Source organism: Spermophilus citellus (assembly GCF_964194105.1).
Source record: "Spermophilus citellus genome assembly, chromosome: 2".
Lineage (NCBI taxonomy): Eukaryota > Metazoa > Chordata > Mammalia > Rodentia > Sciuridae > Spermophilus > Spermophilus citellus.
Genome location: NC_138183.1, coordinates 167,131,845 through 167,203,933, shown reverse-complemented (window position 1 = coordinate 167,203,933; position 72,089 = coordinate 167,131,845). Strand labels below are relative to the sequence as shown.

Genomic DNA, 72,089 nt, shown 5'->3' with positions numbered 1-72,089 from the left:
CTCTTTGCCTCATTACATTTTCATGTAACGTAAATGACTCCAATCCTCCTTCTTTCACCATAGTGCTTACTTCCCAAAAATATACTATAAACTTTGTTTTCTCTCTTTTTAGTCCTCTGGTCAGGTCAACACCTATCATCGAGGCTTAGAGCAGAGATGATTACAGGGTTCTAAAAAAGGTCAGACCACTCCAGATTGCAGCATTCATGGTTGTTGGGAGCACAGGTGACTCAGTTCCTGGAGTTTGCTCAACACCACCATTTGCAATGCAAGCTATGTTTTGTCGTTGTTATTATAATTATCACTATTGTTATTTTTAAATCTTCATTTTCCTTCAATCGGATTTCTAGGTTTTCAGTCTAACTTATTCTGTTCTGCTTGTAGCTATCCTCCCCCGCAACCCCATAACGATAACAGATTCTACTGGTTAAAATAGTGTATATGGTGGTTGCATCACTGATTCTTTTTGGTTAATTCAAGGAATAGCAATTTTGCCAGTCTGATCATTTAGTGTGGACTTCCTGGCCTGATGTTTTGAGTAAGAGTTTTGATAACTGTGATGATAGACGAACCATGCACGATGCTGCGGTAACAACATGGGAGGAAAACTTAAGATGACAGAGACAAGGAAGCTTTTCCAGGGGAGGGGAATTGTGGTGTCCTAAAGCCAGAGTAGGAGGCAGCCAGGTGAGAAGACCAGGATGGTCGAAGAAGAAGGTTCCTGGAGGATAGAAGAGCATGCATAAAGACCTGAAGGTAGAGAAGACCATGGTCATGTTCAGGCAACCATGAAAGTCTGTCATGACTTAAGCATAGAAAGCTGGGTGAGTAAAAGAGAAAGAGGAAGCAGGTATTCATTTTCATCATGTTGAGCCTTGTAAGTCATATTAAGAAAGCTAATAATGATGGAGACCTACTCAAAGGTTTTATAAAAGGGAAATGCATTATTATTGATATTTTAGGAGACTTACCCTGTCTAGCTTGGTGTGAAAAACTAGCGGCAGTGGGATTCCAATAGCTGGATATAAAATAATCCAAGAGACATGATGGTGTCCTAAATAAGGAGAAATGGGTGAATTTGAATATTATTAACAAGGCAAAATGGGCAAACAAGAGGAACACTCTGTTGCTCCCATCATATTTACAATTAAAATTATGCAACAAGCCTTTATACCAACACTGGAACTAGGGTGGATCAATCTCCCGGGGGAACACATCAAAGAGGGGGAGTTCCTTGTTTGTTTGTTTTTTCCCTGATTGACAGTTTGCTTGAATAAACACTGTTCAGAAGTGGAAAGACTGGACTTAGAGTCCTACTTTGCGTGTATTCTGGGACTGGAGAAACTTCCTGCAGATGATGAGATGCTGGTCCAAGTGGCTTCCCAATTCCAGCACTGGCCAGTTTTATTATTAGAAGTGCCTTCCTTTTCCAATCACTCTATTCAAATCTCTTAATTTCCCCTTGTCTTCTTTTCAAAGAAGGCTAAGAAATAAAGCAAGTAGGGTCAAAATATCTTCCTTGTTAAGTGGATATTGGGCAATCTGGCTTATATCTGCTAGCTTCCTTATACTCCACACAAGGATTTAGGTAGTTTGCCCAACCAACAGGGCCTTCAGCAGAGGAAGAAGGGAAATATGTGTTTCCAGAAGGGAGATGGCTCCAAAGAGAAAAGGAGGAGCACAGGGAACTGTTACTGTAGCTACTTCTCCTTCCAACTCCTGTCAGGGGAGTAGGTGAGCAGATAGCCACTGCATATGGCTGTGAATCTTTTGTCTTATGAAGGAAGCATTCATTCATTCCCCACTAACAGTCCTGGGCTTGGTGAGTCAACCTAAAATATCAAGCCTGGGGTGAACCAATGCTGGGATCTCTCCCAAATGGGAGGAACTCAGCACTCATTCACAAATTTCTACCTCAGTAACCACCTCTAGTCTTCTGGTTTGATCCTGGGACTGTTGAGAAGCATGTGGAACAATTTTGTCTCTAAAAGGTTCTGAAATAAACTAGAAATGTATCGTATTAAGTACCATCTGCATCCAAAGCTTAAAAAATCCATTTCTATTTTATTTCCCATCACCAATTATCCAGCCATATTCCAAACTGTGGCTTATCAGAAAAATGGTTTCCAAGAGGAAAAACCCTTCGGTAGATGGTCCATCCTTGGTTCAGGCAATGCCTGATTTCTTATCACCATGCACCGATATTTCTAAACAATGACAATAAGTTAAAACACTCTTCCCCATGGGAGGTCAGCTCTTCTACTAATTAGTGACTATTATTAGAAGTTCTACACTGAAATCAACTAATATCATAAAATGCTCTAAAATGAAGGCATAAAGATCCTGCAATAATAAAATGCCTGTGACAAAGAGATGCCCCATATTTGAATAAACTTCCTCCTATCATCAAATGACCAGAGAGAAATTAAAGCCCAAAGATTTAATGCCCTCACAAGTTAAAGCAAAAGACATTAAAATCCTAGGGAATTGAATCCTCCCAGTAATTTAAATTTTCTATTTCTGTGAGTTAAAAGTCTCAATTTCTTTTTCTGCTTAGTCTTAGCAAGAAGGTAGGGTTGGTTTCTTTGGCAGCTGCAGTCTGGGCTCCTCTCACTGGTTAGAGTGTGGGTCCCCCAGGGATCAGCCGCTTTGGTGCTACGTCTTAATATACTGCACACATTTATCAGAGTGACCACAACCTCCAAATTAAAAAAAAAATTCATTTCCAAGGCCCTTGAGCAGTCATTAAAGGGACTGCTATTTCCTTAAAACACCATATTTTATATTGCCAAAGACTCCAAGAGAAATCCATTTATGTTTTAGTTTCTCTAAGACACCAGAGGTCAATGTCTGAACCTCCAGAATTCTCTTAACAAGGCATGCTGTGAGCCAAAGTGGGGCAGGGAGAGACTTGTTGGTTAAAACAACTGCAAGTTTTTCTCTCACAGTTTTGGAAGTCAGAAGTCTGCCATCAGCTTTACTGCATCAAAATTAAAGTGTCGGCAGGACTGCATGCCCTCCAGAAGCTCTAGCAAGGAATCCACTCCTTGCCTCTTCCAACTACCTCTGGCTTGGTGTTTCTTGCCTTGTGGACACACTATCTTGATCTCTGCCTCTGTGGGCATATTTTCTTTCCTTCTAGTCTGTGTCAAATATTTCCCTACCTCTTTCCAACAGGGACACTTAGAATTGGGTTTAGTGCTCACATGAACAATCCAGAAATATTTCTTCATCTCCAGATCCTTAATTTAATTGCATCTTCAAAGACTCTTTTTTTTTAAATAAGATAACATAGCATAGGTTCCAGGGATTAGGATATAAATATGTTTTTTTTTAAATTATTTTATTGTTGGTTGTTCAAAACATTACATAGTTCTTAATATACCATATTTCACAGATTGATTCAAGTGGGTTATGAACTCCCATTTTTACCCCGTATACAGATTGCTGTGTCACATCAGTTACATTTCCATTGATTTACAAATTGCCTTTCTAGTGACTGATGTATTCTGCTGTCTATCCCATTCTCCACTGTCCCCCCTCCCCTCCCCTCCCCTCCCCTTCTCTCTCTCCATCCCCTCTACTATAAATCGTTTCTTCCACTTATATAATTTTTCTCCTACTCCTCCTTTCCTCTTGAATGTAATTGTGTATAACCCTGAGGCTCACCTTCCAATTCCATGCAATTTCCCTTAACTCTCCCTTTCCCTCCCGCCTATCATCCCTGTTTAATGTTAATCTTCTTCTCCAGCTCTTCATCTCTACCCTGTCCTTGGTTACTCCCCTTATATCAAAGAAGACATTTGGCATTTGTTTTTTAAGGATTGGCTAGCTTCACTTAGCATAATCTGCTCTAATGCCATCCATTTCCCTCCAAATTCTATGATTTTGTCATTTCTTAATGCAGAGTAATACTCCATTGTGTATAAATGCCACATTTTTTAATCCATTCATCTATTGAAGGGCTTCTAGGTTGGTTCCACAATCTTGCTATCGTGAATTGTGCTGCTATGAACATCGATGTAGCAGTGTCCCTGTAGCATGCTCTTGTTAGGTCTTTAGGGAATAGACCGAGAAGGGGAATAGCTGGGTCAAATGGTGGTTCCATTCCCAGCTTTCCAAGAAATCTCCATACTGCTTTCCAAATTGGCTGCACCATTTTGCAGTCCCACCAACAATGAACAAGTGTACCCATTTCCCCACATCCACGCCAGCACTTGTTGTTGTTGGACTTCTTAATGGCTGCCAATCTAACTGGAGTGAGATTGTATCTTAGGGTGGTTTTGATTTGCATTTCTCTGACTGCTAGCGATGTTGAGCATTTTTTCATGTACTTGTTGATTGATTGTATGTCCTCCTCTGAGAAGTGTCTGTTCAGGTCCTTGGCCCATTTGTTGATTGGGTTATTTGTTATCTTATTATCTAATTTTTTGAGTTCTTTGTGTACTCTGGATATTAGGGCTCTATCTGAAGTGTGTGGGGTAAAGATCTGTTCCCAGGATGTAGGCTCCCTGTTTATCTCTCTTATTGTTTCTTTTGTTGAGAGAAAACTTTTTAGTTTGAGTAAGTCCCATTTGTTGATTCTGGTTGTTAATTCTTGCGCTATGGGTGTCCTATTGAGGAATTTGGAGCCTGACCCCACAGTATGTAGATCATAGCCAACTTTTTCTTCTATCAGACGCCGTGTCTCTGATTTAATATCGAGCTCCTTGATCCATTTTGAGTTAACTTTTGTGCATGGCGAGAGAAAGGGATTCAGTTTCATTTTGTTGCATATGGATTTCCAGTTTTCCCAGCACCATTTGTTGAAGATGCTATCCTTCCTCCATTGCATGCTTTTAGCCCCTTTATTAAATATAATATAGTTGTAGTTTTGCGGATTGGTTACTGTGTCTTCTATTCTGTACCATTGGTCCTCTCGCCTGTTTTGGTACCAGTACCATGCTGTTTTTGTTACTATTGCTCTGTAGTATAGGTTGAAGTCTGGTATCGCTATACCGCCTGATTCACACTTCCTGCTTAGCATTGTTTTTGCTATTCTGGGTCTTTTTTTATTCCATATGAATTTCCTGATTGTTTTATCTATTTCTACAAGAAATGCTGTTGGGATTTTGATTGGGATAGCATTGAACTTATAGAGAACTTTTGGTAGTATCGCCATTTTGATGATGTTAGTTCTGCCTATCCATGAACAGGGTATATTTTTCCATCTTCTGAGGTCTTCTTCTATGTCTCTTTTTAGGGTTCTGTAGTTTTCATTGTATAGGTCTTTCACCTCTTTTGTTAGGTTGATTCCCAGGTATTTTATTTTTTGGGGGGATATTGTGAATGGAGTAGTTGTCCTCATTTCCGTTTCAGAGGATTTGTCGCTGATATACAGGAATGCATTTGATTTATGCGTGTTGATTTTATATCCCGCCACTTTGCTGAATTCATTTATTAACTCTAATAGTTTCTTTGTAGACCCTTTTGGGTCTGTTAGGTATAGAATCATATCGTCTGCAAATAGTGATAATTTAAGTTCTTCTTTTCCTATTTTTATGCCTTTAATTTCTTTCGTCTGTCTAATTGCTCTGGCCAGTGTTTTGAGGACTATGTTGAACAGAAGTGGTGAGAGAGGGCATCCCTGTCTTGTACCAGATCTTAGAGGGAATGCCTTCAATTTTTCTCCATTCAGAATGATGCTGGCCTGTGGCTTATCATAGATTGCTTTAACAATGTTGAGGTATGATCCTGTTATCCCTAATTTTTCTAGAGTTTTGAACATAAAGGGATGCTGTACTTTGTCGAATGCTTTTTCTGCATCTATCGAGATGATCATATGGTTCTTATTTTTAAGTCTATTGATGTGGTGAATAACATTTATTGATTTCCGTATATTGAACCAGCCTTGCATCCCAGGGATGAATCCTACTTGATCATGGTGTATAATTTTTTTGATACGATTTTGAATCCGATTCGCCAAGATTTTATTGAGGATTTTTGCATCTAGGTTCATTAGAGATATTGGTCTGTAGTTTTCTTTCTTTGAAGTGTCTCTGTCTGGTTTAGGTATCAGGGTGATGTTGGCCTCGTAGAATGTCTTTGGAAGTTCTCCCTCTTTTTCTATTTCCTGAAATAGCTTGAAAAGTATTGGTGTTAGTTCCTCTTTAAAGGTTTTGTAAAACTCTGCTGTATACCCATCCGGTCCTGGGCTTTTCTTAGTTGGTAGTCTTTTGATGGTTTCTTCTATTTCCTCTATTGTTATTGGTCTGTTTAGGCTGTCTATATCTTCCTGACTCAATCTGGGCAGATCATATGACTTAAGAAATTTATCAATGCCTTCACTATCTTCTATTTTATTGGAGTATAAGGATTCAAAGTAATTTCTGATTATCTTCTGTATTTCTGAAGTGTCTGTTGTGATATTGCCTTTTTCATCCCGTATGCTAGTAATTTGGGTTCTCTCTCTTCTTCTCTTCGTTAGCATGGCTAAGGGTCTGTCGATTTTATTTATTTTTTCAAAGAACCAACTTTTGGTTTTGTCAATTTTTTCAATTGTTTCTTTTGTTTCGATTTCATTAATTTCAGCTCTGATTTTAATTATTTCTTGCCTTCTACTTCTTTTGCTGTTATTTTGCTCTTCTTTTTCTAGGATTTTGAGATGATATATGAGATCGTTTATTTGTTGGTTTTTTCTTTTTTTAAGGAATGTGCTCCAAGCAATGAATTTTCCTCTTAAAACTGCTTTCAATGTGTCCCATAGATTCCGATATGTTGTGTCTGTGATTTCATTTAACTCTAAGAAGTTTTTAATTTCCTCCTTAATGTCTTCTATGACCCATTGATCATTCAGTAACCTATTGTTCATTCTCCAAGTGATGCATGATTTTTCCTTCCTTCTTTTATCGTTGATTTTCAGTTTCATTCCATTATGATCAGATAAGATGTACGGTATTATTTCTACTCCTTTATATTGTCTAAGAGTTGCCCTGTGACATAATATATGATCTATTTTTGTGAAGGATCCATGTGCTGCTGAGAAAAAAGTGTAACTACTTGATGTTGGGTGGTATATTCTATATATGTCAATTAAGTCTAGGTTGTTAATTGTGTTGTTGAGTTCTATAGTTTCCTTATTTAACTTTTGTTTGGAAGATCTGTCCAGTGGTGAGAGAGGTGTGTTGAAGTCTCCCATGATTATTGTATGGTGGTCTATTAGACTCTTGTACTTGAGAAGAGTTTGCTTGATGAACGTAGCTGCACCATTGTTTGGGGCATATATATTTATGATTGTTATGTCTTGTTGGTGTATGGTTCCCTTGAGCAGTATGCAGTGTCCCTCTTTATCCTTTTTGATTAACTTTGGCTTGAAATCTATTTTGTTTGATATGAGTATGGACACTCCTGCTTGTTTCCGCAGTCCATATGAGTGGAATGATTTTTCCCAGCCTTTCACCTTCAGTCTATGTATATCTTTTCCTATCAAATGCGTCTCCTGTAGGCAACATATTGTTGGATCTTGTTTTGTGATCCATTCGACTAGCCTGTGTCTCTTAATTGGTGAGTTTAAGCCATTAACATTTAGGGTTATTATTGAGATTTGGTTTGTTCCTCCAGTCATATTTGTTTATTTATGTTACTAAACCTGATTAGTTTTCCTCTTTGATTACTTTCCCCCCTTTACTGTCCTACCTCCCACTGATGGTTTTCAATGTTATTTTCAGTTTCCTCTTCCTGTAATGTTTTGCCAAGGATTTTTTGAAGAGATGGTTTTCTAGCTGCAAATTCTTTTAACTTTTGTTTATCGTGAAAGGTTTTAATTTCATCTTCCATCCTGAAGCTTAATTTCGCCGGATACACGATTCTTGGTTGGAGCCCATTTTCTTTCAGTGTTTGAAAAATGTTATTCCAGGATCTTCTAGCTTTCAGAGTCTGTGTTGAGAGATCAGCTGTTATCCTGATTGGTTTGCCCCTAAATGTAATCTGCTTTCTTTCTCTTATAGCTTTTAAAATTCTCTCCTTATTCTGTATGTTGGGCATCTTCATTATAATGTGTCTAGGTGTGGGTCTCTTATGATTTTGCACTTTTGGCATCCTGTAGGCTTCTAGGATATGGGATTCTGTTTCATTCTTCAAGTCTGGGAAGTTTTCTCGTATTATTTCATCGAATAGATTGTTCATTCCTCTGGTTTGGAGCTCTGTGCCCTCCTGTATCCCAATGACTCTTAAGTTTGGTCTTTTAATGTTATCCCATATTTCTTGAATGTTCTGCTCATGGTTTCTTAGCAGTCTTGCTGAACTGTCTATGTTCTTCTCAAGTTGAAATACTTTGTCTTCATTGTCTGATGTTCTATCTTCTAAGTGATCTATTCTGCTGGTAGTATTGTCAATTGAGGTTTTAAGTTGGTTTATTGCTTCCTGCATTTCTAGGATTTGTATTTGTTTGTTTTTTATTACTTCTAACTCCCTGTGAAATTGATCTTTTACTTCCTGGATTTGTTTCTGTAGTTCCTTGTCAATGTGATCTTTCATTGTCTGATTTTGCTGTCTCATGTCTTCCTTGAGAGTCCAGATCATCTGAAGCATGTATATCCTGAACTCTTTATCTGACATTCCATCTGTTGCAGCTATTACCTCTTCTAGAGTTGAGTTGACCTGCATTGCTTGTGGTCCTTTCTTTCCTTGTCTTTTCATGTTGCTTGCGTTTCTTTCTGCTTGGTGAAACTGTTGTGTTTTTGAAATTTTTCCCCCTGTTTATTTATGTTGCTCTTGTATAGTTGGGATATCTCTCTTGTAGGGCGGGTAGTGGCTGTGATCCTCCTCTAATCAGGGTGATCTATCCACTACACTGGTTGGTCGTAGGTCTGCCCGCCCTGCGGGCACGGGTGGCTGCTCTACTCTGCCCCCACTCCAATTGTGGTGACGTTCCTACCACGTCCTCGGATCGTTGGTCCTGATCCGGATGTGGGCAGCAGCTCTTCTCCACCCCTACTCCAATTGATGTGACGTGTCTACCACGCTGGTCGGCCTCCAAGCCTGTTCCGCCGGTGGGTCTCAGATCTGCCCACCCTGTGGGCCTGGGCGGCAGTTCTGCTCAACCCCCACTCCCAGTGGGGTTACCTAACTGCCTCTCCAATGGGTCTCTGGGCTCCTTCCGGATGCTGGCGGCGGCTCTGTTCAACCCCCACTCCAACCAGTGTGACGTGACTGCCTCGATGCTACTCGTCCACCACACTGGCAGGCTGCCGAGCCTGTCCTGCCAGTGGGACGCAGGACTGCCTACCTTGCAGGATCAGACGGCAGCTCTTCACGGGCTCCACTCCAAGTGGGTTGACTTGGCTACCCTGCCGTCGGGTCGCTGGTCCTGTTCCAGGCGTGGGCGGCTACTCTCCTCGGCCCCAGCTGCAGTTGGGGTGTCGCGATACCACACCGGCGGGACCCTTAGCCTGCTCTGGGCGCAGGAGGCAGCTCCACTCTGCCCCCCAGGCCCCTGCAGCACCCAGCAGGACCCGGACCAAGAAGCAGTCCCTGTAGGATCCCCAACCCTGTGCCAGAGCCGCTTCGGGAGCCAGGAGCCGGTCTCTCCTATCCCCGCCACGTTCTGCTAGGAGCAGGCTCCTCAGAGCAACCGCCGCGGGTTCCCCAATCCCAGGCCAAAGCAGCCCCGGGAGCCCAAGCCTGGCCGCACCAGACTCTCCCTGCTCGGTGCCCAAGCCTGGCCGCACCAGACTCTCCCTGCTCGGTGCACGCTCCGCTGGGAGCAGAGCCTAAGACGCACTTCCCGCGGGCTCCCCAGCTCCGGGCCAAAACTGTTCCAGGAGACAGAGTCCCGCTGCCCCTCGTCGCAAGTTTCACTTGTGGCTGGCCTCAGCTCGCGGTGCCCGCAGGCTCCGCGGCCCTGGGCTCAAGCAGCCATGAGAGCCAGAACCCAGCCTCTCCGATCCCTGCCACACTCTGCTAGGAGCAGGCTCCACAGAGGTACCCCAGCCTCAGGCCCAAGCAGCCCTGGGAGTCCGAGCCTGGCAGCTCCAACCTCTCCCAGCTCAGTGTACGCTCAGCCAGGGGCAGGGTCAAAGACGCAGTCGCCGCGGGTTCCCTAGTCCCGGGCCAAAACTGTTCCGGGAGTTAGAGCCACGCCGCCCCTCAGCGCACAATCCACTTGTAACTGGCCTCCGCCCGGAGTCCCCAAAGGATCTCCCACCCTGGGCCAAAGCAACCCGGGGAACTAGAATCTGGCCGCTCGAAGTCCAGCGCCCGCCTTGCCAGGGGTGAGGCCCGAAGAGTATTCTCCTCAGATTTTCCAGTCCCGAGCCTGAGCGATCTGTCTGCGCGACGCAGGCAAATACCAGCCTGGAATCACCTGTTCCGTAGTTGAATGAGCTGAGATCAGTAGAAAACAGGGATGATTGCATCAGCTCTCCATGATGGCGGCTGCTGTCCTCCTCCGTGTTCCGACCGGTGTCGGGAATCGAACTGGACCGGTTCTCTCCTCTGTCTCAAAGCTGGAACTCAGCACTCAGCGCGGCCAGTGCGCCACTGGCAGGAGCCTGCAGAATCCGCTTCGTTGTAATCCCGCTCTGGTACCTCGCGGCTAATTAACTCGGGCGCGTCCCAGACTCCATCCACGGGGCGGTCCGCCGACCAGGTACTGCTTCCCTCCGTGCGGAGAAATCGCCCGCGACCAAGCCCCTGCGGCCGAATCCCGCGTGCTGGAAATCTGTCCTCTAGATTCTGGAGCACCTCAATTTCACTGGGGATTCCCACCAAGGTAGCCTTCAGCCGTTTCACCTCGTGTTTCTCCCGCACAGTGGCGCAGCGCACTGGGGTGCTGCACTCCCTTCGCCGCCATCTTCCAGCACCTATAAATATGTTTTTGAAGAGCCATTTTTCAATCCACCATAAGCTTTATGGCCATTTGAAGGTATAGAGACAGTAGCATCTACTAACTTTTTCTTGTGTTATGTACCCTAGACAGTTGAACTAATTGTCTTCTTTCTTTTCTTTCTTTCCCAAATCCTGCTACTTTATGCTTATTTATTGTGGCTAAATTTAACAAATTAATCCATAGATTATATGATATCGAATTAAACATGGATTCAGGACATAACCAGAGGAAAATGGACATCACTCAGAGATCTTGGTCTTGGAATGGAAACAGCAAATAAGAATGAGACTTTTTTTTTTTTTTGTACTGGGGATTGAACTCAGGGGCACTTGACCACTGAACCACATCCCAGCCCTATTTTGTAATTTTATTTAGAGACAGGGTCTCACTGAATTCCTTAGCACCTCACCATTACTGAGGATGTCTTTGAACTGCAGTCCTCCTGTCTCAGCCTCCCAAGCCACTGGGATTACAGGTGTGCACCACCGTGCCCAGCGAGAATGAGACTATTTTTTAAAATATTAGGATAAATGATAAACATTTTCAGTTGTACAGGGGTTTTGCTTTGCTGGTTGCATTATGTTATGTGGGAACATTTTTTTTTTTTTTTGGAAGCATAAGTGTAGAAGAAAATTGGTGTAGGACACACCAAGAGATGGACTTCACTGAATGTTTTTATTCTTTGTGATTGCCCCATTCCTGAACCCTTGTCATTAGTTTAGGGAATTCCAATCCATATAAGGCAGAGCCAGCCTCAATATTAAAACTGAAAATACCAAGCATTTATTTACTTGCTACTGAGGCATGGTCAACCTCTTCATACTTTGCAGTAGCGACAGGAAGATGAGGTATCTCAGAGACCCGCTCCTGTGAGTCAGGAGGTGCAGTTGCAGTTGCCTGCGGCTTCCATTGGTAAATGGGTGGAAACTCTGGTGACAGCATAGAATACCCAGTGTGTTGGTGGCACTGTCAGGAAAAGTTGTACTGACTGTGCTCGGTGATGATGACAGTAGCATTTTAAAATCAAGTTTTGTCAAGTATTTAGGGTATTTTAGTTTCTTGTCTATGATAGTCTCCAAGTATGTTCTCTTGTCTCATGAACATCCTATAAGCTACCCCAATTGTTTTATATATTCTTCTTCTGCTTTTTAAGATGGAGCATCTCATATTGTAATTAAGTGTGCTAATGCAAATTGGCTAACTTTATTAAATATATACATAATAAAGTGAAGAATATTGCCTAGAAAACAGAATTAAAAGATGAAGATGTAACAAATTGGAGAAAAAAGATAAGAAAATTGGAAATCAGACCTTCCAACACAGGGTAGTTCCAGAAAGAAATAACCAAGAAAACAGGAAGAAATTACCAAAGAAGTAATATAAAATGATTTCCCTCCTTTGAAGGCTGAGGTTTCCAGACTCAGGGTCTATTAATTTTCCAGATCAACATATGGAAAAAAAAAGGCCAACATCAAATAATATTTCTTTGAAATTTCAGAAAAGCAGAGATGAAGAGAAAAATACAGGTCATAAAGAATGGAAACTCAAATGGCTAGAATAAAGGATACTAGAGGACAGTAGAGAAATACCTTGAAAACTCTAAGGCAAATGACTTAAACTTAGAAATGACTTTTAACTAGAAACTTTAACTTGGGTTTCGATCTCAATCAATCTATCAATTAAGATTCATGAGAAGTCTATGTATTCATTCTCAGGAAGTTACTACAGAATATGATTCAGCAAATTGATCAGGCAAAACAAAAAAAAAAGAGAGAGAGAGATAAATACATGGTACCCAAGAATCTGGGGTTTCAGTACAAGAAAGAAGTGAAGTTTCAGAATTAATAGTTAAGCACCAGGGCTTACTAGTTGTTACAGCTGCATCCAGTTCTGATTAGATTAGAGCTGGATGGACAGCTTCATCCTCAAAGAGAAAAAACAAAACAATTAAATGGCTCCCTAGCATTTGAATTGGATGATTATGGGCAGGCAAATCAGTTGAAGTGTTTGTAAAAACATAGTATTCTATGGCACATAGAAATCTAAGCAATGATAAATAAAGCAATCATGACCTTTAAGGATGACAACATTTTAGGAACCAGAAAGTCATAAGTGGAAATTTAAGCAGAGTAAGCTATTTGACTTAAAAAAATAAACAATGTTTACATAATTTAAAAGGTAAACATTGATTTAGTAAAAATAAAGTCGTGATATAAAGGGAAGTGCAGGAAGGAAAAGTTGTAGAAGATTGGGGGAGTAAAAGATCTAAATCTTATTTTAAAGGAAGTTACTAGATAATGTATAAAATAGATAAGTCAAGAAATAAATGCATGGAAATAAATAAATTTATAGAAATGAAGTTGAATTTCAGAAGACATTAAATAACATGTTGTAATAATTGCCTCTGAGTTGTCAGAGTAGGGCATAGCAGAAGACAGCTTTAAGTCTTAATTTTATTTGATTTACTGTCTATGGAAAATTGTAAAACATCTTGCATCACATTCACTAACTGAAATGAAACAATTGTGTATACTTGGCCAGAGAAAGATAAAAAACTGGTTTATCTGTCCCATTGTACAAGCCCACCCCAACTTTAGCTTCCTCCCACCTCTTTCCCGTTCCCTCAATCAAACAGGATTTTCCCTCACCCTCGGTAAAGGGCCGTCTCAGCTGAAAGAGATAACAGTTACTTTTTCTTTGCTTTGGTGCTTTTCAGTCTTTAGGTCTTGACTAGTTAAGTACTATTAAAAAATAATTTCAATTTAACTTGAGTATTGCATTACTCATTAATTTTATAATCTAAACCCAAACCATAAATTGTTGAAATACAAGATAACAAATATTCATCTTTATAATAAGAGTAAATGTTATTGAACTCTTGCTATATGCTAGTTCTGCTCTAGGAGTTTTGTGTATTTCATCTCATTTATTCCTCATAAAAACCTTATGAAGTAGGATGATAATCACTCTTATGTTTAGTGGAAATGGATGCCTATGTTTTCCTTGGATTGTGGGTGGCAAGATTCCATGTTCTTTTATTGTTCATACCCAGTAACTTGAGTGGGTAAGTTTTTGTGGGATTCCCAATCATTGTATGTACCTTACAAATCTGACGTTCCTGGTCACTGTTTTCTGTTCTTGAGACATTATTTGCAACAGTAAGAGGAGCAATGGCAGATTTGCGAGGTAGGAGGCCTTTCTAAAAAATGTGTGCTGGGCTCCAGCTTTAACATGGACTCATTTAGATTATGCTGCAGTCCTGGCATGAATGCTGCCATTCTTTTCCCTTTTGAAACCATGGAAGGCAGAACCGATTCTCACAATACTCAGTCTCTGAGTCTGGATGGAGCAACAGGACTTACTTACAATGCAGCACTCTAAACAGCCATTCCTCATCAAACAAAGTTGGCCCTCCATGTGATCTCTGTCGTCTTTCTTAGTCTATGAGGTCCTTTATTCAAGGCAATCTTCAGTTCTAAACATTAGCATTCCAGTGAGGTTTGACTTCTTCCCGCTGTTAGAAAACAGTATAGTTACAAAGTGCATTCACACATATTGTTTAATTAGCTATCATTTATTAAATATTTATTACATAGGAGACACTGTAAAATATACAAACTTTAACTTTCAAGGTGAGCATTGTTTTGCCCACTTTAGTGATAGGGAAATAAGCTCAGAGAAGTGAAATGACTTGCATGTGTCACTAGTTGGTAAATGGCAGAACTTGAACTAGAGTTTGGATTTCTTGTAGGTCAAGTTCTCAGTTTCTTTCAAACACTGTACCCCTGTTTTCAATCATTGGACTAAATTTCAGTCAGTTAGCCGAGTGCCTGCTGGAATGTTGTTGCTCAGTAGGAATTTCACCTCTTTCTATACTTGTAGCCCCTCCCGTGTGTGTGTGTGTGTGTGTGTGTGTGTGTGTGTGTGTGTGCGCGCGCGCGCACAATATCCACTTCTTTTAGGTTCTTGAAACCTGTCTAGTTCTCCTTTTTGACCAACCATAGAGTTTAATAGCTGTGAAACCATAATAATTTTTCATGTGTAACCCAGTTCTTTACCTCTTGGAAAGACTTGCATACACACCCCCTCCCCCACATATATGGAAAAATAAATTCCCAGTAATGATTTTGCTGACAGCTGCTAAGTATAACTAAAGGGTATATAGATGCCTAACCTTATATTAACAAAGAATCAAGTAAATAAACATGCCGACTGTCTTTCTTTAATTTTCCGGGCTGCATCTTTGCCATATTATATCTGAAACATTTGAATCTTTGCTTGAAAGGTATGTTTTAAAATGGAAACATGGTTATTACATCTAATTCTCTGTCTCTCTCACCTTTGGATCTTCTAGTCAAAGTAAGATTTCAGGTACTTACACCTATTGAAATTGTAATTCTCATTTTTTTCTTTCTGTACTATTTTTTTGCAATACATTTTAGTTGTTTTGTTTTTCTTTAAAATAAAAATGTCTTTCTAATGCAGGCACCTAAATATTAAAAGCGGTTATTGGAGGTGTGGGAATTAGGCATAACTATTATATTTTTCTTTGTGCTTTCCTATATTTTATTATTAGGAAGAAAGTTACAGGGCTGGGGATGTGGCTCATGCGGTAGCGCGCTCGCCTGGCATGCGTGCGGCCCGGGTTCGATCCTCAGCACCACATACAAACAAAGATGTTGTGACCGCCGATAACTAAAAAATAAATATTAAAATTCTCTCTCTCTCTCTCTCTCTCTCTCTCTCTCTTTAAAAAAAAAAAAAAAAAAAAAGGAAGAAAGTTACATAAAATGTATTATTTCAGTGATCTCCTCAAGACCTTCTATAATGAAGATGGATATCTCCACGGAAATGTTTATGTGCGGTTTATACGTGATTCCACATTTTTATATTAAGCAAACAGACATACAATGAAATGGAGAGCAAAAAATTCAGACGAATTTTTAAATTCAAGTAGGTATGTTTGGAGATTTGCAAATCTGATTTGAATTACAGCTGTAATTGTCAGTAAAAGTTATTTCCTTAGGGAAGTTTGGAAAATTTCAAGAAGCACGAGTGTAAGGGAAGTGCTCAAGTCATATCTTCTAGGAATGTTATAAAGAGGATCTCTGTACCAAGAGGAGAGGGAATGCTGATCTTTGTAAGTTTTCTAAAGGCCTTATGGCAGGTAGAGCCTTTAAGAAAAAGCAACAAGGAAAATTAGATCTCTAGTATTGGGTTGGTTGTACCCCAAGAAAGATCATTTATTTGTGTTCACTAGATCTATTTATACAGCAACTTTCTTTTCTTCCATACGTGATCAGCTCATAAACAAAGTGACACTCTTCAAGGGCAAAATACCCCTTGCAAGAAGTTCATTTTAGTTCCCCACGTGTCCAAGACATTCATCAGCTCTTCAGCCGATGACTATGGAGTTCATACTTTGTGTTTAAATTTATATTCTTATCCCAAAATGATTTTTGGTTTTCAGGCCATACCCCTTTCTTTTGTATATCCCTAGAGCACAGAAAAGCATGAGTACTTGTGTTGATGGATTCCCTACATCCACCTGAGCTCTGCAACCCTGGGGAAGACTCAGAACTCAGCTTATGGTCACATCCATAATATGATTTATTGCAGTGAAAGAAAACAGAGAAAAATTAGCAAAGATGCCTGAACCAAGTCCAGGGAAAATCAAGACACACATCTCCAGGAGTCCTTTTCTAGTGTAGTCACACAGAATGACTTTCAATCCTTAGTCCCATGTTGTGACAACACATGTAAACCATTGCCAGTCAGGAAGGCCCCCCAGAGACTCAATGCCTAGGTGTTTTTTTTTTTTATTTTTCATTTCATTTTATTTTATTTTACTGTAAGTGTAGGGTTCTGCCCCCCCCCCCCCTCGCCTGCTTGCCTCTGCCTGGCATGTACCCAAATCCCAGGCTCCCAGAAGAAAAGCAAATGTTCAGTATAAACCCTGTTGTTTGCACAAACTGTTTAGGCACAATGAGTCATTCTTATCAGTTGATGGTGGGAACCTTCCAAAGTCTGTTTCCAGATGTCAGTCTAAGGCCCGCATTGTAAGCAGGACTTTTTTAGGACAGCAGTTCAGTCCTGCTGTGTTAACTCTCCTCTGCCTTTTCAGCACATGGCACTTCACACATTTTCTTTTTATTTGAAAAAGGGATCTCGGGTTGCCAGCAGAGAAGGGGACTCCAACGTTTCTTTTATAGTTTTGGGGGAGATCCTCCCCATTGTACAAACTTCCCTTCCTTTCAACACCAGAAAAAAACAGGAAGAATTATAGGGGAAGAACCAGTAGGAGGATTTTTTTTTTTTAATCCTTCAAATAGAGTCAAATAAGTAGAGGCTTGTCCACCTGGGCATTAAACTTGGCCCAAGTAAATAGGCATAAAAGAGATTCCTCACCACAGCCCAACATCTGCCTTAAGTATGTGTTGGAGCAGGAAAATATACACGTGCAAGAGCCCCAGTAAGCACTTAGAGGCATCCTGCTGGCTAACCGACAGGAGCTAAATGCTGACTTCAGGTTTAATATACGGTCATCACATTAAACAGTGTTTACTTGCCAGCATCCTATTGTGTCTGACTGTTACAGCTCCCTGATGTTTTCCCCTCCTTAACTGAATGCCCTATCCAGCCATCATCTGTCAGCCCTTTCAGCTGCCTTCCAGATACAGAGGGTCCCTCTATCTCTGAAGCTGCCATCACTCTGGCATCAAGAGTGGACACAGTTTTCTCCCTCTATTGCTTACTGGTGTTCCTTGGTAAACGATGGCGTTACTGGTAATGCAGTAAAAGGACTAGTGGTGAGAGGAAGAAAATCTGATGGGGTGACACTTCTGAAGAAAGAATGGCAAGTAGGTGGCCAGTCCCCTCAGCATCCTGAGAAGCCCATAGAATTCCTTAAAGTTGGTATATAAGGGAGGGGTGGAGGGTATAGCTCTGTGGTAGAGCACTTGTCTAGCATGTGTGAGGTCTTGGGTTCAATTCCCAGAAACACCAGAGAAAACAAGCAAACAAACAAACATATAAATGGAAGCCTACTTGTTCCTGGAATAAATCTCCTTTAATGTCATTTTTATTTATAAAATAAATTAAGAAATTGCTTTCTCATAAAATTTGTCAGTAAAAGTGGACTAAAGTAGGATGGCTTGGTACTGTGTTTACCAAGCAATGTTGTGAAAGAGATGATATTTCAGGTGAAATGCGGGTTCACAAATTACTTTAAGAGTTACAATTTGTTTTAATGTGAATTAGGATAATTAGCAAGCACACGAAATCCACTTGTGAAAGTAAAATTATATTTATATTTGTGTTATATTTATTTAAAAGAAAAGGAAAAAAATTAAAGGATATTTAGTAAACAATAGTTCACATATGCACAAGTCACCTGTGTGGTACACAGTTTGCTGAGTTGGAAATTGTTGGCACAGTGGAGTGAGTCAGACAGCTCTGGCTCAAGACCTTGCTTGGGCGCTTCCTGACCATGTGAATTTGGGAAAGACACTCTCTATGGGTTTTTGCCCTCTTACAGGAGGACAAAAAAATATCTCCCACTTCCCATGTTGTTGTTGGGAGTAGAAGCAAAATATGTCAAGTTCCCAGCATTGTGGCTGACAGAGCAGACCCTTCGTAGTGAGAATCTGAGTGCTCCCTGTGTGTGAAGATTGTTCCAGGGCTTCACATGTATCCACTCAGTCCTCCACTCAGTCCTTCTGAGAGAGCTCCCGATAGCAGCTCCTTTCTGCCAGTGAAGAAAGTGAGACACACAGAGGCCAAGGTAAACCCCAGTCACACTGTCAATACCAGACGGATGGAAGTTTGAATCCAGGTGGTCTCACTCTGCAACTCTCAACTAACTAATATTCTAACATTTTAGGTACAATCTGCCATCATGTATGTAACTTCCCTCCTCAGGTGCTCTCTCTAGGGGCACCAAGGCAGACACCTGCTAAAGAGGAACCAGCAGGACTCAGCCTGGATGGGAGTGGATGGGACAGGGAGGGGAGGAAGGAGGGGCATCCCAGTGACTGTTAATGATGCGGAAAGAGGCTTGGGTTTTGTTTGATAGGCAATGGGGACCAATTATGCTCATCAATATGTTCAAATCTTCTTTTAGGTGATGGACATGGAAAAAAATGATGTGGCTCAATCCTCAATGAGCTTCTAGTCTACTGGGGAAACTGGTTAAGAATTCATTGAAAAAGAGAAATAACTGGTACGAGAGGAGTGCACATGAAGTGAAGTGGAGACAAGGGAGAGAGGGTCGGTTCCACTCAGGGAGGCAAGGGCAGAGAGGCTTCATAAAGCTGATATTTCCTGGATTCACAGGAGGCTTTCAGCAGACTGTCATGCATGGCCAGAGTTGTGCATTTCATCTAATTGTCCATTGCAACAGCCCAAGAAAATAAGGACCTGATCCTGAGTGGTGGCGGTGAAAATGGAACACAGGCATGCAGGAGGAGAAAACATCAGGAGGTGATGAGTACAGATCAGGGCTAGGGAGAACAACCACCTGAAGCTGCACACCTGGAGGCCACTGTCAGGGACAGTTGATGAAAGAAGAGAAGAAATTTTCTTGTTTGAAGTAACTCTGAGTCTTAGGGGTGCAGATAGGAGACTACAGGGAGGAGACATTAGATTTTAGGAGCAGATTTCTCTCTAGAAGGACTCTGTTAAAAGGTGTTTACTGATAAGGAAAGAAAGGGGCCATTTCTGACTTTGCTCCATTACCTCAGGTTAGTTTATTAGCCTTACATTTGTCACTGGATGCTCAAGGGATATCGATGAAGTGCGTTTTACAGAGTAGCATTAAGCCCTGGGCCGGCAGGACACAGTCTCTCTGGTTTGTTTGTCTCTTGATTTGCTTTCCTAAAAAGAGAAAATATGTTGTTCCAGATGTGAACAAGAAACTCAAGCTCAAATGTGCTGGGAGGCGATTGCCATCTAGTGGCAAGGTGAGAGAGTACATCCAGTAACTTGCAAAGGGAGAAATTACTTAAGGTAACTGAGCTCTCTGCTCCTTTCAATTCTTGCTATGAAATTTCTTCTCTGAAAAATTTGCCAACTTCATACTCTTGCAGAAATCTAAAAAAGTTGGAAAATTAGATCAAAACAACTTCTGTTTCAGTTTTTTTCCTGATAGAAGTCTCACATTTCCACATTTAATTTTCACAGAAACTGTAAGCTGGATATTTTAAAAAATTATCTTTAAGTGACACATAAAACATAAAATTGTACATATTAGTGGGGTACCATGTGATGTTTTGGTACATGTATACATTGTACACTGCTGAAAGCAGGTACATATTTATCTTCTCAAATATGTTTTAATTTATTTATGGTAAAAAAATTTCAAAATGCTTTCTTCTAGCTTTTTGAAATGTACAATACATATTGTCATCTGTAGTCACCCAATAGTGCAATAGCACACCAGAGCTTCTTGCCCTATCTAACTGTAACCTAAAGCCCATTGGTCAGCCTCCCTCACCCCTCCTTGCCACCCACTCTCCCCAGCCTCTGGTAACTACTATTGTACTCTCAACTTCTGTGAGATCAACTTTAAAAAGTTGACCTAAAAAGATTCCACATATGAGAGAGATCATGTGGTACTTGTCTTTCTGCTCTTGGCTTAAATCTCCTGCTGCTGCAAATGACAGGATTTCATTCCTTTTATGACTGAATAGTATTCCGTTGTGTATATATGCCACGTTTTCTTCACACATTCATCCGTGGATGGGTACTGTTTTAGTAGCTTTTTGCTGCTGTGACTAAGATACATGACAAGAATAAGTAGAAGAGGATACATTTATTCTGGGGTTCATGGTTTCATAGGTCTCAGTCCGTAGACGCCAACTCCATTATTTGGAATCTGAGATGAGGCAGAACGTCATGGAGGAAGAGAGGGGTAGAGGAGAGCATTTCAAGATGTGGCTACCAGGAAGGAAAGAGACTTCTCCTCTCACTAGAGACAAAAAAAATACCCCAAAGGCACACCCGAAGGAACCCTCCTCCTCCAGTGTGAGGATGGCTTTAGGCCTGAGCCCAAGCAACTCCATTTTAAAAACTCCAGTTTGAAACGTGCAGTCTCACCAGGCATGCCTAATGGAGCCCTCCAGTGTGGCCCTCAGACACAAACAAGTCACTTCCCCCCACCCTGAGAAACTCTGGGTGAAACCTCTGGCAGGCTGTCCTCACCCCATAAGGGGGAAAGGTGAAAAGATCAGGGTGGGGACCACCAGACCAGATGTTTTAATTCCAGTGTCAATGATGTCACTGAGAGATCTGGTGGAAGCCGATAGGGATTGAAAGGGGGGCGGTCAAAATCCCCAAAATTTAGCATAAATAATAGAACAAATAAACAGACATTCAGCCAGCTGATACTGATGCCCTCATGCTAAGAGCCTGATGAGGACCTGGACCTGGACTGACATCCCAACACTTTTCATCGTTTGCTGATCCTCTGCATCTTCCTCACTGCTCTCAAACTCTACAGCCACATCTTGACCCTGGTGAGAACCACAACTTCTCCCTAGGACCTCCTCCTCAGCCAGCAGTCGGCTCCACCCCAGGAGAAGCCTACCTTGGCTCCTGAACTAATCACCGAGGTCTGAGTGAGTGTGCATCTGCTGGATTTAAAGCCTAAGGCTTGAGACTTTTGATCTGACTTGAACTTAGCATGCAGAGGGAACGTCTGTCATTAGCCTGTCATGATTAAGTGTGTTTGCAATGCTTAGAATTAATTAATCTAGAATTGTTTGCTGTGAATTGATTATGTCTATTGCAGTGCCTAGCATTAAAGATTGTCGTTTTCTTGATTAAGAACCTATAGCGTGATCATGGTGTTTCCGCTGCCAGGTGGGCTGGGGATGTGGCTCAAGTGGTAGCGCGCTCGCCTGGCATGCGTGCAGCCCGGGTTCAATCCTCAGCACCACATACCAACAAAGATGTTGTGTCCGCCGAGAACTAAAAAAAAAATAAATAAATATTAAAAATTCTCAAAAAAAAAAAAAAGAACCTATAGCGTGGGGCTGGGGATGTGGCTCAAGCGGTAGCGCGCTCGCCTGGCATGCGTGTGGCCGGGGTTTGATTCTCAGCACCACATACAAACCTTTGTTGTGTCTGCCGGTAACTAAAAACTAAATATTAAAATTCTCTCTCTCTCTTTCTCTCTCTCCCTCTCTCACTCTCTCTTTAAAAAAAAAAGAACCTATAGCGTAAAATTGTACTAATTTGAGTGAATAAAGCATTGAAAATGGAAGAAGCGCACAGACATTCTTTATCTCTCTCCCTTGAGGCATAAGTCGCACCTTTATCCAAATTGCCACAGCCAGCCACACCCTACCTGCCTACAGTTACCCCATTTTATCCTTATCAGAGGATTAATGCACTGATTAGATTAAGGCTCTCATAATCTAATCATTTCACTTCTACATTTTCTTGCATTGACTCACATATGAGTTTTGGAGGACACCTTGTATCCAAACAGGCACTTAGGCTGTTTCCATTTCTTGGCTGTTGTAAGCAGTGCTGCATTGAACACGGGAGTGCAGTTGTGTCTTTGACATACTTTGTTTCCTTAGGATACATACCTATAAGGGGGATTGCTGAAACATAAAGGTAGTTTTTAATTTTGTGAGTTACCTCCATACTGTTTTCCATAATGGTTGTACTAATTTACATTCATACCAACAGGGTGCTGCTTGATGACTCCCCGCTACCGTGGTCCTGTCCCCTCCCCCTCCCCCTCCCCCATTTGGATGTGCTTTGTTTCTTTCTCTTGCCCAATTACTCTGGTTAGGAATTCTGGAACTATGTTGAATAAAATTAGTGAAAACTATGGGCATCCTCGTCTTGTTCCAGATCTTACAGAGAAAGCTTTCAGTATTTTCCCATTCAGTTGTTGATTTATTATAAATGGCCTTTGTTATGTTGAGGTACATCCTTCTATGCCTAATTCATCCAGTGTTTCTATCACAAATGGACGTTGAATTTCACTGCATCTATCGACATTATCATATGGTTTTTCTTCTTCATTCTGTTCTTGTGATGTGTCATGTTTATCAACTATATTTTGACTTATTCTTGCATCTCTGGGATGAATTCCACTTGATTCAAACAATCTTTTTAGTGTGTCATTGGATGTTGTTTGCTTATATTTTGTTAAGAATTTTTTGGGTCTGTGTTCATCAAGGATATTGGCCTGTTGTTTCCTTTTTGTTGTTGTTGTGTCCTTATCTAGTTCTAGTGTCAGGGTAATGCTGGCTTCATAGAATGTATTGGGAAGAATTTCTTTCTTGTTTATTTTTTGGCATAACGTAAGGAGAATTGGTATTCGTTCTTTAAATATTTGACAGAATTCAGCAGTAAAACCATTTGATCCTGGGCTTTCTGTGTTGGAAGGACTTTTGTTACTGATTCAATCTCATTACTTGTTTGTTCAAGTTTTCTACTCCTTCAGGATTCTGGATAAAGCACATGTGCTTAGAAATTTGTCTATGTCCTCTAGTTTATCAAATTTGCTGGCGTGTAATTGTTTATAACCCTAATGCTGTTTTCTAATTCCGTGGTGTCAGTAGTAATATCTCCTTTTCATCCCTGCCTTTGAGTCTTCTTTCTCTTTTTCTTGCAAGTTTTATCCCATTTTATCCTTTTTTTGCAGTGCTGGGGATAGAACCCAGGGCCTTGTGCTTGCTAAGTGAGCCACTGTGCTACACTGATAGCCCTTCCCTCTCTTTTTCTTAATTAGTCTAGCTAAGAGTTTGTCTATTGTCTTGATTTTTTCAAATGACTAGCTCTTTATTTCATTGATCTTTTGTATCAGCTTTTTGGTCTCTATTTCATTTATTTCTGCTCTGATCTTTATGATTTATTTCCTGGTACTAATTTTGGGTCTAGTTTATTCTGATTTTCCTATTTCCTTGAGATGCAGTGCTAGGTTTTTAATTTGAGATCTTTACACTTCTTTGATGTGGGCAATGATTACTCTAGACGTCCCTCTTAGCAATGAATTTGCTGTATCCCACAGGTTTGGGTATGTTGTGTCTCCATTTTCATTTGTTTCTAGAAACTTTGAAATTTACTCCTTGGTTTATTTCTGGATCCATTGATTGTTCAAAAATAAGTAGTTTGGTATTGATTTTCTATTTTATCACATTGCAGTCAGAAAAGATACTCTATATGAACTCAGTTTTTAAAAAATATTTTTTAGTTGTAGATGGACACAATACCTTTATTTACTTATCTTTATGTGGTGCTGAGGATCAAATCCAGGGCCTCATACATGCTAGGCAGCCATTCTACCACTGAGCCACAACTCAGCCCCTGAATTAACTTTTAAAAATTTTGTTGAAATGTGTTTTGTGGCCTATCATATGGTCCATCTTGGGGAATGTTCGCATGTTGATGATAAAATGTGTATTTGGCAGTTGTTGGGTGGAATGTTCTGTAGATGTTTTAGGTCCATTTGATCTAGTGTGCAATTTAACTCTGCTGTGTCTTTGTTGATTTTCCATCTTGACTATCTGCACCTTGCTGAAAGAGAGATATTATAGGTCCCTAAGTATCATTGTAATGGAATCTATCCCGTTAGATCTATTACTATTTGCTTTATATATTTGAGTGTTCCAATATTGGGGGGGCATGGATATTTAGAATTGCTATCTTCTCTTGCTGAAACGGCCCTTTTATCATTATATGTGAACTTCTTGTCTCTTTTTTCTACTTTTGACTTAAAGTCTATTTAATATGATATAAATACGGCTACTTCTGCTTTCTTTTGCACTCCATTTGCATGTAAGTTTATTCCACCCCTTCACTTTCAGTGTGTTGTGTCTTTAGAGGTGAAGAGTTTTTTATAAGTAATATATGCTTAGTACTTTTTTTTTTCAAACCACTTAGTCATTTTAAGTCTCTTAATTGGAAAACTTAATACATTTTCATACAAGGTAATTATTATTAAGTATGGGCTTACTATAGTCATTATGTAACTTGTTTTCTAGTTTTGGGTATTTCCTTTCTTTCTTCATCTTACAATTTTCCTTTGAGGCTAAGGGATTTACTCTAGTAGTATATTTGGATTTCTTGCTTATTATTTTTGATTTGTCTATTACAGATTTTTCTTTGCTATTATCATTTAGCTTACAAAAACATCTTTGATTATACCAAGCTATTTTGAAATGATAGCAACTTAAGAGTCATAAAGATAAGGACAGAAGCAAAGAAAATATACTAATATAAGTACTCGACACTGCAGTCTTTTTCCCACACTTTGAATTTTTGATAGCCCATTTTACACCTTTCTATGTTGTCTATCTATACATTCTTCTGTTTCTTTGATTTATCCTGGGATTGATGCTTTTTGTCATGGTTTTAATTTTATAAGTGCATTTTTCAGCTCAAGATTTTGTTTAATTTTTAAAAATTGCTTCCATATCTTTGTTAAATTTCTGTTAGAATATTGAAACATGTCTCTGTGTTTTCTTGAAGAGCTGTAGTGAATTTTCTGAGAGGTATTCAACACTGATGCTATTTGATCAGTGTCTGGCACTTTACTAGGTGAGATTGTGACTTTCTGGGAGTTCTTGATGCTTGTTGGTGTGTAATGTCATTTGGCATTGAGGGATTAGGTATTTATTCCAGTCTTCCTAATCTTATTTGGTTTGTGCCTATCTTTCCAGAAACTCTAAGTAGTCTGCTTTTTCCCTCTGAATCTGTAGTCACTTCACTATATCAGTGCTGTACAGCATCAAGGTCCAGATTTGCTGGGAGTTTGCTGTTTGGGTATCGTCAATGTTTCAGTAGTAGAGTGTAAACCAAGCCCAGGTTTGTCCCAAATACACTGTTGGTGTATTATTCCAAAAGAACCAGGAGAGTATCTAGAAAGAATAATCTGTCCCCCCAAGCCTCTCTCTGAGACCAGGGTAGGCCCAGTTGCCTGATCTACAATTACTGGCCTGTGGTCAGGCACATTGAGATTCACCTGGTCTTGGGTAGAGTCAGTATGATAGACCAGCCCTGGGCTCCTATGTCACATCTGTGGCCATCAGTGCCACCAAGCTATGTCATATTCTGAGCCCAGGGTCTGCTAAAACCGGCTAAATACTGAGGTAGAACCAAGGCCTATATGGCTATGGGCTGACAATTCCTGAGATGAACTCATGACCCAAGATTGTTGCAACCAGCCATTGGTGATGCTAGCTGGGCTAGAAGTCCAATAGACTGGGGACACACCTGGAGATGTTCCAGAGCATCGGTCAGCAGGCCAGCCTGGGGATGGAGGCTGTTAGAATTTTCTCAGTGATAAGTCTTATGCTTACTGCCTTGTCCTACCCCCTAGAAATAGAGCCTATACCACACGACTCTGCCTAGGCTGATGCTAAAAGCCAGATGGTGCCTGAATCTCACTATGGGGACCTGCTCAGTCTCAGTGGTGCACTGAAGCCCATGCTGCAGCTGGCAGTGAGGAAGCTCACAGTGCCTGTTCCATCGTGGTACAGTTTTCTGCCTGGTATAGGGGCAGTTCTTGGACCATGTCTGTGAGCACTGACCTGGCAGTAGCTGTGCTTACCAAGGTTGGTGAACAGGTGGTGGAGATAGTTCCTTGGCCACCAGAAATGCTAATCTGGGTTGCACACAAGTCTCATAGCTGCAGGGGCTTCGCAGTCTCAGGAGGAGTGTTGGTGCGCCCTAGGCCCACTCCAAGGTTGAAGATAATCCAGGATGAAACTTGTTTCTGTCCCAGTGGTGCACAGATCTATCTGCCTGAGGCCAGAGCAAGTCTAGAGGCTCCATCTCTGAGCTCTGGCCTGCATATGGGGCCTTTGGTTTCTACCAGTTTCTTCCTGGCAGTCCTGGAACTGGCTCTTAAAGCCCCATGTTAGTTTTTATGCCTTGCTCCCCAACAGGGGAGCCTAGCATTGGGGTTCACTATGGTAAACCTGGTACTGGGTTTCAGTTATTAGGACTAGACTTAAGTTTCTCTCCCTTCCCAAGCAGGAAGTGTCTCTTCACACTTGCTGCTTGGAGTTGGGGCAGGGGTAATGTGGGCAACTCATTCCTTTCTTCCTTCTTCAGTGCATCTTTTCATTTTGCTATTCCAAAAGCTGGCACTGTGGTCTCTCACCTGATTTCCTTAGCTCATGTGAAGGCAGTTTGGGTGTGAACACCTGTTCAACTTGGTGTGTCTATTGGGAGATGATCACTGAAGGACATTATTCAGCTACCTCTTGCTTGGTGAATCCTATGAAGATGTCTAAAGACTAATTTTTTCCAGTATCTTAGAGCTTTTAGATGATGAAGTTACAATGTAACCTTGGCTTTTTTGAGGACAAACAAGTTACATTGCCTACCTGGAAGTAACCTTGAGCATTTGCCAAAGAAACTAGCTTTTATTAGACACCAGTGAGTGTTCTCTGAAACCAAACTAAATCTTATTATGGAGGAAATGCTCAGATTCAGGATTTATGGGGGAGAAAGTACCAAAGGTAAATATCAGTTCAGCCAAAGAACTTCCTAGCAATTATGTCTGTCTGCAGTGGAACAGGATGCAATGAAAACACACAGGCATTGGTCATCACTATGGTCGGACAAAGATGTGTTTGGTCCAGGCCAAGTCTTATAATTTTTTTTTTGTCATTTTACTGCTTTGTCTGGGTGTTTTTTCTTTCCAGTTTACTGGTGTTTTTCCTCCCCTAGTTCGCCACCTTCCCCCTTTCCCCTGAATACTAAACCTGTCCCAATTCATATATTTATCTTGCCTGCCTGACTTGATAGGCATTTGGTTTGTTGACCCCTCAGTAATTTGCAGGTGTTTTAATGTCCTACTAAATTTGATGGGATATTAACATTTTAAAACTGTTGAATCAGTTTATTTTCAGTACAAAGGTTAATACAGAAATAGTTCATCATTACCATAAACTTTGTGTTCTCTTTTTTTTGCACAATTAGAATAAAAACCTAAGGAAGGAAAGGATAACAATAACTGGTATTTATTGAATTATGAATGTGAGTGAACATAAACTTTGATTTTCTCCAGTTTTGTGCCTGTTAATGCTTGTTGTCTCCACACAAGTATTAATAGAGACCTGTTTAATTTTTAAAAATGTCTTTTAGTCTAGGTTCACTCAGTCCATCCACCAGGGGCAGTCTTTGCTGCTTGTTTTCTGCTTATCACGTAAGAAACTTCTGAACATATGAAAGTACACATACTAGTAAAAATAGCCTTTCTAAAAAAAATAAATAAATAAGAGCACGTTATATACATATCTCTTGACTTAGCTTTTCTCATTTAATCTTACAATTTTTTTTTCAATACACAACCCAGTATTAAAAGTAATATGAATGTATGGCTGATTTAAAGAAAAAAACACTTTTATTTTAAAATGATTATAAATTCACATTTGCAAAAATAATGTAGAAAGGACCCAGTTTGCCACAATCACTCACCCTCCAATGGATACATTGTACATAATTACTATAAACATCAAAAGCAAGAAATTGTTATTAGTACAATGTGTGTATTTCCCTCATTGTTTCAACGTGTGGATTCTCATGATCACCAGTTCAATCAGGATATGAATTATTCCATCACCACATAGAGCTGCAACCCTTTGACAGTTACGTGTTCTCCCCTGTCTCTAAACCTTGGCAACCACTCTTCTGTCTTCCCTTCACAGTTTTGTCATTTTGAGATTATATAAATGAAACCATCTAACGTGACATTTTTGAGACTGGTGTTTTTTTCACCTAGCATAATATCCTTGAGGTCCATCCAAGTTGTTGCATATATTGGAAAGTTCACATTTTCTCTCCAAAGACTTCATATTAGAATCTGCTGAAACAATCTGGCAACGGATGAGTGGGAGGAAAGTCATAAGAAATTTATTTGATCATTGCTAGGAGCCACAAGCAGATAAATGATGCATGGCACCTTTGCTTGTAAAGTGACGCCAGCTAGCCACTGAGATGATATGATTATGTTAAGATTTACATTCATATGCAAATTGGGCTCCTGCTGTTCACCTTGGCCTGCTACCGGACTCAAGTTACCGGACTCCTGGAGAGTTCCCATTGGTTGGGGAAGGATAGTAGGAGGAAATTCCGGGGGAGGTCCGGGCCCCCGGTTGGGGGAACCGCGCGGTTCCGGCAGACGCCCGCGTGGGGAGGACCGGGTTTGGCTTGCCGGCGCCTACGGAGTATTGGCAGCTTTTTCAAAAATAAAGTTTTGTTCCTGCTTGAGTGGCTCGTGATTCTGTGCCCAGCCAAGACTGCGGCAGATCATAGTTTTATATGAAATGAGAGCCTTCAGATTGAAGACCCAAAGACCTAGGGTGAACTATCCATTTTTATACTTAGGTTGGATGAAGCATAGACAGCAGTTTAGAAATACGATTGGGCTAAAGGTTGTGACCTGCAGGTAACAGACTGCAGGAGAAAACCCAGCAAAGCCAGCCTGTTCATATTCTTGGCTTCTGTGCATCATTCCTTCTTCCTGGGAATCAGATCTTATGACTTATAACAAGGTGGGTCACAGAATTTCTTCATGATCAACTCTTAGAAAGATGGTAGAAAGTTGTAGTAACATTATTGGACTTTATAGCTGGCTTTGGTGAAAAGGAGTTCAGGTTTCTATGACCTGACTTGGGAAAGAGGAATTCCAAGTTCAGGTTTGCTTCAAGAGAGTGTGAGTGGTAAAAGATATGGATATGGGCAAGAGAGGTCAGAAAGAAACTGCTACTGAGGACTTCACTTTGGGGTATGGTTTTCTGGGCTTCAAAACTTTTATCCAACTTTGTCTCTTTTAAAAAGTTTTTAAATAGTGTTCCATAGGTTGGGTAGACCAGCGTTTGTCTAACAATTTACCTATTAAGAAGCATGTTGGTTGTTTCCAGGTTTGGGCTAATATAAAAACAACTTCTATGAAAAATTACTTACTGATTTTTTTTGGTGAATATACATTTTTTTAATTTTTTAGTATAAATAGGCAATTACTGGTATGTATGTTTAGTTTTTTTTTTCGTCTTCAAAATTGCCAAATTCTTTATCTAAGGGTACATTTCACATTCTCAAAGTATACTATTTTACATTCTCACTGGCAGTGTCTGAGACATTAGATTCCCCATATTCTCACCAGCATCTGATATTGGCATCATGTTTTATTTTAGCTATCCTGTTGGGTATTGTAGTGATGTCTCCCGGTGGTGTTAACTTGCATTTTCCTCTAGGCTATGTTGAATATCTTCTCCTGTGTTTATTTGCTATCCAGGTTCACTCCTTTGTGAAATATCTCTTCATGTCATTTACTCATTTTCCAATTGGATTTCTGAAATTGAATTTTTCAGTGTTTCTTACATTTCTTAGGTATGAAATCTTAGCCAGCTGTGTGGTTTGGAAATATTTTCTCCCAGTCTGTATATTCTCTTTTTATCCTCTTAACAAGCTCCTATCATTGTGCAAGTCTTTTAATTTTGATGAAGTTCTTTGAGATCTTTTCATATACAATTCAGAACTAGGTCACTCTTTTCAGTAGTTGCATTGTGTTCAGTTGTATGCATGTACAGTTAATCAGTTCCCAAAAGACTTATTTAGAGTACAATTAATGATTTCCAATGAAAAACCATGCTGCAATATCTATGTTATTCATCTTGTATATGTGTGCAAATAAATGCTTAGGATAAATTCTTGGAAGAGGTGTTGACTAGATTAGAAGGTATATTGTAATTGCCCATCAACTACAATGTAACAGTTTACAAGTACAAAACAGGATAGGGGAATTTCTATTATCTTTTTTTTTTTTTTGTTAATATTTATTTTTTAGTTCTCGGCGGACACAACATCTTTGTTGGTATGTGGTGCTGAGGATCGAACCCGGGCCGCACGCATGCCAGGCGAGCGCGCTACCGCTTGAGCCACATCCCCAGCCCAATTTCTATTATCTTGTATTCTCATCACCAATTAAAAAAAATCATAAGGGGCTAGGGGTGTAACTCAGTGACAAAGTGTGTGCTTAGCATGCAAGAGGGCCTGGGTTTAATTCTCAGCACCACTAAAAACACAAAACTGACATCTAAGCGGTTAAAAAAAACTCAATGCTTTTTATTGTGTTTCCTTAATTATGAGTGAGGTCAAGCATATTTTCCTATGTAAGCTCTCCTTACATTGGTCTTGGCGATCTAGGAACTGTTTGTTCCTATAATTGGGTCATTGATTTTTGTGACTTGGTGGTTATTTTCTTACTGATATTAAAAGAGCTTTTGACATTAAAGAAGGAAATGATCATTTTCCATAAGAAAACGTTTTTCCTGTTTTGTCTCGTGTGTGTGTGTGTGTGTGTGTGTGTGTGTGTGTGTGTGTGTGTTTCTTTAAAATTTTTTTTCCATGTAGAGAATTAAGTTTTATTTGGTCAAAATTTTCTGTTTTTCCATTGTGACTTTTGGGCTTATAACTTAGGTAAAAAGGAAAAATATATGTTAAAAATTTTCATTCCTAGGTTTTCTCTTGGCATTTTAACTAGTGTAATCTATAACAACAGTTCAAATGGAATAGAGGCTTTTTATTTAAAAAAAAAAATGTTTGGAGAACCTCAGCATGAGCAGCACCTGGGAGCTGGTCAGAAATGCAGAGTGTCAGACCCTACTCAAGGCCTTTTAGCAAAATCCTCAATGCATAAGAAAATTACAGGCACATAAAAATTATCTAGACACTGGAATAGACTGTTTTTCTGTGTTTTTCCATTAATGGAATGATGGGGGGATCCTGCTGGAGAGTCCCTTTTCAGTTCACCAAAGTTCCCACTAGGTGGCGCAAGGAAAAGTTTAAATAACGCTTAAGATTTGAAGATTTGAATTCAGAAAATTGTGAAAACAAGGCTTGACTTTCAGTTTCCACTGAGTCAAGGATCAATTTTATGAGAGGTTAATATAAAGCTACTCCAGGTCTGTGCTTAGGAGGAAGTGACCACAGATGTCCAGTTTGGTGACTTGTTTTTATTTCTCTGGTCATAGGTTTGAATGCTCTATTACTGGCTAAGTCTAATATTTTCTTCTAATAAATTCAAGGAGATTTGTGGAATATAGTTGCTATAAAGCCCTAGAAATGGGGGGTCTTGATCTTCTTGATAGAATTACCCTCTTTGGGAACTGCTCTCTTCAAGCTAAACCCAGCTGGCTCTGCCATTGGCTAGTTATACCTGCTGTCCTGGGCTTTCATAAGCACTGAGAAATTACTCTGTCCTCTCCTTGCTTCACTCAGAACCAAAGGGGCAAAAAAAAGAGAAAGTCATTAATGGCAGCCCTCCCTGGGCAAGAAGAATAAATCAGGAATTGTCTCACAAACAGGCACTTCCCATTCTCCTGACCATCTAGTCACATCAAGCATCATGACAGACAGAAAGATGCTGTCGGATCTCAGATTATTCTCATGAGCATATTCGCTTTTGAAGTAGTTTGTCAGTTGATTTAACGAGGGTCCATATGCTCCAGGCAGACTCCTGAGCCTTCAGAGTTCAGGTGGTGGTGCTCTTTTCTGGGAAAAATATTTCACAACTGGCTTTAATCAGTCATGCTAGAATTCCAAGTCCTCAGCACCAGCTAAGGGAGTTGCTTATTTTCTTAAAGATGGAGTGGCTGCTTATTAAGAAGCCCAAGTGAATGTGAGGCTGGCTTCTAGTTGATGAACGAGTGGCACAGATATTGGGACAGTTAGAGGAGACTGCACAGGTGGGAGCTAGCTGCCTTCATCTAAATCTGGAAGTTAAATTTACGGAATCAGACCCAAGAATGGTCATAGGACTAAGGTCTTCTCACCTATTTTCTTTGGTTTTCTGTCGGTGTTTCCAGATCTTCACTATTGTAGCCACAATAGAATGAGAAGGACAAAAATAAATGAGGGTGGGGCGGTACAAATTACAGTGGCCAAGTGTACTCTCCTGAACTGCAGCGTCAGCATAGCCTGGTGTGCTTCTCACTGCTGTGACAAATACCTTAAAAAGGCAGTTCATAAGGAAGAAAGGCTTACTTTGGCTCATGGTTTCAGGACATGGTGCGCTGACTCTGTTGCTGTTGGGCCTGTGGCCAGTCAATACAGCATGACTGGAGCTAATGGCAGAAAAGCAAAGCTGCATGCCTCATGACAACTAGGAAACAAACAGAGAAAGGAGGGTTTTGGGTCCCCTGCCCCTCCAAGGGCATGCCCTCAGTGGCAAACTTCCTTCTGCTAGACTCCACCTCTTCAAGGTTCTACTGTCTCTCAATAGCACCATCTGAGGGTCAATCCTTTAACACATGGGCCTTTGGGGGGTCATTTACGATCCAAACGATAGCACTTGGGAACTTGTTAGGAATTTCAGGCTCCACTCTCCTGATATTATGATTTAATTGGTCTAGAGTGGAGGAGCCCAATTATTGGTAATTTAAAAATCTTCCCCTATTATTGTATATCCAGGCTTGAGAATTACTGCTGGAAGAAACAAATAGTAAAATGCAGAGAGAAAATATGGCCCTTTCTTCACAGCTATTCAAAGCATGAATGATTTTCTTTTGTAAAGGCACTGGAGCTCAGTTAGAACAGCTCAACTCTTACACCTTTCTCCAAAGAGGGGAGAGTTCAGATATCTACAGGAGAAGGTCCAAGGCATTAGGCCAGGTGTTAGAAGTGCAGCAACATCAGTCAATCATTGTTTTCAGGTTCTCTCATTCAGGGCAATGAAGCAAAGAACTAAGATCAAGGTACTCCCACAATGAGGTGAAAGCCATGAGGAATTTAAACGTAGGATAAGAAAAGGGGGACCCAGCAATCCAAACCTAGGATCAACAGCCTGCAATCAAGGAGCAGGATAGCTCCCTCTCAGTAAGAGAGGACAGCAGCAGAAAGGCCCCTTGGAGGTGGTGCCTACAGGAGAGGATCAGGGTTGGCCCAGTCCACTAGATGGCAGCATTGGGCTGCAGCCGCCACAGGAAATCGAACATTAGAGACTTGGGCACTATGATGTGAACTCCTAAGGAAGCAGCGGCTCTGTATTTTGTGAACACCTGCTCCCACTAGGACCTGCTCCCAGTGTCTTACAGTCCTTGGAGTGCCTTTGGCAGTTACGTGTTTGGGTATAAAGTTTTAAAATGACTGAATGTTTTGTTTTTCTTGCAGAGCCTAGAATTGAACCCAGGGCCCCATGTTTTTTAGGCAAGCACTGTACTGCTGAGCTCCACCTCCAGCCTGTGAATATTCTCTGGATTCTATCATTCAGTGAGTTGTATTTTAATACTCCCCAAATCATTGATACCTTAGGTTTGTGTCTTATGGAATAAATTCAGGGAATTGCCGGGCATGGTGGCACATGCCTGTAGTCCCAGCAGCTCAGGAGGCTGAGGCAGGAGAATCGTGAGTTCAAAGCCAGCCTCAGCAATTTAGTGAGGCCCTAAGCAACTCAGCAAGACTCTGTCTCTAATAAAATGCAAAAAAAGGGCTGGGGATGTGGCTCAGTGATTCAGTGCCCCTGAGTTCAATGCCCAGTACCTAAATAAATAAATCCAGGGAACTGAAGGCCCAAACAAGACCCTGGAGGTGTCACCACAAGACTCTTAATCTCAATCCAACATGCATTTCTGAGGTCCCCTTGGTATTAGACTCTACACTGAATAAAAGATTCTTAATTCATGATCCCTACATTTAAAAAGAGGGTTGTGAAGGCTAAAACAAATAGTCCTCAACCACAAAAACACAGGATGGAAGACAAAGATTGTCATATATGAAAGAATTGTAGTAAAAAGAACACAGAAACGTTTGCCAAATTATAAATTCCATCTTTGTTTTCAGTTAGTGTGTATCCTAGTTTTCTTCTCTGTAAGTAATAAAATGGATCTATTATCTACTGTGTTTCCTTCCATTAAGGGTTATCTTCAGAAACAGATAAGGTCATGGGCATGAAAACAGTGAAATAAAAATTTAGATTGTCACTAGGCTATTTGCATAATCTCGCTCTATATAAACAACTTGCAAGTCAATTATTTTACTTATTCTTTTTATTGTGAATTGGGGATTCTCAGGCTGAGAGGGTGGGGAGTTGAGGCATAGCTGGGTTCCTCTGAGACTTTCTGACAATTTCAGTTTGCAAAAATGCCTGCAGGACCCGATGCAGGTGCCACTGGGTCCAGCATAACCTAGGTTACCATCAGTTGTCCCTTGCTGTTTTGTAGGATTGCTTAATGGGGAATGCATTGTGTTTCTTCTTTTTACTCTACACACATTGAGAAAATAAACCACAGTAATTGTGAAATCAGAACTTTGGTGAAATACATTGCAGCACAACCCGTAAGCACATTGTGATGGACCCTGCTGGGAATAGCTACAGGTTGAAGGGTGAACAGGAGAATCAGGTTGTCAGAGGTAAAAGGATAAATGTGTGGAAGGGGTCTTTGTTTGGTTATGAGTGGTGGTGGTTGTGGTGGTGAGTAGAGGGCAAGATAGAGTGCCCCTCCATTCCTCCTGCAGAATATGCCCATGTTCTGGGCTGGAGACTCCATGCCCCGGTAAGTTATGCAGGGTGAAGTAGGGAGCTCAGTGACACATGGCAGAGAATGAACACTCAATCAGAAGAATGTACCCACATGCATAAAAGAGATTGCTGTGGAGATTTTAAAAAAAAGGTACAACAAAGTTTAATCAGTTCTCAATTTCTTCTTGTCTATCTGGGTCACCACCTAGGTAACCTATTCCAATCCCATGTTCCATGTTTCTACATAATGATAACTCTCAAATCTCTTCCTTCCTTTCCTTTTCTTTTTCTTTCATTTCCCTTCCATTCCCTGCCCCCCTTCCTTCGTTTCTTTCCCAGGGGTTGAACTACTGAGCCACATCCCTAAACATTTTATATTTTATTTTGAGACAGGGTCTCACTAAGTTGCTCATGGTCTCCCTAAGATGCTGAGGCTGGCTTTGAACTTGTGATCCTGCTGCCTCGGCCTCTGGAACAGCTGGGATTACAGTCATGCACCACTGCACCTGGCCCCCTCTCAAATTTCTATCTCCATACCCAGCTTCTTCTCTGCAGGGAAGACATATACATCCAACTGCCTACTGGACATCTTGATTTTCTTGTCACAGTTATTCACCTCCCAGGGAATGCAACTCAGCGAATGCACACTTCTTTCTTCTACGTTTTCAGAACAGAAAGTTGGGTTACAGCTGACTCTCCCCTTTAGATCACAGAACACATATAATGCTTTAAGAAATCCATCATCCCTCCCTTCAAAATATGCTCAAGACTATTTCTAACTGCTTCACCATCTACTGCCTGGATTGTTGTGGTAGCCTCCTAATGGATCTCTCTTTTTTTTTTTTTTTTTTAAACTTTATTACTCTGGTGTGTTGATCTCAGAGCAGACAGCCCTCTTACCCCAAAATACAAGTCAAATACTAATGTTTCAGATTAAATCTCTCCAGAATCCAAAGTCTGTAAAATGGCCTTTAAGGCCTGACATAATTTGTCTGTCACTGACACCTCTCCTACTTCACCGCCATCCTCCTTACTCTGTGCCTCCCTCAATTTCTCTCAGCCACAGGAGTTTCTTCACTGTTCTTCAGCTAAGTACAGCACATTCCCACCTCAGGACCTTTGCACTTACTGGCACCTCCCTGGAGCACTCTTGTCTTCAGATACGGTTTCCTGGCTCACTTCTTTCATATTTAGGTCTCAGGTCTTCACCATGTGTGTTTCTAATTCATTCTAGGACACACAGTTTTTTACTCTCTCCTCTCTGTGTTCCCTTCCCCTAAGTATCAGACAAGTGTCAACCAGGAAAACAAAAATCACTCTTAGTATTTGGAGCAGGGGGACCCAGCAGGAATCCACAAGCCTCCTGCTCTCAGGGAGGAAGGAGGGAGTCCTGGATAACCTGGTGTGAGCAGAGACCACAGTGGTTGTGGCAGAAGCTACGGAATGGGAGACACAGGCCTAGTACAGATGCTGCCAAGGGAGGGGGAGGGAGCCACCTGGCTGCTCCCTTCCTGCAGCCCTCCAGTCTCCCTCCACCCCTCCCCTTAGATGAACTCCCGGAAGGACTGCGCTCAGCCTGCAGGGGGTAGTACCCACCACCCAGCTCTCAGCAGAGGGCAGACAAGCTGGGCACTGGCACAGTCTGCTCTGTTTTTCCTCAGAGCAGGTCTCATCTTTGACATATTTGGAAATTGTTGTTTATCTGTGGTTTCTCTGCTCGAGTAGAATGTCATATCCACCAAGGCAGGGCTTTGCTGTTTTGTTCACTGCTGCATCCACAGCCCCTGAAGCCCTGCCTGGCATTCAGGAAATGTTTGCTGAATGAACAAATATGTCTCAACAGACAGTGCATCTGACTTCTAGTGGAAAATGAGTGAGTATCTGCTGAATAGATGAGGCCGAGCCACAGTTTAATACCAAGTTAATTGTTACGTGAAAAAATAACAAGATGCCCTCTTGATTGGAGCTTGTCTCAGGTATTTGTCATATCATGACTGATAAGATTGCATTCATTTGGATAACCCTATAATTTATGATTTATTTTCAAATGTGATTCTTTTGAATCCATACGGTATTTCCTGAATGATTTTAGACTCTGGCAATTTCCATCCATCTTTCTGAATTTGTCCAGTTGAAATGCCCCTACCTGATGCCATTTTGCAACTAACTTTTAAAAATAACAGTTCAGAAAATTTGAAACTCTGAACTGTCAGAAAAATAAAAATTAAAAAACTGGAAGAATAAAGCAATTTTGACAATAAATACTTGCATTATTTATTACTAATAGAATTGAACACTATAGTCTAAAAATGGGCAAAAATAAAGTATTAAATCTTAAGATTAAAATAAAATCTGGCTTTATTACTAATTAAGCAAAAAACACTCTGAAAAACTACACATATGGATCAGACAGAAATATTTCTCTGTTTTGGAAAATTTTCACTTTAAGAAGGTCTACATTCATTGTTAACTATTGTTTATATTTTCTTGATCTGTCCTAGAGACTGAAAGCTAAGGGATTTCTCAAAGTAACAACTGGATTTTGATTTCCCTATGACTACAGATAGATTTCTGGATAATAAGTGAATATAGAATTAAAATTCAGGATATTGTGACCAATTTAAGTATGTGAAATATGTACCAGGAGATTTGTATATGCGAGATATATATATAATTTGTACTAGGGATTGAACTTCCCCAGCCCCTTTTGTGTTTTATTTTGTGACATGGCCTTGCTAAGTTGCTGAGGCTGGCTTTGAACTGGTGATCCTCCTGCCTCCCAAGCTTCTGGGATTGTAGGTATGTGCCATTGCACCTGGCAAAAATATTTTTTTAATTACCATTCTTCCTGAACACAATCAAGGGACTGAATGTCTACCTGAAAATATGTTGTGTGTTTCAAATAACTTCAAGACCAAAGAAACTCACCTTAATCTTCTGTGAGACAAATGTTTCATTCAGGTGAGTGTTTTGAGAGATCTCACCCATAAAAAATAATAGAAAGATCATGATATATTTCTCTCTTTGTCCTCAGACAAGAAAAATTGAAATAGATAATCTCTGTGTGAATTGATTTCTGTTCCGCCTCAACTGCTCAAATCTCCAAAGTGAATAACACTTGTTGGTGTAGTCTTGTTCATGCTTGTTTTTAAAGCTGTTTCTTTTTATTAAAGACCTGATTACATGCTCTTAGGAGAACCAGAAGGGATCAACAAGTGTCAGTTATGCTCATTGTTCATGAGATTTTCCATACTTATTTTCTACCAGTTAACACACACTCAATATGTTACCCTGTCAGAATTAAGTTCAATGGACAATCTCCCATCTTCTGAGTGAGAAACTGTATGAAGAGTTTTGCTAACTGATTAGCATGGAGGTTATAAATGTAAAACTTTATTACAAGAATTTAGAAACTCAATGAATACATGGTGGAAAAAGAAGACAGAAACTCTATCCACAGGCTCAGGGGATACCCATAGATTTTAAACACATGGGAGAGATCCTTACATTTTTTGTATATGAGATGAGTGTGTGCAAAACTTGATTTTATTCTATCTAAAGAATAATTAAATGGTCAATGTTTGTGAAATGAGGGGGAACATTTCTATCCTACTCTTCCTAGTTCCTTAATTTTTGGGGAATTGTCTCTACTGTAACACATCCTGTGTCTGTCCAATTTCTTATCCTTTTCTTTGGGAGGTGGAATAACTTATTTGATTGGTGAATTCAGAACATGCATAGGGATGAGGGGTGCAGTTATTGGGTCTCTCAAATACCAAAGGACTAGACAAAATAGAATGCTACAAAATGGTTTAATAAATGCCTTTAGTATTTAGTTATAAAAAACATCTTACTTTTTCACATCCACAAAGCATAAAATATACTGAAGTTGAGTCAGAAATTTTGTTTTACCTAATAATGTCCTCTTAAAAGAATCAGGTAGCTCAAGATGTTTGTTGGATCTCAAACCAATAAGCATTTAGAACTGGGATTGGTAACTTGATGTTAAAGAATGATTCTGTTCTCCATTTAGGCATAATTCTGATTAAGAGATTTCTTGAGGTTTATTTGAAGTATATGAATTTATCAATAATTATATATTTTTCTCAGCAGATGAACAATAATGAAAATAAGCAAGCTTAATCTTTTATCATATGATATCTTTACTCCTCCTGAATGTGCTTGCTCCTTGATACTAATATCAAATGATGAGTCTAATGGTTCTTTGCACTTGAACCAAGTATTGGGTCTCATTATCCGGGTTGTGTTCTTTGCTTTAATGTCATATTCAAATTGCTTTGATCCACGGAAGAAATAGAAGAACCCTAGAGAAAGAGAATTGTGATGAGTTATCTTGCATAACTGTGTAATGTTTCCATAGTTTTAAATCTTATGAATATAGAATTGAATAACATAAAGAACAAAGAAACTTGAGGAAGTATATAGATACGATTTACTTTTCTTCTGTCATGTGAAAAATCCTATTATTTTTATTTTCCTGAGGGGGAAGCCAAGGTATAAAGCTTAAGTTTCAAGGGACTTATTACCTTTATGGCCAGACTGTGGTCTATGCCAGGAGTTCTCAAACTAGGTTTCAATAAAATATCCCTGTGAGGAGGAGAAGACCCCTGTGTGTTTGGCTTTGGGAATTACATTCCCATTTTATTAAAGCTATTACACTTTTATCTGTTTTAGGTTTTGAGTTCTGTGCTAGATGTCATTGTAATAACAGATTGTGTCACTTGAAGACTTCTGATTACCCCATGGTCTAGGCCATTGTCTTTGAAAATATAGTAGCTGGACTGTGCACACTAAATTGCCCGAATTTCTTTTAAAATTATAGATTCCTGAGTCTCACCTCAGTTCTATCAGATATGTGAAATTTGTATTTTCACCCAGGAACTCCAAGTTTTGTACCTTAAACTACATACATGAATCCAAGAATCATTGTTCAGCTTGTGTGCTTAGTTAGTTTTCATACTTTGGGGAATATCTCTCAATGATGAGTAAAACTAATTTTGGTACTTTTTTACATGTATTTGAGAGAAGTTCAGCACTTACTGACTCTGTGATACAATGTCTATATGGTTGATGTTTATTATTTCATGTATGTACTTAAAGAATAGTAAAATTACACCAAAATAAAAATGTGTAAGATATTGTGCTGCCTTCTTTTATAGTCAATACAATCTCCCAAGTATGCTGATAGTTTAGGCGTCAAAGTTTACCATTACGCTGGAAAGCAGCACCAATACGGAGACCAACTCCTGGAAAATGTTTTACCACTCTCTGTGGGTACCCTCTGTCCATGGTTTGGGTCATCTCATCGTACCTGCATAAATGAATTTGAAAGTTTTCTACTGGATTTTTGGGGAGCTTAATTCTCTTAATACCCAATTTAGAGTCAAGCAGAGATATGGGTGAACAGTAGGTCTGATAGAAGGAAACTAGTGGGATTAATAATAAAAATATGGCCAAGATCATGTTTGGTTAATACTATGTTTATAGTATCTTGAAAATAAAAACTGATCAGGGGAAAAAGACCACATCATTTGTCAGACTGGTGCTATTCTGAGCAATTGTTAAATTAAACTGGGGGCTCAGCTTGGAGCCATCCTAGATTTTGACTGGATATCTTTGTGTCATTGGCAATTTGGTTAACATCAACAGCTTTATCATTTTACCTTATGTTTATTTTTTAAGTTGGAGAAAGACTGTTGAACTCATTAAAACATCTTTTACTTTGGTAAATGTCATTGACCAGAGATTGCCTTCAACATAATTCACTTAAAAAAGACTAGATTCATTTTATTTTTGTCTGGGTCAAAGTGATGCTATTGTGGACACTGTTATCCATAATAAAAGGAAAGGGTCAATTGTCTGTGAACTTACCTCCAGCACCAAATGCCCACAAAGAAGTAGGTTTTTTTGGTGCTTTGGTCACAGACCGCTGCATCAATTTTCTTCACATGTCTTGGAAAGCCAAGTGTATGAATGGACTTGGGATAATCTGGCAAGACAGCATATCCTCTGATTGCCCAGAAGTTTTTATCTAGGAACAGAGAAAGTGATTATCTTCTGATCTGTTTCCTAAAGAGATAAGTAGGTGTCTTAAGAAGCTTGAAAATCACTAAATGCCTAGTTCCTCTCAGCTTCGGTAATCTCATGTCTATTTCTTCTTACCACTGGTTAGCTGCATATATTGTATTGTATATTTTTATCAACTGGCTTCACTGTATTGATGGCTTTTAATCAATTCTATCAAAACAATCAAGAGTGTTTGGATATGTTCTCCTAAATGTTAAACCCCACATACTCTCAAAGGGTAATAATCTGATGAAGCCCAGGTTAAAACTAAGATTGATGGATTAAATGGAAGATGCCAGCTAAATTTGAATTTCAAATAAACAGTGTCTAAGTTCTGGCATATCTAAAATATTGCAGGGGGTATACATATATTTGTTGTTTATTTGAATTTCATAGCATCCCAGATTTTAATTTGCCAAATCTGACAACCTTACAAAAAAGAAACATAAAAGAGAGATGAATTAATGGATAAACTTTTTTTTTTAATCACACAGGTTTCTTTTAGTCCCTGTGCAATTGGGATGGTGTTTATCTGCACAGCTTCAGAGAATCCCTGGATGGTTGGCCCTTTTGGCAGGAACCTCATATTAGTGCAGGAGCCCTGTCCATTTGGCTTATGCAGGAAGATTATATTTCTTACACCAAAATGCCCACTGTCTAGTTTAGGCATCCAGAGGGACAAGAGGAATCACAATGGACAAGTTTACCTTTAAAAACCAGAATCTTATCTTTGGGATTCTCATATGCAGCTTGAAGATCAGCTGGTAATGATGGCCAAAACGAAGCAATTAATTCAAACTCAACATTGGCGATATCGTAATAGATCCTCCATAAGTGCCTGTGTTGAACAAGAAACACTTCACACATATAAGCCTCTGAATCTGTGTTCATGGAAATATTACAATCCTAGTCTTGTCTTTTATCTAATTGGTTGGTATCTTATACAAATAATTTAGGGAATTAGCACAATTTCCCCCAGAAAATTTAGGTGGTTGTGAGTTTAGTTCTACCCTTTGGACCACAAAAATCAGGATATACCTTTGCATCCACAGTCTTAGGTACTTAGAGAGGCAAACTACCCATGGTAATCCTAGAAATAATTGAATGCTCTCATTTTTTGCAGCAGCACCCAGCATTCTAAGCCAACATCAAGCATCCTAGGAGGAATTTCTCTATGCTAGTGTTTTCTGGAATGAAGAGATATTATTATTGGCATGCCAAAATATTTCCTCAGAGTTTCCCTATGGCTGTAAGATCCTGAATCTATGAATGATACTCCCTTCCCCTCATAGCAATTCCTCTCCAATATCCATAACAGGTAGTCTCTCAGCCTCTGGTGGTCAGAGCATGGTAATGATGGCATGTAATAACAGTGCTGGAGTCCAATCTTAAAGAATCTTTCTTTTTGCCTGTATATCCTTATCAAATGAAATATGTCCTGATACTTTTCTCTGAAAATGTGATCATGGAATATGTAATTGACACCCAGTGCTACAATTAGGTCCAATAAATCACATATAGTTAGAGAAGAGATTTCCTACTATAACTAACATTTTTTTGATGCAACATTAAGAAATGGTCAGTGGTATGCAGACCCATGTCTAACAACTGGCTCTCCAGGTAAGAAAAGTCCTGAATTTTAACATTTGCTGCTTTCCAAAGTGTGATCACTCCAGCTAAAGCCATTTTAAGCTACCAATATTATGTGAATTGGTTTACAAAATTCTTGACAATTTAGCAATAGATTCCTTAAATCAGGTAAGAGTTGGTTTCCCACATACCATTGTGATAAGTTTTAGTATTTTGGCCAAGAAGTCACTGAGACTAGACTGGACTTCATTTCCTTATATTATGGTAATTCAAAAATTTGAATTTAAATAATTAAAATTAATGTATCAAATACGTATATGATAAATGCACATGGTAAAACATTCCAACAGTATAGATGGTCATAAAATGTAAAGTATTTTCTCATCCCCATGACTCCCACTTTATCCCCAGATCCCTTGGAAAGAAATTTCTTGTAAGAAGTTGAAGTGTTTAAGGGAATGGGTTTACCTGCCTTTAAAGAACATTACTTCTCTGCGGAAGGTGGTGATAGCATCAAAAGTCAAGCCAGGGTCACAGGCATGAGGTACCATGGGCCTCCGTGGTTTGGCAGGTGCCTTAGGTAGACCTCCTTTGATGAGAAAAGAAATACCACACTAAATTAAGAAGGCATGAGGAAATAGGCCTACACAAGGACCTTACCTAAGTGAATTTTGCTTCATAATATTTCAAGAAGCCTTTTTCTCAACTTCCTTTCTGGAGCTTCCTATTTAGTTCCCATACATTCAGATTTATAATTTTGCTCACCATAGATGGATTGAATTCCATTGATATCATCCTGAGACAGTGGGTATTTGCTGGGATCCATGGAGACATAATTCGGGAACATCAAGGCTGTTTGATCATTGGAGTGAGAGAGCCCTAAGGAGTGACCAAATTCATGAGCAGCCACGAGAAACAAGTTGAACCCTTAATAAAATAGAAAATGTGAATACATGAGTGGATCAAAAGGAGAATGGTTGCATCTGAGATTAGAGAAGAATGAAGAAAATTCTTACTGCACAATAATTATTTTACAATCTAGGCACCATCATTTATATCTGGGAAGTATTTCAATACTAATAATTGGCACTCATAACATCACAGGGAAATTTGACCCAGAATAGGTAAAAGACTTGAACTGGAGACTGAGAAATGGATGGTATTATAAAAATAAATAAATAAAAGTGAAGTCAGCAGTTTTTGTGTGCTGCTCAGCTTTACTATATGTGATCACATTGCTTCTACTTATATTCTTCAGAGGTTCTCCACTGGCTATAGGTTAAGACCAAGTATCTTCACGTAGCCCTCCATGATTTACTTGTTTACATGAACATATTTCTCCTTTATTCCCTTCTTGTGATGCTAACTCCTGTGGTAATGGCAGCAACAGCCCCAGATTTCCCCTGCTGCCTCAAGCTCAGCCATAATAGACCTCTGTTCTTCTCATAGCACTTCTAAAAACAATTTTTTCACATGCTCCAACTCAGCAGTGTGTGACCATGGACTGTTCTGTGTGGAGGCTTTCATTTTTGCAGAGTATAGAACTGACTGTCTGGAGTCCCTTGGTCAGGAATGAACTGAAGCCTTGCATGCTGCCTGTCAGGAGAGCTACAACCTGTACTTCTCTGGGACCCTGAAGCCAGACACTGGGACAGAGATTGTTGGTTCAATGATAGGGAAAAAAAGAATGGAGAGAACCAGACAATCTACTGAGCCAGCTCTGTTTTAAAATGCACTCATTGTTATTGTAGTAAATGTCTGATTTTTGCTTGAAAAGTAATAAAATATCTCTAGGCCAGTGAAGCCCATGAAAAAAAATCAACTTACTTGGTATAAAAACCAGGGTCTAATTCCTTTGAATGATAACATGTTCATTCTTTTAAATAGATCCTCTATGGGCCATGAAACCACACATTATTCTTTAATCATAAGCTCAAAATTATCACTTCCCTAGAGTTTTCTTTCAGTCTTCAAGCAGTAGATGACTTCTACCATTGACACAACACGTAACGTATTCTGCCTTGTATGGTGTGTGTGTGGGTACAGACCTCACACGTCATATAGGATCAAAACCCACTGAAGGGCTGGGAAATTTCTAGTGCAACTGTGTGGCCCACACATCACTTGACATAGTTTTAGACACATGGTGGACCCTCAGGCATTGTGAATTTATGAATGAGTGTGTGAATGATGCAGAATGATCATGGCAGGACTAGCAACTTTATGAGGGTGTTGTGTGGACAAGGCTTTGAGCTACACAAGCACCATTGTCTGAATAGATACTGAGCACTTTCATCAATGTCATCCTGGAAGGTGGAAAATTGTGGGGAAATGGGAAGTTTATAGGTAAAAGGAACTCGTTGCAATGTTCTTCTTTTGAGATATTCTTTAGAATAATATGACTTTGTTCATAAAGAAAATTAGACTCACCTGATGTGTCCTTGGTTGTCCAGTTTTCATCCTCATCAAAGTGAGTGTCGCCACCCAGACCCAGGCCAGGTGGAAAGGCATGGCCAAGAACTCCCAAGGGGCCATCAAAATAGCGAGGACACCGACCGTGCACTGAGAGAGATACGATTCATGAGAGAAACAGGTCAGCCTGCTCACCTGAGATGAAAAGGGCTACACTGTTCTCTGTGGAAAGCCTTACCTCTTCTCCTAAAGGCAATCATGATGTCTGCAATCCCCTTGGATATCCTGGTGAATGTTAGCGGAGTAACCTTGCTCCATACCTCTAAAGCTTTTTGGATGGCCTCATCCACATCAACTTTTTCCATATCTGGAGTGTAGTTCATTATTCTTGAAAATTAACAAAATTTAGAAATTGCTGGTTATACATTTCTGGTTTACCAATCTTGAGCTGCAGTTATTTTTGGTGTGGTGCTGTTATCTTACACTTGTAATCTATTTTATTTAAACGAAATACTTTCCCTTATGCTATTTAAGTCAATTCTTTCTGCTTCCCTATGAATGATGTAGTATTATAATACTTTAACATAGGGACCGCAAAGAGATTAAATGACTTCCCTAAGATCACCCCTCAGTGGGACAGCATTAATTTTATTCATGCATTTACTTATGTATATAAATTATTATAGATATGTTTTTAAAAGAATTGAGACTTATTTTCTTGAATGTATATGCAATTCAATTTTATTTTAAGACTCTTAGTGAAGGGCCACAATATTTTCCACTCTGGAAAATATTTTTCACTTGTTTATATTTCCTGTCTTGCTAAACCCACTTTTTATCTCAAGACCTAAGACTCAGTAAGATGAAGGAAGAACTATCAGAAAGGTTCCAGAGTGGTAGTCAAGGTCACTGCCTCTTTCTAAGATTGGGGACACGCACCATCCTCTTTCTGGCAATGAGCTTGCCCCCTATTCTTTGAAGTCTCCTAGGGCAAACCACATGTTTACACTGGGAGCCAAGAGAGATTTGTCAGCTCTAACACACACATACACACACACACACACACACATGCACACACACACACACACACACATGCACACACACACACACACACACACACACGCACGCACATCTCTAACATGAGTGCTTTTGCTCTGTGCATATACTCATCCATGCCCCAGGCATCTGCAGTCAGATGGCAGGGCTTCTGGTCCTGAGCTCCCACAGATGGCAGAGCCTAGAGGTTAGAATATATTTGCTGGAGCCCATCTCCTATGTAACCCTGGGTATGGTCTATAACCTTTTGTTTTGGTTTCTCTCTGTGTAAGGTGGCAGTAACAGCAGTGCTTATATCAGTAGGCTTGTCAGGAGGATGGAATACATGACCTCTAAGTGGCAGCATGTGGGGGTGCTCAATAACATAAAGGATTATTATTATTGTTTCTCAGAGGTTATATTCATCTTCCTTTTGATCAGGTGGAGTTAACGTTGGCAGAAGCATTACCTGTATGTGAGGTTGTGATTTCTCCATCCAGGGAGAGTGTAGCCATACTGACCCACATCGGGCACCCCACACCTGGGTGTCTTCATGATCTCAAGAGTGCGTGAGTCCAGCTTTCCAGTCACCGTCAATCCAAAAAATGCTTGCATTTCACGAATTTTGCCATCTAGGAGACTCCTGTTCTTGCTTTGAACAAGATGACTCCCTTCTATTTCAAGAGAGTAGAACTGGTTGAGATATGCCTGACCAAAAAGACAGAAAAAGGCACAGACTACCGGAGAGCAAATCTCCATCTCTGGATAAAACTACGTGGCCTGAAATCCTTTCTGGCAGTAGAGAGGAAAATAAGAAAATAAACAATGAGGAAAAGATGAAAGAAAGGAAGCAAAGAGAAAATAAAAGAGTCACCCTGTTCTTTCAATGCCAAGAACAGGTTGATTTATGAGTAATTAGAACCAGCCAAACCACACAGCCCATAAAAGATCAGACCTCCATAGAAGAGAATTAAACCTCTACCTGATAAAGAGTGACACAGCTTACATATTTTTGCTGTTACTTTCATTTTGGTATTTCTTTAAAACAACTTCTAGAAGAGATAGGTGATTATCCCTTTTTCTGATTTATTTGATGTAAGCAAATATAACCATTAACTGGACTGATTTTTAGGAGAAATCTCTAAAGCAATGTATTTTTCATGTATGGACAAATAGGGGCTCTGAGTTATAGATTTTGGGTCCTCCTGATTGTCTTGAAATTCATCTCTGGAGATATCCACTCCTGGCAGGGCCACCCCTGCCCTCCTTTCACTAATCCTTCACTAACTTCAAAGTTGTAGCAAATTCTGCTCCCTCCACCCTGGCCCACCCTTCACCTCTCACCCAGTCCCTTGATGTCCTTATAGCTAGACCAGTGAAAAGTACCTCCTTCTTGCAAGAAGTTTCTGGAGTCTGGTAGGACTGAGAGAGCTATAAAAATGAAATTTTTACTGATAGCTGTTAGAAACAGTTATTGAGATAGTACCTGAGCCAGGTGCATGTTTTCCTCATTTTCAGCCTCTCGATCTGCAGGAAATGCAGAGGAAAATGTTATAAAAAGCAAACTCAGAGGCAAAAGGCTCTTCATTCCTCTTTCTCTTCAGTTAAATCCTGTTCCTATTTGTACAGAATTCAAAAAGCAATAGTGAGACGTGGCATGAATTGGCTTGTATCATCATTTAATTAATAACAGAAAAGAACACTTGCCATGAAGTGTGTCATGACTTGCTTCCCACCCGCCTCCCCCCCCCCCTCCATGAAATAGACTTGATTTCACAATCACAGTCTGTAATTATTTGGTAAACACATTGTTCACTATTGAACTGAATTCATGGTGCGGTGAACCTCCAAGTTACTTTTCTCCTTGCAAAGTTGGTAATTTTTCTATTCATAAATTCTCTAAGAGTTTGCAAAATGATTCTCTTTTGAAGAAACCCAAAATATCTTAGTAGTGAGGTATTCTGTAAAAACAGTTGAATCAGGGATCATATTGTGTAATTAACAAAGTAAAAATCAAATATTTATCAAGCACTTGCTCCTGTGTTGCCTGCCTCTGTGACTATAGCCAGCCTGGAGAACTTGGACTTACACAGACACTGATGGCAGGTAAAACAGAGGCAAAGGAGGCCCAGTCAGTTCATGAAGACTGAGAGGGACCAAAATCAGGGGGATCACTGCTGGTGATGGCCCAGAGGCCTCATTTGGGTCAGACAACTGGCATTGGGGCTGGCAGTGGATCTTGGAGAACAAGGAATCAATCCCATCACATGGGATTGGCGTATGGGTGTGGGGAGGCCACAGGAAGCAAGTAACAGCAGGAACCAGCCTTGGGAATTCTGGCCATGGTCGACAGAATAAAGGGCTCCTGGAGGAGATGGCTAATGGGAATAATGAAGAATTTGTAGAGGACCCAGATTATGAAGGACATCGAAGGCCAAATTTAACATTAGAGGTGAAGATATGGATAGTGTGGTCCCCTTGGATTAGTTTCAACATGTTCTTTTCTTCTACACCACTAGTGATGACCATGTACTCTCACCTGTTCTTCTGTTTTTCTCTACCAATTGTTAAAAATTTCTTCCCAAATTTTAACTCCTCAATGCATAGTCCTTTCCAAATTTTCCTTATCTGTATCCTGAATAAAATTTCTGTGACATAGCTGAAAATCATACTATAAACCCTAAGTAGACATATAATTTTCTTGTTTTTAATGCTCATATGATTTTAAATCCTGTTACATAAGTAGTATTTACTCATTTAATATATACATGTATATAAGATATATAGTTTAAAAAGTATATATTTAACTATATATAACTACATGTAACTACATATACAAACTACATATAGTTTTAGAGCTTATGTATAAATACACATACTATATATATGCAGTTATATATAAATCAATATAGATGTAGATAGATTTAGTTTCAAATCATCTCATTGATCTTTGGTAGAGCGAAGGATCCAGGGGAGTTGGTACACATGATCAAGATTTATGTTCTAATGATTTTGGAAGCTAGTGTGTATGCATGTTATTATTCTTGTTGTTATTCTTTTGTGATTTTTAACTATAAAATATTTCAGAACAAGATTTATAAGTTGAAGAGTTACCAAAACCAAGAAAATAGCCAAATGGTGATATATTGTTAACAGCTGTTCATTCTTTTTTTTTTTTTAAATAGCTACACATGACATTACAATGATCTTGGCAATTCATACATTTGAATAAATTGGGGTATAATTTCTCATTTTTCTGATTGTACAGACTGCAGAATCACATTGGTCATAGAGTCACCTATATACATACAGCAATCATACAGCTGTTCATTCTTTAAGTCACACAAACAGCATTAAATTGTGTCTGTATACCTTTTCTCCTCATATTTTATTCCACATTTCTAAATAGCATGTTTATGCTGCTAGTTCTTGAGTTTTCAATGTTAAGTGCTATTAACATTTATCTGTGGAAGAGGATGAGTCAACATTCACCTTACTTCCTCCTCCATTTTCCTACTTTGGTTATAGTGAAGTTTCTGTTGATCATTGATCAGTGTTTTTGCACTTATGACAATGAAAATACTATTCATAAGACAGCATGTAGTGTGTTATGATAATATCTCTTTTCCTGTAGAAATTTTTCCCCTTTAACTTTTTATTTGCACATTCTTTTACAAGATCTCCAATAGAACTCTTTTTATTGATTTTTTTATATATGACAGCAGAATGCATTACAATTAATATTACACATAAATCACAAATTTTTCATATCTCTGGTTGTATATAAAGTATATTCACACCAAATTGTGTCTTTATACATGTACATTGGATAATGATGTCCATCACATTTCACCATCATTTCTAACCCCCTGGCCCTTCTTTTCCCTCCCACCCCTCTGCCCTGTCTAGAGTTCATCTATTCCTTCCATGCTCTGCCTTCTACCCGACTATGAATCCTTATATCAGAGAAAACATTCGGCATTTTTTTTAAATTTTGTTTTGTTTTGGGGGATTGGCTAACTTCACTTAGCATCATCTTCTCCAACTCCATCCATTTACCTGCAAATGCCATGATTTTATTCTCTTTCATTGCTGAGTAATATTCCATTGTGTATATATGCCACATTTTTTAATCCATTCATCTACTGAAGGGCATCTAGGTTGGTTCCACAGTTTAGCTATTGTGATTTGTGCTGCTATAAACATTGATGTGGCTGTGTCCCTGTAGTATGCTGTTTTTAAGTCCTTTGGGTCTATACCGAGGAGTGGGATAGCTGGGTCAAATGGTTGTTCCATTCTCAGATTTCCAAGGAATCTCCATACTGCTTTCCATATTGGCTGCACCAATTTGCAGTCCCACCAGCATTTTTTCCCCACATCCTCACCAACACTTATTGTTGTTTGTCTTCATAATAGCTGCCATTCTGACTAGAGTGAGATGAAATCTTAAGAGTGGTTTTGATTTTGATTTGCATTTTCCAATTGCTAGCAATGGTGAACATTTTTTCATATATTTGTTGATTGATTGTATATCCTCTTCTGAGAAGTGTATGTTAAGGTCCTTGGCCCATTTATTGATTGGGTTATTTGTGGAGTTTTTTGTTTGTTTGTTTGTTTGTTTTCTGGCGTTTAGCTTTTTGAGTTCTTTATACACCCTAGAGATTAGTGCTCTAATCTGATGTGTGAGGGGTAAAAATTTGCACCCAAGATGTACGTTCTCCATTCACCTCACAGATTGTTTCTTTTGCTGATAAGAAGCTTTTTAGTTTGAATCCATCCCATTTATTAATTCTTGATTTTAATTCTTGCACTATAGGAGTCTTATTAAGGAAGTTGGGGCCTAATCTGACATAATGGAGATTTGGGCCTACCTTTTCTTCTGTTGGACGCAGGGTCTCTGGGTGTATTCCTAGGTCCTTGATCTACTTTAAGTTGAGTTTTGTGCATGGTGAGAGATTGGGGTTTAATTTCATTTTGTTGTATATGGATTTCCAGTTTTCCCAGCACCATTGGTTGAAGAGGCTATCTTTTCTCCAGTACATGTTTTTGGCAACTTTGTCTAATATAAGATAATTGTAATTTTGTGGGTTAGTCTCTGTGTCCTCTATTCTGTACCATTGGTCTACCAGTCTGTTTTGGTGCCAATATCATGCTGTTTTTCTTATTATTGCTCTGTAGTATAGTTTAAGTTCTGGTATAGCAATGCTACCTGCTTCAGTCTTCCTGCTAAGGATTGCTTTAGTTATTCTGGGTCTCTTATTTTTCCTGATGAATTTCATGATTGCTTTTTCTATTTCTATGAGGAATGCCATTGGAATTTTGATCAGAATTGCATTAAATCTGAATAGTGCTTTTGGAAGTATGGTCATTTTGATAATATTAATTCTGCCTATCCAAGAATAAGGGAGATCTTTTCATCTTCTAAGGTCTTCTTTGATTTCTTTCTTTAGGGTTATATAGTTTTCATCATATAGATCTTTCACTTCTTTAGTTTATTCCCAAGTTTTTTTAGGCCATTGTAAATGACTTGTTTTCCTCATTTCCCTTTCAGAGGATTTGTCACTGATACACAGAAATGCCTCTGATTTATGGGTGTTGATTTTATATCCTGCTACTTTGCTGAATTCATTTACTAGTTCTAGAAGTCTTCTGGTGGAACTTTTTGGGTCTTCTAAGTACAGAATCATATCATCAGCAAATAGTGCTAATTTAAATTGTTCTTTTCCTATGTGTATCCCTTTAATTTTTTCCATTTGTCTAATTGTTCTGGCCAGTGTTTCAAGAACTATGTTAAATAGAGTGGTGAAAGAGGGCATCCCTGTCTTGTTCCAGTTTTTAGAGGGAATGCCTTCAATTTTTCTCCATTTAGAATGATGTTGGCCTGGGGCTTAGTGTAGATAGCCTTTATATTGTTGAGATATGCTCCTGTTATCCCTAATTTTTCTAGAATTTTGAACATGAAGGGGTGCTGTGTTTTGTCAAATGCTTTTTCTGTGTCTATTGAGATGATCATATGATTCTTATCTTTGAGTCTATTGATGTGATGAATTACATTTATTGATTTCTATATGTTGAACCAATCTTGCATCCCTGGAATGAATCCCACTTGATCATGGTGCACTATCTTTTTGATATGTTTTTAAATTTGATTTGCAAGATTTTATTGAGAATCTTTGCATCTATGTATATTAGAGATATTGGTCTAAAGTTTTCTTTCTTTGTTGTGTCTTTGCCTGGGTTTGGAATCAGGGTGATATTGGCCTCATAGAATGAGTTTGGAAGTGCTGCCTCTTTTTCTATTTCCTGAAATAAATCGAAGAGTATTGGTATTAGTTCTTCTTTAAAGGTCTTGTAGAACTTGGCTGTGTATCCATCTGGTCCTGGGCTTTTCTTGGTTGGTAGGCTTCTGATGGCGTCTTCTATTTCATCACTTGAAATTGGTCTGTTTAAATTGTGTATATCATCCTGATTCAATTTGGGCAAATCATATGACTTAAGAAATTTGTCAATGCCTTCAATATCTTCTATTTTATTGGAGTACAAGTTTTCAAAATAATTTCTAATTATCCTCTGTATTTCTGTAGTGTCTGTTGTGATGTTACCTTTTTCATCACATTTGTTAGTAATTTGAGTGTTCTCTCTCCTTCTCTTCATTAGCATAGCTAAGGGTCTGTCAATTTTGTTTATTTTTTCAAAGAACCAGCTTTTTGTTTTGTCAATTTTTTCTTTTGTTTTGATTTCATTGATTTTAGCTCTAATTTTAATTATTTCCTGCCTTCTACTGCTTTTGGTGTTTATTTGTTCTTCTTTTTATGGGGCTTTGAGATGTAATGTTAGGACATTTATTTGTGATTTTTTCTTCTTTTAAGGAATTAACTTCATGCAATGAATTTTCCTCTTAGTACTGCTTTCATAGTGTCTCAGAGATTTCGATATGTTGTGTCTATGTTCTCATTTACCTCTAAGAATTTTTTAATCTCTTCCTTGATGTCTATTGCAACTCATTGTTCATTCAGTAGCATATTGTTTAGTCTCCAGGTATTGGAGTAATTTATATATTTTTATTTTGTCATTTATTTCTAATTTTATTCCATTATGATATGATAAAATGCAGGGTAGAATCTCTACTTTTTTGTATTGGTTAAGAGTTGCTTTGTGGCATAGTATATGGTCTATTTTAGAGAAGGATCCATGTGCTGCTGAGAAGAAAGTGTATTCACTTGATGAAGAATAAAATATTATAATATATATTATATATAATTATATATATATATATATTTATATAATATATAATTTATTTTTTAGTTGTAAATTGAATACAATACCTTTATTTTATTTATATGTGTTGCTGAGGGTCAAACCCAGGGCCTCGATCATGCTAGGTGAGCATACTACCGCTAAGCCACAACCCCAGCCCTATAGTTTCTTTATTCAACTTTCGTTTGGAAGATCTATACAGTGTTGAGAAAGGTGTGTTAAAGTCACTCAGGATTATTGTGTTGTTGTCTATTTGGCTCTTGAAATTGAAAAGAATTTGTCTGTGAACATAGCTTCTCCATTATTTGGGGCATATATATTTATAATTGTTATGTCTTGTTGGTGTATGGTTTCCTTGAGCAGTATGAAATGTCCTTCTTTATCCCTTTTGATTAACTTTGGCTTAAAGTCTACTTTATTTGATACAAGGATGGAAACCCCTGCTTGCTTCCACAGTCCATGTGAGTGCTATGATTTTTCCCAACCTTTCACCTTCAGTCTGTGTATGTCTTTTCCTATCAGATGAGTCTCCTGGAGGCAGCATATTGCTGGGTCTTTTTTAAAAAAATCCAATCTGCTAGCTTATATTTTTTGATTGGTGAGTTTAGGCCATTAACATTCAGGGTTATTATTGAGACATGGTTTGTATTCCCAGCCATATTTGTTTATTTTTGTTATTTAACTTGACTTGTTTTCTTCTTTGATTAGTTTTTCCTTTAGGGTACTACCTCCCTTGGCTGATTTTCATTATTGTTTTTTGTTTCCTCTTCATGGACTATTGTGCCAATGATGTTTTGTAATGCCAGTTTTCTAGCTATAAATTCTTCTAACTTTTGTTTATCATGGAAGGTTTTTATGTCATCATTAAATCTAAAGCTTAATTTTGCTGGATGTAAGATACTTGGTTGGAATCCATTTTCTTTCAGAGCTTGATATATGTTGTTCCAGGATCATCTAGTTTTCAGGGTCTGGGTTGAAAAATCTGCCATTATCCTAGTTGGTTTCCCCCTATATGTAATCTGATTCCTTTCTCTCATGGATTTTAATATTCTCTCTTTATTCTGTATGTTGGACATTTTCATTATAATGTGCCTTGGTGTGGATCTGTTGTGATTTTGTACATTTGGTGTCCTGTAGGCTTCTTGAATTTGGTTTTCCAATTCATTCTTCATGTTTGAAAAATTTTCTGATATTATTTCACTGAATATATTGTTTATCCCTTTGGTTTGGAACTCTATGCCTTCTTCTATCCCAGTAACTCTTAAATTTGGTCTTTTTATGCTATCCCATATTTCTTGAATATTCTGCTCATTGTTTCTTACAATTTTCACTGTGTGGTCTACATTCTTTTTTTTTTTTTAAAGAGAGAGAGAGAGAGAGAGAGAGAGAGAGAGAGAATTTTTTAATATTTATTTTTTAGTTTTCAGCGGACACAACATCTTTGTTTGTATGTGGTGCTAAGGATTGAACCCGGGCTGCACGCATGCCAGGCGAGCGCGCTACTTCTTGAGCCACATCCCCAGCCCAATTCTTTTTAAGATTATACATTTTATCTTTATTGTCTGATGTCTTATCTTCCAAGTGGCCTACTCTCTTGGTGATGTTTTCAACTGAACTTTTAATTTAGTTTATTGTTTCTTTCATTTCAAGGATTTCTGTTTTTTTTTTTTTTAGAACTTCTATCTCCCTGTTGAGATGATCTTTTGCTTCCTGTATTTGTTTATGTAGCTCCTTATTGAAATGATCTGCCTGTATTTGCTATCTTATATCTCCTGTCAGTTCACAGAACATTTTAATCATGTACATCCTGAACTCATTCTTTGTAATTTCTTCTGCTGTGATTGCCATGGATTCTATTAATGCGATATCTTGATTTGTTTGGTGCACTTTCTTCCCTGTCTTTTCATGTTGCTTGTGTTTCTTCCCTTCTAGTTCTGTGGGTCCAGGGTGTTATTGTTTTTACCCTATAGTTTTGTAGTGCTCCTGTAGGCTTCCAAAACTTCTCTTTGTGGGGAAAAACAATATTAACAGATCCCAGTATCAATAATATACCACCTATGAACAATTTGTTGTTGAGAGCCACAGCTGAAGGGGCCCCAGCAAACTTCCAGCTGCCAGCAATCAGCTGTCAGCTGATGATTGGCTCACAGCGGCCCCAGCAAACTTCTAGCTGCCAACTGATTGGCTTCTCTGTGGTGATGCTCATTGGGCTGTTTCCCTGCCCTTTCAGACCACGGAGCTGCTCATTGGGGGACTTTTTTTGGCTCTGCCCACGCGACTCAGCCAATCAGCCTCAAGAGCAGGAGGAGTGGGGGAGGTTGAGAGGCTTGTGGGAAGCCAGTGGTGGCAGTTGGGCTCTGAAGGTTTTCCTGAAGAGCTGTGTGGTTTGGTGTGTGCGGTTCTAAAAATAAAGTTTGTTTCTTTTGACAAGTGGCTCCTGAATTGTGCCCAGCCAGAATGCGGCATTTGGTGGCCCGTCGGGGGAACAATTTAGGGTAAGTGATAAGGTAAACTGCTTGCCCCTGAGGGCATGGTGAGAGGATGGGTAGCCATTTTAAGATTCTACTTTTGTTTTGCTTCACTTTTGTTTTATGTTGCCTGTCCCTGGAGATGTGTAAGATGGAAGAAAAACTGCTCACATCTGAGGAACAAATAGGGAGAAAGGAAGGATGGACATTTCAGGAGGATAGGAAGGCTATAATGATTTTTTGTTGTTCCAATTTTGTTTCACTCTGTTTCAGTTTTGTTTGGCATTATCTTCTTGGGTTACATTATAGTTATAGTAGAAATATTCAAGTAAAAGAGAAGGTCTCTCGAGCTAGTCAGACAGAGGAAAAAATTCAAGTAAAAGAGAAGGTCTCTCAAACTAGTCAGACAGAGGAAAAAATTCAAGTAAAAGAGAAGGTCTCTCGAACTAGTCAGACAGAGGAAAAATTCAAGTAAAAGAGAAGGCCTCTCAAGCTAGTCAGACAGAGAAAGAAAGTGTAGAGCAGAAAAAGCCATCCTGTTACAACAGGAGACCGTTACTAACACCTTTCTATCACCAGAGGGCGTAAGTGTCCAACCAACAGCACCACCTCTACAGGAGACTGCTACTAACACCTTTCTATCACCAGAGGACGTAAGTGTCCATCCAACAAGGCCACCTCCATATGCTGGGAGGCCTCCAACCCCCACAGTTGATAGTTGGGATCCTGAGACAGGATCTCAAATATTAACATGCCCTGTATTTGAGGCAGGAGGGCAGCGAATTCACCATGCTTTAAATTTCAAAACAGTGAAGCAGCTAAAAGAGGCTGTAACAACCTATGGTCCTCAAGCACCCTTCACTGTAAGCATGGTCGAATCCATTACCAACCTGAACATGACACCAGCAGATTGGGATAATATGTGTAAAGCTGTGCTAAATGGAGGACAATACCTGTTATGGAAGGTTACCAATGAGGAATTTTGCAAGGAGACGACTAAGTGAAATGCAGCAGCTGGTTATCCTCAGAGAAATCTAGATATGTTGTTAGGAAAGGGACCTTATGAGGATCAGCAGCAACAAATTGCATATGATCCGGGCATATACGCACAAATTGCTGCAGATGCGGTTAGGGCATGGAAGACTTTACAAGGACATGGAGGTTTACAAGGTCAATTATCTAAGGTAATACAAGGAGCTAATGAATCTTATGCTGAATTTGTAGATAGGCTTATTCAAACAGCTACCAGAGTTTTTGGGAATACAGAACAAGCAATGCCATTAATAAAACAACTGGCTTATGAGCAAGCGAATTGTTGGTGCAGAGAAGTCATTAGACCATGGGAACATGAAGATTTAAACACATATATTAAATTATGTAGAGACATTAATGAACAGGAACAAGTCGTGGCAGCTGCAGTAAAACAGGCTTTAGATGCCAGGCCAAGAACATGCTACAATTGTGAACAAACAGGACATTTTAAAAGGAATTTCCCCATAGGAGGAGGGTTTAACAAAACTAGGTATCAAAGGAGTAGAATACCGGGTATTTGCCCACGATGCCGAAGAGGGAGATATTGGGCTAATGAATGCCATTCTCAAACCACCATAGAGGGTACTCCATTATCAAAAAATGAACAAGGACCAGGTGTTTATCCATAATATCATGGAGAAAGGCATCGGGCTCCATTGCCAAAAGATGGACAGGGGGGCCCAATGCTCCGGGGCCCAAAACCACAAATATAAGGAGCACTGGAGGAACCCAGCAACCCTATCAGGGTAGTGCCCAGGACACATTGTCCATTAGATCCCTCATCAGAAAAACCAGAGGGAGCGCAGGGTTGGACATCTGCACCTCCACCAGATCAGTACTAACTCCAGAGATGGGAGTTCAAATCATTCCCACAGGGGTAAAAGGACCTCTTCCCAAAGGAACAGTAGGCTTATTATTGGGACACAGCTCTTCTACTCTAAAAGGACTTATAATAAGTCCCGGGGTAATTGATCCCACTTATGAAGGTGAAATAAAAATTATAGCCAGTTCTCCAAAGGGTATATCAGTAATTTCACCAGGAGATAGAATAGCACAGTTACTAATAATACCCAGCCTACATGATAAATTTTCCAGTCGTACTGTAGAAAGAGGTTCCAAGGGATTAGGCTCCACAGGTGTAGATTGGGCTATACTTTCTTTAAATTTAGATTCTCGCCCCATGCTAAAACTAAATATTCAAGGACATGAATTTAATGGGCTACTGGATACAGGTGCAGACCTTAGCATCATCTCTCGTCAAGAATGGCCAAAACATTGGCCATTACAACAAGCCACTCAAACGCTTCGAGGCCTAGGAGTGGCGACTAATCCCCATAGAAGTGCAATGGTATTAGATTGGAAGGATCCTGAAGGATGTGAAGGAACTATACAGCCATATGTATTGGATCATCTTCCCGTAAATTTATGGGGACGAGATGTCCTAGATCAATTAGGTTTGACATTAACAAATAACATCAACCAAAATGCACCCACTATTATGATTAGACAAGGTTTTAGGAAAGGAAAAAGATTAGAAAAACAAGAGCAAGGTATAGCAGCACCAATACAAATAGATCAAGGAACGGACAGACATGGGTTGGATTTTCACAAAGGGCCACTGAGACAATAAAAATTACTTGGAAATCAGAAAGACCAGTATGGGTTCCTCAGTGGCCCCTGACTAAAGAAAAGATACAAGCAGCCCATGACCTGGTCAAACAACAATTAGCGGAAGGACATATACAGCCTTCTGTATCTCCCCATAATACTCCCATTTTTGTCATCAAAAAGAAATCTGGTAAATGGAGATTATTGCAAGATTTAAGAGCCATTAATAATGAGATGGTTATTATGGGACCTGCTCAATCGGGGATTCCTCAATTGTCTGCTTTGCCAAAAACCTGGTATGTTTTAGTCATCGATATTAAAGATTGTTTTTTTTTCAATTCCAATTCATCCTGAGGATAGTCCATGTTTTGCATTTACTATCCCTGCACTGAATCATGAAGGTCCTGATCAGAGATATGAATGGAAAGTACTCCCTCAAGGGATGGCTAACAGCCCAACTATGTGTCAAATTTATGTTAACAAAGTAATCTAGCCACTTAGAAATCAAAATCCTGAACTACAAATATTTCACTATATGGATGATGTATTATTACCACACAAAGATAAAAACACATTGCTAGAATGTTATGCCACACTTACAAACTTATTAAAAAATTATAATCTAGAGATAGCAATAGTTAAAGTACAATTAAATTTTCCAATTAATTATTTAGGAGTTCTATTATCCTCAACCATGGTCCGTCCATCAAAAATTCAAATACGAGTAGATCAACTCAAATCACTTAACGACTTTCAAAAGTTATTAGGAGACATAAATTGGATAAGGCCTTATCTAGGTATACCAACAGGAGAGTTGGGACCTTTATTTGATATCCTAAAAGGTCCATCAGATCCAAATTCATCCCGCATGTTAACGCCTGAAGCAAGAAAGGCATTAAAAATCATTGAAACATATATGGAAAATATGCATTTGGATAGAATTGATATAAGTTTGCCTTTATTATTTATTGTACTACCAACAAAAAATATTCCTACAGGAGTATTTTGGCAAGAAGGTCCATTATTATGGATACATTTATCTTATTCTCCTAACACTATTCTTACTAGGTATCCTGAGGCTGTAGGACAATTAATACTCAAAGGAATAAAAGAAGCAAAGGGAGTGTTTGGAATTTCTCCCAATAAAATTATTACTCCATATACTATGAATCAAATTGATGAGTTAGCTAATGAGTTAAATACTTGGGCAATAATCATGTGCAAATCTAATGTTTCATTTGATAACCACTTACCATCTAATCCTTTATTGTCTTTTTGGTCATAACATCCTGTAATTTTTCTAAAAATGACAAGAAAAACCCCTATCATGAATGCTCCAATTATATTCACTGATGGGTCAAATAATGGTACAACAGCGATAGTTACACATGATCAAACTTTTACATTTTTAGTACCCAAACAATCAGCTCAAAAGGTAGAGCTTAATGCAGTATTACAAGCTTTTGTGATGTTTAAAGATTCTGTATTTAATTTATTTTCTGATAGTCAGTATATAGTTAATGCTATAGTATCCCTTGAAGGTGCTGGTAGGATTTCCCGTCCTCTACTGTTTTCTCTTTGCTTTCCACTATACAAAGTCTAATCTGGGACAGAAAAGATTCATTCTTTTTTTTTTTTAATTATTTTATTGTTGGTTGTTCAAAACATTACATAGTTCTTAATATACCATATTTCACAGATTGATTCAAGTGGGTTATGAACTCCCATTTTTACCCCGAATACAGATTGCTGTGTCACATCAGTTACATTTCCATTGATTTACAAATTGCTTTTCTGGTGACTGATATATTCTGCTGTCTATCCCATTCTCCACTGTCCCCCCTCCCCTCCCCTCCCCTCCCCTCCCCTCCCCTTCTCTCTCTCCATCCCCTCTACTATAAATCGTTTCTTCCACTTATATAATTTTTCTCCTACTCCTCCTTTCCTCTTATATGTAGTTGTGTATAACCCTGAGGCTCACCTTCCAATTCCATGCAATTTCCCTTACCTCTCACTTTCCCTCCCGCCTATCATCCCTGTTTAATGTTAATCTTCTTCTCCAGCTCTTCGTCTCTACCCTGTCCTTGGTTACTCCCCTAATATCAAAGAAGACATTTGACATTTGTTTCTAAGGATTGGCTAGCTTCACTTAGCATAATCTGCTCTAATGCCATCCATTTCCCTCCAAATTCTATGATTTTGTCATTTCTTATTGCAGAGTAATACTCCATTGTGTATAAATGCCACATTTTTTTAATCCATTCATCTATTGAAGGGCTTCTAGGTTGGTTCCACAATCTTGCTATCGTGAATTGTGCTGCTATGAACATCGATATAGCAGTGTCCCTGTAGCATGCTCTTGTTAGGTCTTTAGGGAATAAACCGAGAAGGGGAATAGCTGGGTCAAATGGTGGTTCCATTCCCAGCTTTCCAAGAAATCTCCATACTGCTTTCCAAATTGGCTGCACCATTTTGCAGTCCCACCAACAATGAACAAGTGTACCCATTTCCCCGCATCCTCGCCAGCACTTGTTGTTGGACTTCTTAATGGCTGCCAATCTTACTGGAGTGAGATGGTATCTTTGGGTGGTTTTGATTTGCATTTCTCTGACTGCTAGCGATGTTGAGCATTTTTTCATGTACTTGTTGATTGATTGTATGTCCTCCTCTGAGAAGTGTCTGTTCAGGTCCTTGGCCCATTTGTTGATTGGGTTATTTGTTATCTTATTATCTAATTTTTTGAGTTCTTTGTATACTCTGGATATTAGGGCTCTATCTGAAGTGTGTGGGGTAAAGATTTGTTCCCAGGATGTAGGCTCCCTGTTTATCTCTCTTATTGTTTCTTTTGTTGAGAGAAAACTTTTTAGTTTGAGTAAGTCCCATTTGTTGATTCTAGTTATTAACTCTTGCGCTATGGGTGTCCTATTGAGGAGTTTGGAGCCTGACCCCACAGTATGTAGATCATAGCCGACTTTTTCTTCTATCAGACGCCATGTCTCTGATTTAATATCGAGCTCCTTGATCCATTTTGAGTTAACTTTTGTGCATGGCGAGAGAAAGGGATTCAGTTTCATTTTGATACAAATGGATTTCCATTTTTCCCAGCACCATTTGTTGAAGATGCTATCCTTCCTCCATTGCATGCTTTTAGCCCCTTTATCAAATATAAGATAGTTGTAGTTTTGCGGATTGGTTACTGTGTCTTCTATTCTGTACCATTGGTCCACTCGCCTGTTTTGGTACCAGTACCATGCTGTTTTTGTTACTATTGCTCTGTAGTATAGTTTGAAGTCTGGTATCACTATACCGCCTGATTCACACTTCCTGCTTAGCATTGTTTTTGCTATTCTGGGTCTTTTATTATTCCATATGAATTTCCTGATTGTTTTATCTATTTCTACAAGAAATGCTGTTGGGATTTTGATTGGGATAGCATTGAACTTATAGAGAACTTTTGGTAATATCGCCATTTTGATGATGTTAGTTCTGCCTATCCATGAACAGGGTATATTTTTCCATCTTCTGAGGTCTTCTTCTATGTCTCTTTTTAGGGTTCTTTAGTTTTCATTGTATAGGTCTTTCACCTCTTTTGTTAGGTTGATTCCCAGGTATTTTATTTTTTGGGGGGATATTGTGAATGGAGTAGTTGTCCTCATTTCCGTTTCAGAGGATTTGTCGCTGATATACAGGAATGCATTTGATTTATGCGTGTTGATTTTATATCCCGCCACTTTGCTGAATTCATTTATTAACTCTAATAGTTTCTTTGTAGACCCTTTTGGTTCTGTTAGGTATAGAATCATATCGTCTGCAAATAGTGATAATTTAAGTTCTTCTTTTCCTATTTTTATGCCTTTAATTTCTTTCATCTGTCTAATTGCTCTGGCCAGTGTTTCGAGGACTATGTTGAACAGAAGTGGTGAGAGAGGGCATCCCTGTCTTGTACCAGATCTTAGAGGGAATGCCTTCAATTTTTCTCCATTCAGAATGATGCTGGCCTGTGGCTTATCATAGATTGCTTTAACAATGTTGAGGTATGATCCTGTTATCCCTAATTTTTCTAGAGTTTTGAACATAAAGGGATGCTGTACTTTGTCGAATGCCTTTTCTGCATCTATCGAGATGATCATATGGTTCTTATTTTTAAGTCTATTGATGTGGTGAATAACATTTATTGATTTCCGTATATTGAACCAGCCTTGCATCCCAGGGATGAATCCTACTTGATCATGGTGTATAATTTTTTTGATACGATTTTGAATCCGATTCGCCAGGATTTTATTGAGGATTTTTGCATCTAGGTTCATTAGAGATATTGGTCTGTAGTTTTCTTTCTTTGAAGTGTCTCTGTCTGGTTTAGGTATCAGGGTGATGTTGGCCTCGTAGAATGTCTTTGGAAGTTCTCCCTCTTTTTCTATTTCCTGAAATAGCTTGAAAAGTATTGGTGTTAGTTCCTCTTTAAAGGTTTTGTGAAACTCTGCTGTATACCCGTCCGGTCCTGGGCTTTTCTTAGTTGGTAGTCTTTTGATGGTTTCTTCTATTTCCTCTATTGTTATTGGTCTGTTTAGGCTGTCTATATCTTCCTGACTCAATCTGGGCAGATCATATGACTTAAGAAATTTATCGATGCCTTCACTATCTTCTATTTTATTGGAGTATAAGGATTCAAAGTAATTTCTGATTATCTTCTGTATTTCTGAAGTGTCTGTTGTGATATTGCCTTTTTCATCCCGTATGCTAGTAATTTGGGTTCTCTCTCTTCTTCTCTTCGTTAGCATGGCTAAGGGTCTGTCGATTTTATTTATTTTTTCAAAGAACCAACTTTTGGTTTTGTCAATTTTTTCAATTGTTTCTTTTGTTTCGATTTCATTAATTTCAGCTCTGATTTTAATTATTTCTTGCCTTCTACTTCTTTTGCTGTTATTTTGCTCTTCTTTTTCTAGGATTTTGAGATGATATATGAGATCATTTATTTGTTGTTTTTTTTCTTTTTTTAAGGAATGCGCTCCAAGCAATGAATTTTCCTCTTAAAACTGCTTTCAATGTGTCCCATAGATTCCGATATGTTGTGTCAGTGTTTTCATTTATCTCTAAGAATTTTTTAATTTCCTCCTTGATGTCTTCTATGACCCATTGATCATTCAGTAACCTATTGTTCATTCTCCATGTGATGCATGATTTTTCCTTCCTTCTTTTATCGTTGATTTTCAGTTTCATTCCATTATGATCAGATAAGATGCATGGTATTATTTCTACTCCTTTATATTGTCTAAGAGTTGCCCTGTGACATAATATATGATCTATTTTTGTGAAGGATCCATGTGCTGCTGAGAAAAAAGTGTAACTACTTGATGTTGGGTGGTATATTCTATATATGTCAATTAAGTCTAGGTTGTTAATTGTGTTGTTGAGTTCTATAGTTTCCTTATTTAACTTTTGTTTGGAAGATCTGTCCAGTGGTGAGAGAGGTGTGTTGAAGTCTCCCATGATTATTGTATGGTGGTCTATTAGACTCTTGTATTTGAGAAGAGTTTGCTTGATGAACGTAGCTGCACCATTGTTTGGGGCATATATATTTATGATTGTTATGTCTTGTTGGTGTATGGTTCCCTTGAGCATTATGTAGTGTCCCTCTTTATCCTTTTTGATTAACTTTGGCTTCAAATCTATTTTGTTTGATATGAGTATGGACACTCCTGCTTGTTTCCGCAGTCCATATGAGTGGAATGATTTTTCCCAGCCCTTCACCTTCAGTCTATGTATATCTTTTCCTATCAAATGCGTCTCCTGTAGGCAACATATTGTTGGATCTTGTTTTGTGATCCATTCGACTAGCCTGTGTCTCTTAATTGGTGAGTTTAAGCCATTAACATTTAGGGTTATTATTGAGATTTGGTTTGTTCCTCCAGTCATATTTGTTTATTTATGTTACTAAACCCGATTAGTTTTCCTCTTTGATTACTTTCCCCCCTTTACTGTCCTACCTCCCACTGATGGTTTTCAATGTTATTTTCAGTTTCCTCTTCCTGTAATGTTTTGCCAAGGATTTTTTGAAGAGATGGTTTTCTAGCTGCGAATTCTTTTAACTTTTGTTTATCGTGAAAGGTTTTAATTTCATCTTCCATCCTGAAGCTTAATTTCGCCGGATACACGATTCTTGGTTGGAGCCCATTTTCTTTCAGTGTTTGAAAAATGTTATTCCAGGATCTTCTAGCTTTCAGAGTCTGTGTTGAGAGATCAGCTGTTATCCTGATTGGTTTGCCCCTAAATGTAATCTGCTTTCTTTCTCTTGTAGCTTTTAAAATTCTCTCCTTATTCTGTATGTTGGGCATCTTCATTATAATGTGTCTAGGTGTGGGTCTCTTATGATTTTGCACTTTTGGCATCCTGTAGGCTTCTAGGATATGGGATTCTGTTTCATTCTTCAAGTCTGGGAAGTTTTCTCGTATTATTTCATCGAATAGATTGTTCATTCCTCTGGTTTGGAGCTCTGTGCCCTCCTGTATCCCAATGACTCTTAAGTTTGGTCTTTTAATGTTATCCCATATTTCTTGAATGTTCTGCTCATGGTTTCTTAGCAGTCTTGCTGAACTGTCTATGTTCTTCTCAAGTTGAAATACTTTGTCTTCATTGTCTGATGTTCTATCTTCTAAGTGATCTATTCTGCTGGTAGTATTGTCAATTGAGGTTTTAAGTTGGTTTATTGCTTCCTGCATTTCTAGGATTTCTATTTGTTTGTTTTTTATTACTTCTAACTCCCTGTGAAATTGATCTTTTACTTCCTGGATTTGTTTCTGTAGTTCCTTGTCAATGTGATCTTTCATTGTCTGATTTTGCTGTCTCATGTCTTCCTTGAGAGTCCAGATCATCTGAAGCATGTATATCCTGAACTCTTTATCTGACATTCCATCTGTTGCAGCTATTACCTCTTCTAGAGTTGAGTTGACCTGCATTGCTGTGGTCCTTTCTTTCCTTGTCTTTTCATGTTGCTTGCGTTTCTTTCTGCTTGGTGAAACTGTTGTGTTTTTGAAAATTTTCCCCCTGTTTATTTATGTTGCTCTTGTATATTTGGGATATCTCTCTTGTAGGGCGGGTAGTGGCTGTGATCCTCCTCTAATCAGGGTGATCTATCCACTACGCTGGTTGGTCGTAGGTCTGCCCGCCCTGCGGGAACGGGTGGCTGCTCTGCTCTGCCCCCACTCCAATTGCGGTGACGTTCCTACCACGTCCTCGGATCGTTGGTCCTGATCCGGATGTGGGCAGTAGCTCTTCTCCACCCCTACTCCAATTGATGTGACGTGTCTACCACGCTGGTCGGCCTCCAAGCCTGTTCCGCCGGTGGGTCTCAGATCTGCCCACCCTGCGGGCCTGGGCGGCAGTTCTGCTCAACCCCCACTCCCAGTGGGGGTACCTAACTGCCTCTCCAATGGGTCTCTGGGCTCCTTCCGGACGCTGGCGGCGGCTCTGTTCAACCCCCACTCCAACCAGTGTGACGTGACTGCCTCGATGCTACTCGTCCACCACACTGGCAGGCTGCCGAGCCTGTCCTGCCAGTGGGACACAGGACTGCCTACCTTGCAGGGTCAGATGGCAGCTCTTCACGGCCTCCACTCCAAGTGGGTTGACTTGGCTACCCTGCCGTCGGGTCGCTGGTCCTGTTCCAGGCGTGGGCGGCTACTCTCCTCGGCCACAGCTGCAGTTGGGGTGTCGCAATAGCACACCAGCGGGACCCTTAGCCTGCTCTGGGCACAGGAGGCAGCTCCACTCTGCCCCCCAGGCCCCTGCAGCACCCAGCAGGACCCGGACCAAGAAGCAGTCCCTGTAGGATCCCCAACCCTGAGCCAGAGCTGCTTCGGGAGCCAGGAGCCGGTCTCTCCAATACCCACGACGTTCTGCTAGGAGCAGGCTCCTCAGGGCAACCACCGCGGGTTCCCCAATCCCAGGCCAAAGCCGCCCCGGGAGCCCAAGCCTGGCCGCACCAGACTCTCCCTGCTCGGTGCCCAAGCCTGGCCGCACCAGACTCTCCCTGCTCGGTGCACGCTCCACTGGGAGAAGAGTCTAAGACGCACTTCCTGCGGGCTCCCCAGCTCCGGGCCAAAACTGTTCCAGGAGACAGAGTCCCGCTGCCCCTCGTTGCAAGTTTCACTTGTGGCTGGCCTCAGCTCGCGGTCCCCGCAGGCTCCGCGGCCCTGGGCTCAAGCAGCCATGAGAGCCAGAACCCAGCCTCTCCGATCCCTGCCACACTCTGCTCGGAGCAGGCTCCACAGAGGTACCCCAGCCTCAGGCCCAGGCAGCCCCGGGAGCCCAAGCCTGGCAGCTCCAACCTCTCCCAGCTCAGTGTACGCTCAGACAGGGGCAGGGTCAAAGACGCAGTCGCCGCGGGTTCCCTAGCCCCAGGCCAAAACTGTTCCGGAGTTAAAGCCACGCCGCCCCTCAGTGCACAATCCACTTGTAACTGGCCTCCGCCCGGAGTCCCCGAAGGATCTCCCGCCCTGGACCAAAGCAACCCGGGGAACTAGAATCTGGCCACTGAAAGCCCGGCACCCGCCTTGCCAGGGGTGAGGCCCGAAGAATATTCTCCTCAGAGTTTTCAGTCCCGAGCCTGAGCGATCTGTCTGCACGACGCAGGCAAATTCCAGCCTGGAATCACCTGTTCTGTAGTTGAATGGGCTGAGATCAGTAGAAAACAGGGATGATTGCATCAGCTCTCCATGATGGCGGCTGCTGTCCTCCTCCGTGTTCCGACCGGTGTCAGGAATCGAACTGGACCGATTCTCTCCTCTATTTCAAAGCTGGAACTCAGCACTCAGCGTGGCCAGTGTGCCATTGCCAGGAGCCTGCAGAATCCGCTTCGCTGTAATCCCGCTCTGGTACCTCGAGGCTAATTAACTCGGGCGCGTCCCAGACTCCATCCACAGGGCGGTCCGCCAACCAGGTACTGCTTCCCTCCGTGCGGAGAAATCGCCTGCGACCAAGCCCCTGCAGCCGAATCCCGCGCGCTGGAATTCTGTCCTCTAGATTCTGGAGCACCTCAATTTCACTGGGGATTCCCACCAAGGTAGCCTTCAGCCATTTCACCTCGTGTTTCTCCCGCACAGTGGCGCAGCGTACTGGTGTGCTGCACTCCCTTCGCCGCCATCTTCCTCCCAAAAGATCCGTTCTTTATAGGACATATCATGGCACATACAGGATTGCCTGTAGCCCTTAGTTTGGGCAATGATTTAGCAGATAAAACTACACATGACATACATATTTTCTCTACACTAGAAGAAGCTACAAATTTTCATAAAAAGTTCCATGTCAATGCTAATACTTTACAAAAGCATTTTAAAATAACTAAGGAACAAGCTAGACAAATAATAAAACAATGTCAAAATTGTGTGACCTTTTTACCACAAGTTAATCTTGGAGTCAATCTTAGAGGACTGATACCTAACCATGTTTGGCAGATGGACGTCACACACTTGCCAGAATTTGGAAAATTAAAATATTTGCATGTTACAGTTGATACTTCTTCTAGATTTTTGATGGGCTCCCTTCATGCCGGAGTAAAAACTAAAGATATTATAGCTCATTGCTTACAAAATTTTGCCACTGTGGGCGCTCCAAAACAGTTAAAACAGATAATGCCCCTGGTTATACTTCTACCTCTTTTAAACAATTTTGCTCATCATTTGGCATTACTTATATAACAGGAATCCCATACAATCCACAGGGACAAGTCATAGTTGAAAGAGCTCATCAAACTATTAAAATGTACTTATTAAAGCAAAAAGAGGGAATTGGGAAGGGGTATATATTCCCCAAAGATAAATTTAAAATAACCCTTTTTACTCTAAACTTTTTAAATTTGGATTCATCAGGGCTTAGTGCTGCGGAAAGGCATATGTGTCCAAAAAAATGTACATAAGCCCAAGGTACTTTGGAAGGATATTCTAACAGGACAATGGAAAGGTCCTGACCCAGTAATTTTCTGGAGTCGGGGGTCTGTTTGTGTGTTTCCACAGGGAGAACAGCAGCTGATTTGGATTCCAGAGAGATTAACTAAGGTCCTGACCCAGTGATTGTCTGGAGTTGGGGGTCTGTTTATGTGTTTCCACAGGGAGAACAGCAGCTGATTTGGATTCCAGAAAGATTAACTAAAGTGATTTCTACAGACCAAAAAGAAGATGATTTGGCTCAAATCCATAACAACTGATATCCAAAACTCCAGTTTGGCTATTCTTACATCTGTGACAGAACCAGGATGCTTTTTTCAATATCTATTTTATTATTGCCCTTTCCCACATCATAAAGTTCTATTTTGTTTTTTGAGCTCATACAGACCTAGGTTAATGTTTTGCTGATCAGTTCTATTTTTTGACTATAGAGTTTGTAAACATTGCAATGGAGATTTCACCTGTAAAAAGTTATAAGGCCTTTTCTATTATGTTATGTGTTGTGTGCACACTTGTGTTTTATGTTGTATGTTTGTTTGTACGTATGTCCATATATCATATATGATGGGCGCTCATGAAAAAATGGATCCAAATATTTTTTTTATTCACGTGATTTAAATGGTTTAATTTAAATTGGGTAAACAGCTGTTGAGGATTGTTTTAATATGTGAACAAAAAAGGAGGTTAACAGATCTGTTTGTTTACTTTCACCTTTCCTTTTCATTATATTTAATAATTCTGTTCAAGATAATGTAAATTGTTAAGAAAATTGTTTTCTTTTAGTGCCTTCTGGAATGTTACATAATTTTTTCTTTAGCCATTATTGCCAGAATTCCTATCTTCATCCCAGTGCTGGTGAAGACAAAGATAAAACCAATCTACAGCTTCTGCAATAGCCATCACTGAACTGCTTACAGAACTTGCCTGGACTATGTATCACTTGTATGCATTGTGAACTCACTTGTATGCATTGTGAACTATCTGTTGGTGCAGCGACTTGTGGTAGTGTTGGGGTATTTTTGCTGATGGTGTCATCGGTGGTACAATTTTTCCAAAAGGAGCCATCACTGAACTGCTTGCAGAACTTGCCTGGACTATGTATCACTTGTATGCATTGTGAACTCACTAGTATGCATTGTGAACTATCTGTTGGTGCAGCGACTTGTGGTAGTGTTGGGGTATTTTTGCTGATGGTGTCATCGGTGGTACAATTTTTCCAAAAGGAGCCGTCAATTGGCTTGGTGTATCTTCCTCCCCTCTGCTTGTCATGGTCGTTCAGCTAAAATTTGGGGGACAACAGAGGTGAGGCAAAGAACCTCACCCCCCCTGTTGGTACAAAGACCTATCCACAGTTGTGGCTGTATCCTGGACCGGTAGTCAATGACGGGTAAGATCCAATTGCAATGGTACCAACCTAAGACAGGAGGCTGATGCCTTGAGGTCAGCTCATCCGATAATGGGTAAGGACCATATGTACTATTGGACAACCTAAGGCAGGCACCGTCCCTAAGCCACATGCTTGTTGTTTAAACAGAGAGGGGGAGATGTTGAGAGCCACAGCCGAAGGGGCCCCAGCAAACTTCCAGCTGCCAGCTGATGATTGGCTCACAGTGGCCCCAGCAAACTTCTAGCTGCCAACTGATTGGCTTCTCTGCAGTGATGCTCATTGGGCTTTTTCCCTGCCCTTTCAGACCATGGAGCTGCTCATTGGGGGACTTTTTTTTGGCTCTGCCCATGAGACCCAGCCAATCAGCCTCAAGAGCAGGAGGAGTGGGGGAGGTTGAGAGGCTTGTGGGAAGCCAGTGGTGGCAGTGGGCTCTGAAGGTTTTCCTGAAGATCTGTGTGGTTTGGCGTGTGTGGTTCCAAAAATAAAGTTTGTTTCTTTTGACAAGTGGCTCCTGAATTGTGCCCAGCCAGACTGCAGCATTTTTTGCTATTAAGACATTTACATTTTGGTCACAATGTACAGAAATGTTGAATTTGATTATTATCTATAATATAATCAGTAGGTTTGTAAAAGGGCTTACAGTTTTTGACAGTGGACAATGAACTGGGGGGTGAGGCATAGGATGATATGCTGAGGAGGTGGGATGTGAGGATATAGAGTTAATATATCTTAGGAAGTGTGAAAGAGAAATCTTATGAAGAGGCTTAGTAGCAAGAGAATAAACAGGAAGTAGTTTTGGGTAGACAAGTAAATGGGAAAACAGTAGAGCACATAAAACAAACACATATATATTTAGAAAACTAAAGGATGTTAAAATAGTAAAAATTGGAGGGGAAAAGAAAAATAAAAGAAGGGGGGAAAAGGGTATATACAACACTTCTATATTATATTATTCAGATGTCCCAGTTCTCAAAATCCTAATTCATATAAAGTTCTTGGTTTCACATATGTTGGGAATGTGAGAGCAGGAGGATAGAGGGGGAGAAGAAAGAAGAGAAAAAAAAAAAAGAAAAAAAATTCTCGAAGGAAGAATCCAGGATTGTTACTACTTTTAGAGATCTGTAACTTTCCTGCTTCCCAATAGGTGGGGTTGTCTGTTGTAAGCTGGTGTCTCTGCCCTCTGGGTGGTGAAGGTAACCAGGGTGGGAAGGCTGGTCCTGGTGCGGGGCACCTGGAAGTGAGGAGTGGCACCCACCAGTCCCTGCAGGGACACTGCACCTCAAGGTTTTGTTTTTGGGACCGCTTGCATTCCTTGAGTGCCTGGTCCTAACTCTCTTGTGGTTCAGTGGCAGATCGCTTGATTCCCATATGTGAGGTGCTGGGTTCGATCCTCGGCACCAAACAAAAATAAACAAAATAAAGATATTGTGTCCATCTATAACTAAAATATATATATAAAGATTTCCCAGTTCCTGGTCTCTCTGTTAGTCTACGAACTTTTGCCCTGTCTCTCTGTACCTTAGCACTTCCCAATTGAGGGACCTTTCTCCCAGGGGCTCCTGTGGGCAATGCCTTGGTCGCACTGTGCACCTGTCCCACTGAGAGCTGTTTTGTGTTGGGAAGTACTGTGCTGGATTACCACCAATGGGGAGAGGGGGGTGTTGGAAATCAAGTATGTGGACAGCTGGAGTTCCAATCTGGGAGCTGCCCCCACCAAACATGGTGAGGAAGGTGAGCCAAGATGGAGTCGGGCTGCTTCCAGAGCCAGGCGATGGCGTTGTGCTGAGGGTATGTATCAGCTGAGTGACCTGCATGGGAGTGGGGCAGCATCTGGGAGATCTGCAGCGGTGCTGATAGATGATCCTACTTAGGCGATCAGGAGCCCTGTGTTGGCTAGATCTTTGGGAGTTGGGTGTCG

At 40.0% G+C, this 72,089-nt stretch overlaps 1 protein-coding gene across 1 annotated transcript; it reads right to left on the bottom strand.

Moving 5' to 3' along the window:
* Positions 1-39,443: 39,443 nt before the first annotated feature.
* On the bottom strand, positions 39,444-48,069 carry MMP27 (matrix metallopeptidase 27; the record flags this gene model as incomplete). The annotated part of the gene is made up of 10 exons (XM_081280305.1): positions 39,444-39,682; positions 40,586-40,689; positions 41,250-41,409; positions 42,152-42,282; positions 43,503-43,623; positions 43,800-43,961; positions 45,465-45,596; positions 45,685-45,833; positions 46,951-47,189; positions 47,968-48,069. The coding sequence occupies 10 exons, from the start codon at positions 48,067-48,069 to the stop codon at positions 39,444-39,446; spliced, it is 1,539 nt and encodes a 512-aa protein (XP_081136431.1).
* Between the last annotated feature and the right edge of the window lie 24,020 nt (positions 48,070-72,089).